Below are 68481 nucleotides of genomic sequence, written 5' to 3' on the forward strand. Positions count from 1 at the left end.
AGTGTGAGAACAAACAGTTGTTTGTACCGTAATATACAACATAAACAAACTCCTAATTTATATCCCATTTGCAATGCAAGAACCAAGTTATTGGAGATTTTACGTACGCTTTCCGTCATTATGCGTATTTCGCACACGGTATTATGCAAAGGGGGCCATTTATAAAAAAAGATATTTTCATTATTCATATCAGTGTATCGTCATCGGAAGAGAGGGAGGATTTATGTCACTGAAAGATTTGACTATCCACTGCCAGTGATTTATTAAATCTAAGTCCTTTATTTGTGACTGAAATGTACGTAAGGAGTAGTAACCGAAGTGTGTGAGAAGTAACACCATCCCTTTATTACCAAATGCATTATATCGCAAGTTTACACCCTGCATCCATTCCCGCCCACAGCTACTTTTCGATTCGATAGTCGGATGCCAAACGCTAAAAATAGGTCGCCAATCAAATTGCATTCATGTGCGAGAATTAATCTGTGGGAAGAAGCTGAGAGACATGGAGATGCGACGTCACTTCTAAAACGCAGATGTGGTAGCAACTGCGTAATAAAGTGGATATAATATACACTTGAAAATCGAGGATGAAATTCCAATAATACTCGATGCCATATGTTATAGATAATTATATCCAATAATTAAGGCGCACTTCTGAATGCTATATCCGTATTATGCATCATGTATAATACACACTGCCCTATTTATATACTCGGGCAATCTATATTCTAAGTCAGGCATGTATATTTTATAACGAGCCCTTATGAATAATACACAATTCTCAATTACAAATATAGGTTATTCACACATTAACCTGGAATACCTACTGAATATAATTCTCTCTTGACCCTTTTCAACGGTTCTATAATGTTATACAATTATATAACAAAACGCGTTTATATTCAGACGACTATGTAAGTTTCACAAGTTATAAATTGTAAAATAAACAATATGCTAGTTATAAACCGAGCAGAGAAACACAAAGGCAGTGACACTTGGCGCCATTAATGCCAGGACTACGGTATCTTGATGCTTATCTCTGTACGAGCAGCTGACTTTGTGTTCTTGTCTCAGATTAGCAGGAACACTTGTCAGAATGGGTCGTCTTGCTGCCTTTCTCTTTGTCTGCGTACTAGCAGGTCAGTTAATTGATTATATTCATGCTTAATGACAACATTGTGGAAGTCGTTATAAATGTAGTCGCTCTTGAAAACATCCTTTCAGAATGGTACATTCGTTTTCAAACAAAAATATACTACTCAAAAGAAGTAGGAGAACACCCGATTTTTTCATATGCCTAGAGTTAATCTGTCATGGTCATGTGATAGTCATACGAAAAAATCAGACATTGACAGATTAACTGTTGTCATATGAAACAATCGGGACATGGCATTATGACTATATTTATATGAAACAATCGGGGCATGGCATTATGACTATAGTTATATGAAACAATCGGGACATGGCATTATGACTATAGTTATATGAAACAATCGGGACATGGCATTATGACTATAGTTATATGAAACAATCGGGACATGACATTATGACTATAGTTATATGAAACAATCGAGTGTAAATTAATTTTTGTTTGAGTCGCACATAATGAACAGCATATCCAGAATATCCATATACCTCGGTTGTGTTAATCTGCACGCCATTTTATCTTAGTTTATCTTTTATTCATTTTCGTGTGAGGGTACATGTGTTCTAGAGAAGCCATCTTAACAATGGCGACGTGTTGGGATATATATACCGTTTGGGACGTAAATGCGCAATTGCCGAAATAATTATGAAAAGACTGACAGGAACTGACTGTCTTTTATTACAGACTGCTTTCATTTCTACGTCACGGAGGAGCATGGCGACTGTCTGGCGTTACACCTGTCTTCGTTACATCTGACTACCTGACGTTAATTCGTTACACATGTCTTCGTTTCATCTGAGTATCTGACGTCGTCACATCCCGGTGTTGTTACATCGGACTATCTGACGTAATTATTTATTTCCAAAAAAAAGAATACATAATATTTTTTTTTATCCCACCTGACATTACATCGTACATTCGACTATCTGACTCCCTACCAACCGTCTTCGTTACACCCAACTTCTTTACAACCGACGTCATTAGAGTGGACTCCTTCAGACTCCATTTCGCTAAACCCGAGTTCTTTACAACCATCCTTGTTGCACTCTATTTAGTTAAACCCGATTTAGTTGCACCCGATTTAGTTGCACCCGATTTCGTTGTACCCGACTTCTTAACATCCGATCTCGTTGTCAAAAACTCGTTATCCGACTCCGTAAAGATCACACGGGAATTTGGCCAAGAAGTGTAACTTAAGGTATATCGATGAGCTGATAAGGGTATCGACGATCAATAATTGTCAGATATCCCCATCCACTGATTTACCCACACGGACTAGAAATAAAAGCCGCCGATCTGTTTCAATTGACTGGCCTATGCATGTGTTTGTGATACGCGCACCTTTTCGCGAACACCTGGTATCACCACTAACTGGAATCAAACAATGGACTCTGCTTTGGCAGATATTTCTTCATGATTATAGAAACAGTTTTGTCGCTTTTGTTTACATTCTATTTCGTCACAACCGAGTCGGTTACACCCGATTTAATGACCGCCAATTTCGTTGATGCCGACTCAGTCGGTTTATTTACACCCGAATAAGACAAGGCGGCATAACGTTATTTGATGGTTCTTTTTATTTGCTTCCCGAAATTAGAATAACTACAACGAATGTATTTCTTATTGATATCATTCATTGCTGTTTAAAGATAAATTTTGGTATTTCCTTATGAATAAAATATTATAAACAATATTTTGAATTTTTACCTTTTACCGAGCTTTGTCAGATCGTACAGCACAGTTTTGCAAGTTATTTTCAGGGAAGAAGGTATCCTAACATCTAAATCTTTATTGAGAAACAAATGTGTTAAACTGAGACGGCGACTATGACGAACATATACTAATCAAAAGAAGATAAGGACCACTTGATTCTTTCATATTACTACAGTTAATCTGGCATGCCATGATGTATTAACTATAGTAATATGAAAGAATCAGGTGGTCCTTAACTTCTTTTGAGTAGTATATATTCAATGTTGCTTTCAACCAGTCTCGTCCTCACAAATTAACAGGCCGGTGAAGTAGCCTCGTGGTTTCGGAAGTCGCTCGACACGTCAGAGGCCTGGGTTTGATTCCCTACATGTACAATGTGTGAAGCCCATTTCTGGATATTTCTGGTGGAATATCTCACAAATAAACTAACTCCCCCCAAAACACTGTCCACAGCTCCTGTTTTGTGCCAGCTGATCACGCCTTTCCAAGCCTGCGAGATGAAATGTTTGGATGACCAAAACGCAACATGGCCGAACCATGCTACGGCGGAGATTAACGAACACTGCCGGACATATTGTCTTGGACACTGGTAAGAGCATGATAGAAAATCAGAGATACACTTAAACCTCGTTAATCCGAACGGTTCCCATTATTTTGTTTGTTTGTTGTTTAACGCCACACTAAGCAGTATCCCAGCTATATGACGGCGGTCTGTTAATAATCGATTCTGGACCAGACAATCCACTGATTGATATCATGAGCATCGATCTACGCAAATGGAATGCGATGACATGCATCATCCACGTCAGCCAGCCTGACCGCCCGATCCCGTTAGGCGCCTCTCATGATAGGCTGGGTCACCGAATAAGGTTCCCATTGAGAGATCGCTCTGATTAAACCCGGATGAATGAATCACTATTGTCATGTGTATATGACAACATTCCCAACTACATGGTTCCAGCCAGTCGTGACCAACTCGTCTTATTCCGGGACAAGCCGATCCATTCGTCACCACTCGCCGCTTTCCGTAACCTGCAAGAAGACTCGTCCCCCATTCGTGACCAACTCGTGTTATTCCGGGACAAGCCGAATAGCGACTCGTGCCCCTCTCATGGCCATTTTTGCGACCGGGTTCCGTCTTGGCGCAAACGGGCATACCTAAAACAATTGTCAACTCGTCGCGTTATGGTTCACGTATATTTCTCCATACATTATATATATTTCAGATGCAATTTAAAGCACATAGGACGTGCAGAATTATACAGTACGATTAAACACATTTAGCTGTGTCTTGGGTATATTTTTAGATGCAAGACATGTGTAAAATCAAAAATTATTTCTGAGGGATTCTTTGACGAAGAACTTGAAATCATACGCGCATTCTGATTGGTTTGTTGTATTTTCGCACATAACATTCATCGATAGGGGGACGAGTCTTCTTGCAGGTTACGGAAAGCGGCGAGTGGTGACGAATGACTCGTCCCCCTATCGATGAATGTTATGTGCGAAAATACAACAAACCAATCAGAATGTGAACCATAACGCGACGAGTTGACAATTGTTTTAGGTATGCCCGTTTGCGCCAAGACGGAACCCGGTCGCAAAAATGGCCATGAGAGGGGCACGAGTCGCTATTCGGCTTGTCCCGGAATAACACGAGTTGGTCACGAATGCTTCGTTATACTCTGAGATCTCGGCGTCATCAGTGTGGGCGCGGCCATAACAAGAATCTTGAAATTTGCCCTCTAACCCAAAATGTAGTAACGTTCATACATTTGTTTATGTCTTTGGAAATGTCATTACAGTTAATTTTGAAAAGGTTTACGACTGACATATTTCACAGATGTAATTACTTTTTTGTGTTTGATCGGATTGGTTCGAGATAGCAGACGAACGAAAAATCGACAAACTTCTCCCTCACATTCTTACTATCTCAATCACATGATAGCTGTAATGAAACAGAAATTCGAATTGACAAAGAGGATGATTTAGTATGGGTAAGAGTATTCGGCGTCACAACAGTCATCACTTGTTTGTAAACATAACAGTCAGTCGGTTGCGAGTTCAACTCCAAGCATGGTTGTGGTCCCCTATCAGAGTAGGGAGCTGTGACTGGTTGCAGCGATAGTATAGAGATTGGTTTGGTTGGTTTGTTGTTTAACGCCGCATTCAGCAATATTCCAGCTATATGACGGCGGTCTGTAAATAATCGAGTCTGGACCAAACAATGCTGTGATTGATATCATGAGCATCGATCCACACAATTGGAATCGATGACATGCATCAACCAAGTCAGCGATCCTGACCACCCGATTCCGTTAGTCGCCTCTTACGACAAGCATACTCGCCTTTTGCGGCAATATCACGGGTCGATAGTACAGAGAGCTCCGCGAACGGGATAATACCGTGAGAAGCCTGCGATATCAGGTCACGGTAGGGTTAGCATGAAGTCCACGCACGGAGCAAGGCTCATTTGACTTTCGTATGTTATACAAGACTTCATTAAATTACCTGACTAAACTTAGACACACGTAACGATTACACCGCAAAGGTGCCGTATGTCGTCACGGATGATGGAGGAATGTAGTGTGCACAAACCTGCATCATTGCAATGAGTTTTAATCCACAGAGCTTCATTGGAACAAAGTGTCTTATAAATTGAATAAAACTTTGTACTCTTTAAGAAATGTCTTTCGCTGTTGCAGGCAAGACCTACTCTTCGGGAACCAAGGTACCGTGGGATAGACGCCCACAATAGAACTTCACAGGCACTGACGGAATATGACAAGATTTTTAAAATACAGTTTTTGAACAAAACGTCAAGTTCGTCGTTCGTTGTTATTTCGAACTCGCTGTGATTATCCAACGCTAAGAATGTGTAGGGTTTCTCTGTACAATATAGCTCAGAACGCTGTATGGCATTTTATAAAATTATTCGTTTTGTTTTTGTGTGTGTTGTGTAAAGCCGTACTCTCAGTATTCCTGCAATATGACAGCTGGTTGTAGACAATGGCGTCAGAAAAATATTCAGAAAAATAGATTTATCTAAAGCTAATGTGTAAAATTACTAACTCTTTAAACAATGTGAGTACCGCAACAACAATAAACACAATGGCCTGTTGAATGAACGAGGAAGTTGACGATATGGCAGTTCAACTCGAACAACGGATTGGTTGAGACACATACGCTATTGATTTGTAAATTGACATTTTGGCGTGTTCATGGTTTTTTTTACGGAATCACGCATTTTCTGAAGTCAGTTTGGCAAGCTAAACCATTTGAACACTTACAGGAGTCTTTTATCTGTTGCAAACCGAAATTGTTTCAGATTTGGTAAAAAACATAACTTTGCATTAAATGTTATTCAATGTCACAGGAACTTTTAAAAAAATGCCATATTTAAGGCCAGTATGTGAACTGAGGAAGAAATCTGCCAAAACCATGCATCGGTACCAACAACTTTTGGCCTGAAGACATGTCCATTCTCCTTTTGTATTGGATTCTGAAGCTCCATAAAAATCCGTACAAAGAGATATGCTGCTGGGTCCAGCAAATGTACCACTTAAAACCTGTCTCAAAGACTGACCATAATTTTAATATAATCAAGGAAGGACTTTAATTTCTTTAGTTCACATAAAGTATTTGAGAGAAGTGGAATTAATACCATGTGGATACTCAAAAACTCAAAGGATTTGTTTGTCTTTTTGCAATTTCAGAAAAGAAACAAGTTCCATTCTGTAAAACATTTGATTTTTCAGCTTACTACACCACTATCCAACATTACAAACCTAAGGAAAAACTTCATTCCTTGATACATGGGGCATTTGTTACAAAATGCTGTGAATACAGATACAGTTACATATCTATATTCAGAGGTTCAGGGCAATTCGTGAAAAATGATAGCAAATGCAATTGAAGTTTACTGAGAAAGCAAAATCTGAAACGCTGGACTTTCTCATTGATAACATCTATGTAACATTTGAGGGTAAGACATTTAGGCAAGGCGGAGGCATCCCCATGGGCACCAACTGTGTTCCCCTTCTTGCGGATCTATTTCTTTATGCACATGAATCGGAATTTCTGTTCGGATTGGCAAAGTCAGAAGAATGTAATTTGGCCAAGAAGCTTAACTTAAGCTTCAGGTATATCGATGGTCTGATATCGTTCAATAACAATGAATTAACCATTTCCCTTCCACTGATTTACCCATCTGAACTAGAAAAACAGGAGTCCAGTGAGACCGTCTCATCTGTTTCATATTTAGATCTATGCATTTGTCACAGTGACAAAACACTCTCCACAAGACTGTGTGGCAAGAGGGATGACTGCAACTTTCAAATAGTCAACTGTCCCTTCATGTCGAGCAATATTCCAGAAGCTCCGACCTTTGGTGTTTACATTTCATAACTTTTGAGATTCAGTCGAGCATGCTCCTTCTGCCGAGATTTCAAAGAGCTTCATGCGACTCTTGCTTAGGGTTGTTTGATCAAGGTGACAACATTCAAGGACCCAGAAAAGCTTTCAATTTTTTTTTTATGGTAGACTGTGGAGGACTTTTCCAAATTTGACGCATCAGTGACAAATACGATGTCCGATGCAATTCCCTGTTTTGACTTGAACCATATGTTCCCGTGTTCTTTTCAGGTGAACAATTGACCGGCCTTTGCATGTGTTTCTGACGGATGTCACCGGTGGGACAGGATACGCTCATCTTTTGGCGAACACCTGGAGTCATCACTATTTGATACTGATTCGTAAACACGTGCTCATGATATAGTTATACAATCGACTCTGCTTTTAGCAGATATTTGCTGTCGAGTTCATTAACTCTAAGCAGTCATTTGTTTAATCACAAATATGCACTTTAGATACATTTTACAGCGAACTAGTTGTGATTTTGTGGATCATAAACACAAACCAAACAATTGAAAGAATGATAGATATTATATGAATAACTAGTGACCGTGTTCTTCCAGAAGAACTAGGCTATAAAATGGAGTTTTGACGTTATTATTTAATTGATTTAATGTCTGAAAAATCAAAGTATGGTAAGTTAACCGATATTAAGAGTTACCAGCCTACTTGTGTGTTTAATATATATTAATAAGTTGTGTGAATTGTTTAAATGCAAAGGTTGTAACAGCAAACAAACTGACATGGCTAAGTCACATGCAAGCCGACCGTCTTGTGAAATCGTGTTATGTCGATTACTGCAACCAGTTTGTGTCTGAATGTCGATTGACCTTTGTCGACATATATCAAAGCCATACTGATAAACCGCACAAACGAAGCAATGCATCCTGGCGTTCTGTCTACTGAAAGATTACACTGTGTATTTTCCTCCGAGAGACGGAAAATTTTGCATCGTTACAGCGCGGGGCTTTATCAGCCATTGCACCCCAGACTGAGCCATGTTTTAGCATGACGTCACGTTAACGGGTCTTTCCTCGACCAATCAGAACGCACTGCTTCTGTTTGCTCCTGGAGTAGAGCTACTTACTACTCATTACTTGCCGACTGTCTTGTGTTTTACTGTAAGCAGCTTGTGTCCTGACATTGGATTGACATTAGTTGACATTCGTCACAGGAAGACTGAGAAGTGTGCAAAGACCCTGCACACACAAGATAAACCTACTAGATTGTTATAACAGAAGTAAAGATTGGTGCAGTTACTCATCCTCCAATGGGTGTATGGAAGCTTGCCTGGAGTATCACCCTGTTAATCATAATTGTACCACAGTGTTGTCATGGAAACTGCATTAACAACTTAAACACCTGTGAGTGGTATCCCTGGGCGAGCTGGTCATCCTGCAGCAGGACCTGTGGAGGTGGAATCCAGACAAGGACACGAAGCTTGTGCTGTAAGGCTGACCTTGACTATGATGCATGTCTACGAGACTGCAGCCTACCAAACACTGGCAGAGAGACACAGTCCTGTAACACGGACTGTCAGCATGGAGGAACATACAGCAATGGCTACTGTCACTGTCCACCCTTACGATACGGCATTTGCTGTGAAAGAGGTAGGGAACAACCCAGCATATATTTAATCTAGCATATTATATATTTACTAATGAGTGAGTTAGTATGGTTTTATACTGCTTTTAGCTATATTCCAGCAATATCACGGCGGGGGACACCAGAAATGGGCTTCACACATTGTACATACAGCAGTGGCTACTGTCACTGTGCACCCTTAGTACATATGGTATCTGTTGTGAACCGAACCCTTGTTCACTATATATGCATGTTCTAGTCTATTAGGTAGCTCACAAAGACGTTGTATCATAACTGCTATTATAGAGATAAGTACATGTGTGCGAGATCCAATGAGACTTGAACGCATCAAACGTTTCTTTTTTATGTGTAAATGTGTAAAATACGGTACATTCTACCATGACATTGATGAATGCTTGATTCTGATTGGTTAAAAAGAGGTTTCCTTTTTGCTACGGAAACCCCTTTCAAATATACTAAGCCTTTTCACAAAAAACGTGCGTATGAATACATAGATAGCCTACATATCGATTCAAAGAAAATGGCTGCCCATCGATCACCCCATATAAACTGTAAAACTTGTTTTTATTTCCTCTAATACACGCTGGGTCTCTAATACCAGCCATGTCTCTAATACACGCCGAGGCAAGGGCTCTTGCGAAATTAACAGACGCTATAGCGTCAAATAGAGGAAATACGGTAGTTTGATATCGGATGTTTTGGGCGTTGGCTAGGCCGCAACCCTGACTGCTTCGATGATGTTATTACAAGATTTAACGAAGGCATATCTTTTGCATACAGATGAAATGTTATGAAACTCTTAAGCCCCCATTACACAGGGCTGCGACCTTTGTGCCACCTTTGAGCAATCAAAAACTGGCCAGGACGTTCAATGATCGCCTAAACCCAGAAAATCATGTTTCTATGTAACTGCTCCAGCAGTTGTTCAGCAGTAACAGCTCGAGTTGTTCAGCGTCTGCAACCACAATGAAAAACTGCAGGTACAAGCCCTCTATTTATAGGCAAGCTGAGGAGGCACTACAGGTCGCCCAAAGTAGGCAGAAAAGAGGCAGAAGCATTGCCATGGTGTCTCAAGGGTTGCTGTGCTCGCCGAATTGAGACACAGCGGACCCCAGAGTCATCGTTCAATGCACGCTGTTGGTCGCCCAAAGGAGACACAAGGGAGGCAGAAGCATCACCCAGATTGACGGGAAAATTACCTGGCGACAATTGGGTGACCACTGTGCCTTCATTCTGCAACAACGGCAATGCTTGTGCCTCCCTTCTGCCACCTTTGAACAACCAATCTCCTCGGCGACCTTTGTGCGACTGTTTTGAACATGTTAAAAAATTTACGGCGACCATGGCGTCCATGGCGATGTCTGAAAATCCCGTGTACCACCTTGGAACGACCTAGGCCTCCTTTGAGCCTCCAACGACGACCTGGCAAATTTTATGCTCGCACGCGGGAGGCACAAAGGTCGCCATCCTGTGTAAAGGCCCAATTAGGGAAATGTTCTATTTTGACCAGAATCGGAACAATTTAAGCTATTTCCACATTGAAACAACTGACAATAAAAGTAATATATAACATTATAAAAAGTGTTTGAAAAAAACTTTATTCATCACAACCTGTTGTTTACAAACCTTTTTGTGATCAAATTCGTCGCTGTCTCCGTCACCATCGTGAGGATTTGGCATAAGAGGATTTTAAATTCCATCACTCAGAAAACACTCGTCCGTTCGAAAATCCACGAAAACAATGTCCCTACATCATTGAGGTTAAACTTGCTGAAATTTATTTCAGAACACGCACAATTAAGAAAATCATACTCGACCCACTATGTCTGGGCCACGAATGTCTCATTCCATTCACACTCTGGCTTGGAATCCATGAAATCTAGAAATTGACAGGTCACAACATGCAGATTCTGAGATAGGCCTAGACTAACATCTAGTCTCTGAAATGAACATATCGTACAGAAAAAAACAGTTGTTCAGTTATCTTAATACAAGTATAATAAAAGGGAGCCCAGTGACTCTCTTCATTTTCAGATACTGATACTGCAGTAATCTAGACTTGCCAAACATTATAGACTTGCATGGGCTGTATTTGATATATATTTGTATCAGGGTCTGTAAGACAGAATAAGATAGGCCCAACCTCGTGCAAAAAATGTCCGGCTCGTCTGCAGGCTAAGAACTGGCTGTTCAGACATACTCAGTTCCATTGGTAATCATATTGTACCAGCAGGCTCGATCCTTCCCAGTAAATCTACAGGTTAATGTTGAACCACATCATAGATCGGGGTTGTCATCTTGCTTACGGAGCAACGGAGAATGTAAACAAGATTTCAGCCATTGACAGCTGCGAGGTATGAGTAACCGTGATTAACCGTGATGTAGTTCAAGTTCTGCCACATCCAAGTTGGGGGTGAGTTAGGTTTTACGCCGCTTTTAACAATATTTCAGTTATATCACGGCGTGTCAGCTTAATGTGGGAGAAATGCCCGAAGTGATGCAGGTCTCAGACGTTTACCACTTCGGTGAAACCCACGAGCACGGGTATGGTGCTGACAAGCCTAGAAACATAATCGGGGTGAACCGGGATTCGAACCCAGGTTTACCCCCTTGTAACAACAGGCGTTAAACCAACAACGATTACACGAGACTTTGTTAAACAACTTTTTCTACACTTCAGGACATTGTCAAAAGTTATGGTGACGAGTTGCTATGGACAAATAAATAACTTTCATGCCATTTAAGATGATTTGCTGCTTTCGAAAACATATGTATGAACTTGTTGGAGTCTCAGTAAAATATCTGTATTCTGCCTGCAAGAAGCATATTTAAAGCAAATGGTTAGAATTAACTTACGTCAGTACAGCTCTTACCAGTGTTTGCTCCCCAGATGCTATGGCAACTGGAGGCTCTTCTATCTTGGTGAAGCAATTATCCACAGTCCTGTCTCACTATATGTCAACCTGTTGCTGCACACCTTACATTACACGTGGCTTTTACAGTGTGCTCTTTGTATGTTCCACCTACTTTAAATCTGCAACAGTCAGATCTACAGGCATTGTAGGATCAATTGCCTAAGCCATATATCACCATGGGTGGTATAAATGGTCCCAACCCGCTCTGGGTTGGTAGACACACAAATGCTAAGGGGCAAATCCTAGATATCTCAAATAATGATGTATGCATTTCTAGCAATGATAAACAATGATTATAATAATGATCATTTTCGAAATCTATTTTACCAGTTTATCAAGCTGATATTCCGCCTTCATCACAAGTTATTCTTACGAAGGCCAACAGGTCTTTGTTTGAAACGTTATGCTAAAGTACATAAAACAACTGAAATAATTGTCAATTCTACTGAGCCTACTAATTCTTATTCTGATGAATTAAGTACAATTGCTGATGTATAAATATGTATTCCTTAATCCTCTACAAATCCACATATACGGAAACCATGGTACACTGATGATTGTAAACAAGCTAGAAAGGCAAGGAAGAAGGCCAAACAATATTTCCGCAAACGCCCCACAGTCCATAATTTAAGTGAGTGAGTGAGTGGTGAGTATTTATAGTCACATCGGCAATATTTCAGCCATATCGTGACTAAAGCAATTTATACGTTAAGAAAACATCAGTTTAGACTATATTAAAACCTGTCATCAAAGGACAGTATAATTACTAGACTTATCACAGATATCAATTTCTAACAATAGTACATGATCATAAAAAGTTATTATGAAACAGAACAATGCATTGTAAAAATGGGCTATAGATAACCAGCAAGTGAAGGTAGATCACCATACTAGGGACCAAGAGGATCTACAGTACCTTTGCCACCTGCATGGACCCCAGCAGGATCTACATCATACCTTCAGCCACTGGCGATTATATGCAAGTTTAGCCGTCAATTAAAACTAACGAATATACTACGACCATAATTTAAACAAATTTAAGATATCAAATGCTAAACCCATCGTATCTTCAAGCAAACTAAACGCCAATCTTGGCAAACCTACACATTATCAATTAATTCAAGAATCCTATGTCCAATGTTTGAATTAAGTTACAAAATATTATAGGAAAAGGTGCAAGATCTAGTGTACACTATCTTCAGAAAGGTGAGGGGGCACGGGTGGCCCAGTCATCTAAGGCGCCGCGATTCGCTGTGCCCAGTTGCGTCTCTTGGGCACGCCAGAAACCTATGATTGTGGGTTCGAATCCCGGTATGCCCCGATTATGTTTCTAGGTTTGTCATCACCACGCCCGTGCTCGTGGGTTTCAACAAAGTGGTAAACGTCTGAGACCTGCATCATTTCGGGCTTTTCTCCCACATTAAGCTGACAAGCCGTAATGTAACTGGAATACTGTTAAAAGCGGCGTTAAACCCAACTCACTCACTCACTCATGAATATTTTTTGAAAAGTGAGGATCCTCCATTTTGTATCCCTTGTGATGAAAGAATCACGGTCAAGCATACCCTGCTTGACTGTGTCGATTTTTCCATCATAAGGAATAACTAAACTGACGTCCAAAAGAAACTTGGCAACTTGAAAAATGAAATTATTGAAACACAGATACTTTCACCCAAATGCAACCAAGCCAAAACCAGTCGCCTAAACCCATCGAATAAAAACTCGTGCAATTACTGAAGTGTAGTGCACGTGTTGTTGTGGGAAAGTGATTTTGGAAGTAAAATCATTATTCGCGTTTTTTTTAAAAATTGCACGTGAACAATCGCTTGAAAAACTGCGAAGTTTATCTCTTAGAGATGCAGTATGAAGAAAAAACACCAAATGAATGACCAGGATAACACAAGAACAGCGCGAGAGGGCTATAGGAATGCTGCAAATGGGGGCAACACAGTCGCATGTTGCAGGAACATTCAACTGCTCCCGTAATACCGTTGTCAACTTGGTCCAGCGATTGAGAGTAACAGGTCGCATATCAGACAGGCCAAGAACAGGCAGACCAAGGGTGACCACGACCCATGAAGATCTCTACCTGCACAAATTGCACCTGCGTAATCGATTCCTACCTGTGACGTCATCGGCAGCGAATGCGTTGGGTCGTGTGGTCAGCAGGCAGACAATAGCCAGAAGACTAAGGGCAGCAGGGATCAGAACCTATAGACCTTACAGAGGGCAACTGTTGACGAATGAACATCGTCGTCGAAGACTGAGATTGGCGCGAACAGTTAGGCGTTGGCAACGACGTGATTGGCAACGTGTCCTCTTCACTGACGAGAGTAGGTTCTGTATGTTCTATTCTGATGGCAGACACCGTGTGTATCGTCGAAGAGGCGAACGTACTGCTCGTTGTTGTGTCGAAGAGGTCGTACCCTTCGGTGGTATGAGTGGCATGGTGTGGGGTGGCATTTGTGCTGATGAGAGGACGCCATTGGTCATCATTAACGGTAACTTGAATGCCGTACGCTACAGGGATGAGATTTTACGCGTTGTTGTGCTTCCATTTCTTCGTCAACAACTACAGGGTATTGTGTTCCAGCATGACAATGCTAGGCCACATACTGCTAACATTGTGCAAAATTTTCTTAATGTCAACAATTTCCATGTGTTGCCCTGGCCAGCTCGTTCACCAGACCTTAATCCCATAGAGCACCTTTGGGATTTCATGGACAGGCAAATTCGACGACGACAACAACCTCCAACCACACGGAATGAACTCATCCAGGCCCTCCACGAAGAATGGCGACGCATCCCACGTGACGTCATCAGGCGACTGACAAATTCAGTTCGTAGGAGAGTGTTTGCCTGCATTCAAGACACTGAAGGTCACACACGCTACTAGGGTGACACAAACACCATCTATAGTCATTTTGTGCCGAGCTAGTCATTTGCACGTGTAATGAAAAAACTGTTTTGCATACCCCACCTGAACATTACCAGCCATATTTAATTCGCTTGTCATGTTATTGTTATGACTTTCTGCCTAAGGTTGTGGTAAATATTCATGTTTACAATACAGTTTATTCTGTTCGTTTATGTTTTGGTGTTGTTTGCTATCGAACTTCAAATAGGCTGCCGAGTTTCTTTTGGACGGTAGTTTATTTCAGGATTTCAACCATAAAAAATCGTCTTAATAATATTAGTTCTCATTCAACTACTGTTTCATAAATAGAATTGTATAATAAATTTTGTTGATGTCTTGTATGAAATACATGATCTTTTAGATTTAGTGGAATACATTTGTATATGACATAGTTAGTAGGTGTATCCTCGAATGGGGCTAAAGTAGTGTATAAAGATGGTTCCCCTGAGAGGAAATTGTAAGTGCCATTTCATTCAATAAATATTTATATCCTTACTCTTTTAAACGTAGAATATTTGTCGATCTAATATTGACTCAAAATGCCTACTGAGGGGATGATATAAATCCTGCTGTGGTCCATGCAAGAAGCATAGGCCCTGTTAGTCTCCATGGTTCCGAGTATGGTGACTTTCAGTGGTTAGTGACCAATATAGCCTCTTTTTTATCATGTATGGTGTATGTTTACATCTTTTTATAGATTTATACTAGTTTTATATCTATATCTGTGATAACCTAGTTCATTGTACTGTGTGACTTTAAAGTTGAACTCATTCACTCACTCTTATGCACTTGTCGGTATTTTTTGGTAATTATACTAATGCCTGTTTAGTGCCAATATAAAGCAAGACCTGGTTCATTTTGCCTGGAATGTGAATTTATTAGGCAAAGTGAGATCAACCTGAGCGGAATGAGAGCAAATATATGATCAAACCTGTGATACTTTGACATACTTGTGGTTATGCATTTGTGTAGACGAAACTGACCCATGGTGCTGTGCATTTACTTAGATGAGGCCCACGCGGATGGTGACTGTGCCAAGAGGTGCACGTGGACCAACTGGCGTTCCTGGAGTAGCTGCAGCACCACCTGTGGAGGAGGCACCAGAACACGAACACGCGATCCATGTTGTCTCAAGGGTTTGACGTCTGACCAGTGTATATCAAACTGCACCTTTTCGTCATCTGACCAGAGAGAGACATCAGCCTGCAGTGGTTATTGCTCTAATGGAGGGACCGTTTCTATAACATATTGCGGCTGTCCCCCGGGTTATGGTGGTGCATGCTGTGAAATAGGTAACTACTGAATCATTTACTCGACTCAAGCCACATTCCGTGTGCAATGAACAATTAGAACTGAGTGGAGAGAACAGTTGATTATGATGATGTACAAATGATACCTTGCGACTCAAACATATTTTTATGCAAACTGTGTAAGTGGCAGTTGCTACTGATAGGACAGGACAGGCTTACTCTTTTCGCAAACACCTAGTTTCATCACCAATTTTCTGTAATCCATTAATTTAATAATTATCACTGCTATTTTGCCTTTTACACCAAATTGATCCTGTTTCGTTGGATAATCGAGACTGGTTATTGTTTGGCATTAACGATTTACATAAACCTACCCTGTCCATCCTATATATTTGTACTATTTATCACGGTCACACAGAGAGGACACCCGGCGACTGCAGCAAGTGTTCCCTCCTGGCTTGGTCAAACTGGGGCTCATGCTCAGGGACCTGTGGTGGCGGCGAGCAGTCCAGAACGAGAAAGCCATGCTGCAGACTCCAACAGTCCCAGCAGGAATGTATGGTAGAGTGCGGGTTAAGTGGGGAGGACTTGCAAATGACGCACAACTGCAGTCAAACATGTGACCACGGAGTCTTTAACATCAGCCAGTGTCACTGCTATTATGGTTATAGAGGATGGTGTTGTAACATTGGTAAGAACTTAAAACAGCTCTGACTTTTGCGATGTTAGTTCTCTCTTCATCTTTGAGATTATTCGAATTCTGAAGAAAATCAAATATTCCATTTATAGGTCAACTTGATGGTATTATTTACACACTTTTCGAAACATATCAAATTAAAGTCATCCATAGTTAACATTTTTATAGGTATGTTTTTTCCCATTGCAATATACATTGCCGATTCTAATAAAAATATGTATGTTGATGCTGAGTCATTGTGAGAGTGTTGGAGAATGACAATGTTTGTGTCTTTGTGAGAGTGAGTGTTGATGGTGTGTTTGAGACTGGTTTAGAATGGCAACGTTAGTCTCAATTTGAGAGTGAGTGTTGATGGTGTGTTTGAGAGTGGTTTAGAATGACAACGTTTGTCTTACTTTGAGAGTGAGTGTTGATGGTGTGTTTGAGAGAGGTTTAGAATGGCAAAGTTTGTCTCACTTTGAGAGTGAGTGTTGATGGTGTGTTTGAGAGAGGTTTAGAATGGCAACGTTAGTCTCAATTTGAGAGTGAGTGTTGATGGTGTGTTTGAGAGTGGTTTAGAATGACAACGTTTGTCTTACTTTGAGAGTGAGTGTTTGTGGTGTGTTTGAGACTGGTTTAGAATGGCAACGTTTGTCTCACTTTGAGAGTGAGTGTTGATGGTGTGTTTGAGACTGGTTTAGAATGGCAACGTTTGTCTTACTTTGAGAGTGAGTGTTGGTGGTGTGAAATTAAATGTTCAAAGAATGACTGAAAGTGTTGATCCGACCTTGTGTACTGATAAGAAGACCAAATAGGTTTTGTAAGTATAACAGGAAGAGACACAGCAATGTGTCTACAGTGGGCTACGAAACATCCATCTGTAAGTACGTCACTTCACTGAGCAGTTATAGCAAAGATATGCATCAGAGCTTGGGCACCACAGAGGAACGAAAAGGTATGTGAGTCACTTGTTGATTTAAGTGATTACCACTATTTTCATGTTATAATGCTTTTTATCATACTTTTGTAAGTACGTGCTGATGTTTCCAAGCAAAGTTAAGTGTGAATTCTGTTTCCGTTCAATATATGTTCTTCATGAGACAGAAATAGGTTGAAGAACATACCCTTGGAGATTTGACCCATTAAGGTCGAGCTGATGTTTCACGTGTACCTTATATTGGCGTTTCTGTACTCCAAAAACACCCGACCGCTTGGTCGCGATTCTTCATATCTCTGTCTCGTGCATCTCTTAACATTAAACTTTACCACTTAGTCTGACATATTTTTGGTGTCAATATAACTATTTATTGGTTACTCGTGTAAAGAGTTACTACCCCCGTTGAAGTACATTAATCACCCAATTACCTTTTTTCGGCGCTGCAGTTTGTTCTAATAGATTGTGTTCTCACTGAGGACTTTGTGTTTTCTGGCAGTGTAGTGCACGGTACAAGGATAGGCATTTTCAACAATAAACGTTTTCTCTCAGCTTGAAGTACATTTGATGATAAACTGATGATACACCAGTAAACCTGAAGTTTAGAACACCCATTTTAGTACTAGCATTGTCATGGTGTATTTCAATGTATGTAGATTTTTTTATGTGTATCAATGCCTTGAACGAAACATTCGATGTTTATAATCATCCTCATGATATATTTATAATTCTGGTTAATCACAAATCATGAAAAGTATTGGAATGTTGATGTAGGATATAAAAAAATCTGACGGATCCCATTTGATGCCAAATCCTGACTTCTGTCCTTATATTTCTTCAGATGATAGTTCATTGAATCATGTCACATCTATGTATGCTGATCATACTTCTACCCATTGTCGTACAGGACCTGTGGAGGAGGGCAACGGCTCCGGATAAAGACTCACTGCCGTGTTCTGTGGTCAACAGCTGCTGACGTACTACTACCAAAAAGTGCAAGGAATGTTTCAACATAGCCTCTTTGTTATAAGACATGTAATCATACACTATCACGATCCGATAGATGCAAAGTAGGTCACTACACAGGAAATACTTAGTAAGCTTAAGACAACATTGCTTAACGTTCACAAAACGTTCAGACAAAGGTTTTCCATCAGAGCGAACACGTTGTTTCATCACTACGTGAAAGTGATTCCTAAACACATGAGCTCATGACATAGTCGGAATCGTACAATCGACCCTGCTTTTGTCAGAGGCTTCTTATGAATATGGAAAGGGTCTTGTTGCTTTTATTTAGTAGTATTATGAACACAACCATAGGTACAGATTGGGCGCTATGTTATATTCTTATGCGTATCTCTTTTGTACATGATTATGTGTAATTGCAACACCTACGTGCTTGAGAAGCTATTGCTTGGAGTTCACAAAACGTTAAGACAGAGGTTTCCCGTTAGAATGCTTATGTACAAACGAGGCTAAAACTGAAGGCGGATAACGTTGTATTCCTATTCCGTCAAGAAATAAAAATATGTCTGAAACTGTGATTAGTTTAAGAAGGACATCGCACAATAGTTTTACCCTTGTTTGTTTTGCATCAGGTTCACATCATGGATAACAGTAAATATTTCAGTGAGTGTGTTGGGTTTTCCGCCGCTTTGAACAGTATGCCAGTTATATCACGGTGTGTCAGTTTAATGTGGGAGGAAAGCCCGAAGTGATGCAGGCCTGAGACGTTTACCACTTCGGTGAAACCCACGAGCATGGGTATGGTGCTGACAAACCTAGAAACATAATCGGGGCGAACAGGGATTCGAACCCACAATCATAGGTTTCTGGTAGGTACCAAGTGTTCCCTCCTGGCTTGGTCAAACTTGGGCTCATGTTCAGAGACCTGTGGTGGCGGCGAGCAGTCCAGAACGAGGAAGCCATGCTGCAGACTCCAAAAGCCCCAGCCGGAATGTATGGAAGAGTGCGGGTTAACTAGGGAGGACTTAGAAACATAATCGGGGTGAACCGGGATTCGAACCCTCAATCATAGGTCTCTGGGGTGCCCAAGGGACGCAACTCTGCACAGCGAATCGCGGCGCCTTAGACGACAGTGCCACCCGTGCCCCGTAAATATTTCAACAAAGTATTGGTATCAATTGTGTCTATTTCGACATTGCTACCAGACATCTATTAATATGTTCAATACACCCCTGTCTCTCTTATTCGTGTAGTCATGGTGTATCTTTGGATGTGACACTACCAGAGACACAGTTCAACCATCGCCTTTAGTGTCTCTAAATGACGAGTGTTGAATATAATCGCCAGCTGTCATTTACAATTCATTGTAGAGGTTTGGCACTCTGGCAACTGCAAGAAGAGCATCATTCTCAAGTGGTCGACCAGGGGATCTGCTGTCCAACCTGTGGCGAGGGAACAATGCAGAATAGCAACTGTATCCACTGTATTGGGTAGACGTGTATCCACGGGTGGTACTCGACCAACACGAAGATATCAGTGTGACAGAGGACGGCGTTGTGATGAAGGTAAAACAAATTTCTCCCATGAAAAAAAATAATTTTCAAGATATTGTGAACTGCTTTTGTAGTTATTCATCGAAATTCGGCATTGCCTAAAAGTCGGGCCGGGCCAAGACGGGCCAAAGTGTTACTGGCTAATTACTTCATTATCGGCGATCATACCTACATTGATGACATGACATTAATGAAGAATCACCAAACAAAAAAGTGCACCATAAATAAGTAATTCGGAGAAAATCGCTTGAAAACCAGAAAGTGGAGCAGTGTGTAAGCGTCGCTGAACTTGGTAACATGTAAAAGAGCAATCGTTAAACGAAGTAAGATTTCAAAAGTATCAAATACTTCTAGCTATCGTGATACAAATTTCCATCTGTGAGCATAGTTTTTATATTTATAGGAACGTTTTATATATAAGTAAATACCACTTTATAATGTCACTGATCGTCGTATTTGAAGCAGACACGTTGGTTAAAGTAGACCTCTTCTCCCTATACTCTCAACAGTCACACAAGCGTTCGGTCCGACTTGGCCCGGGCTGTCAAAATCAACTTTAAACTCACATATGTATCATCAAATGGATTCACATCTATAAACTAGTATAATATCTACCTAAATACCACTTTATAGTGTCTCATATCACTGTACTTAAAGAAAACAAGGTGCTCAAAGTGAAGCATTTCTACTGTATTTTCTAAAGAAAATCTCTGTCAGAAGTGTTTGGCTTGTGTTGGGTCCGACTTGGCCCGGGCGATCAAATCAACTTTAAACACACAGACGTATGTTCAAATGTGTTTAGTGAGTGAGTGAGTTAAGATTTATAGTCACATCGGCAATATTTCAGCCATATCATGACTAAATCAAGTTGGACATAATCATACATAAATATAGACATTAAAATCTGTCGACAAAGGACAGTAAAAACACTAGACCATCACAGATGAAGATTGTAAAACTAGCATATCATAATAAAATTTGTAACCATTCATAACAATACACAATAAAAATGGCCTATAGATCACCAATAGCCAAAGGTAGGTCACCATACTAGGTACCATGGGGACTTACGATACTTCTGCTACCTACATGGTACTCCAGCAGGATTTACACCATCGCTCCGGCTACTGGTGATTGTCAGCAAGTTTAAGCCAAATCAGTTAAAAACAACAAGAATTCTACGATTAAAAACATGGAAAATGAAAAATACTTTGAATGAAATAGGACTTATGTACCCTCTCAGGGGGACAATTATTTCAAATGTGTTTACATCTATAGATTAGTGTTATATGTACCTATATACCACTTTATAATGTCACGGTACATCGTATTTAAAGAAAACAAGGGGCTCAAAGTGAAGCATTTTTACTGTATTTTCTAAAGAAAATCTCTGTCAGAAGTGTTCGGTCCAACTTGGCCTGGGCTGTCAAAATCAACTTAAACCTCACAGATGTATCATCAAATGAATTCACATCTATAGATTAGTATTATATCCACCTAAATATCACTTTATAGTGTCTCTGATGGCTGTAATTAAAGAAAACAAGGTGCTCAAAGTGAAGCCCTTTTCCCTCTACATTCTCAACATAGTCTCTATCAGAAGTGTTTGACTTGTGTTGGGTCCGACTTGGCCCCAGCTGTCAAAATCAACTTAAACCTAACAAATGTATCATCAAATGGATTCACATCTTTAGATTAGTATTATATGTACCTAAATACAACTATTATTATGTCACGGTACATCGTATTTAAAGAAAACAAGGGGCTCAAAGTGAAGCATTTTCACTGTATTTTCTTAAGAAATTCTATGTCAGAAGTGTTCGCGTATTTTTGTGCTTAAGTCTCTTGGACATTGTTTAGCTTCATAAACTGTTCATAAGAAACATGTCAGACAGCTTTGACATCACTGATGACTTAGTCTTATGAGATGTGTAAACCTTAGGGGAAATGAGCTCAAGTAAATACAGAAGCAGAGGGTCTAAAATTGCCACAGTGTTAGGCCCGAAAGTCTATTTAGGATTTAAATTGTGATTAAGGAAGTAGAGGGTAGAGAGAGAACAAGATAACAAATCTTAACAAAACCTACCTGCCAAACAAGTGCTAGTTCGTTCGTATACGTAATCCGTCACAAACTGTGATGAACGCATAGTGTGTTCGATGACGGAAATACAGCCCTTCAGATCTTTGTTTACTGAATACACCTATGACCTATATATGTTCAGTCATATAATTTATAAGATATTGAAGCTACATGGCCGCCCATAGTTTCTTGGAAATGTCCTGGCTACACTTCAAGGTTTCGTGCTAAACAAATGTATATGAATGTATATGATGTCTCATCTTGATGTACTTTAATAATGCAATTCGACAAAGAAGATGTACAGATGCCTCGACATCATTTTTGGCAGTCAACTACAAGTACAGGTAAACATGTCTTTTAATGCTCATGTGTGTCAGGTTGCCCTTACCTCGCCGTCACATCTGTACACAAAGCAAGTGTATAGTCTAAACTAGGCTACATTTGCATTTCTTTAGCCGTTTACAGATGCCTCGACAACATTTTTCACACATGAATGACTTATGTGTGTCAGGTTGCCCCAACCTCGCCGTCGTATCTGTACACAAAACAAGTGCATAGTCTAAACTGGGCTACATATGCATTTCTTCAGCCGTTTCAATAATGCGGTGCGCTGTCACAGCATGCTGCGTAGGTCTGTACAGCACAATGTATTTTATTAGTAATTGGTCGATCCTTCATAAATCATATTTTTGCCATTCATTTCACATATGCCTCGGTAGAATTGAGGTAGGGGAAGGACTTCTGGTCAGATAACAAGGTATTCAGATATCCAGAAACTCGTTTATCCGGACAACATTTTAGAAAAAGCAATTGTCCGGATAAGCGAGGTTCGACTGTATAGCGCGTGATACATGACAAAACAGATGTGTTAGGACCTGATTCGCACTTGCTGAAGGGATACCGATGGACCCTGATCATAATACATTGGTTGCTTATTATTATTAGGGCTCCAAGCCGAAAGGCTGTAGAGCCCTATTGAAATCGTTCGATTTATTATTATTATTATTATTATTATTATTTATTATTTATTATTCCGCCGATTTTTGTACCAGACCTAGCAAAATAACCACTTGCTCGATTCTGTTCAAATTTTGTGTGTGTATGTAGACCGTTGGGTACTAGTGCCCGCCAAAAACCCAAGGCCGTAGGCCCAAAGGCCAAGGGCAGATAACCAAAAAACCAGATTTTTTTTAAAGATGTATTTCGACCTATTGCTCGGCAACCGCTTATCCGATTACTTTGAAACCTTGCATGTATCTGCTGCTTGAGCTGCTTGACATTTTTTGTTCTTTGGCTTTTGTCATTGGTCACGTGGTTTGGCAGCCATATTGGATTCAAGGTTTTTACAGTGTCTTTTGGGTACCTGTCTTCAAATGCAAACAACTTTGAGTCCACTGCATGAAATGCTTTCAAACTTTCTGATAATTGTCTCCATACATAACACATCAAAAGTTAATAGCCGATTTTGGATATCTTTTTTAGTTGCGGACATATTGGTTTTTGATTTTGATCATTTTTTTCACCGAAATGTTACTTTTAAGATCATAGCTTCTAAGGTTCTTAACAGAAACTATTGAACGTTTGCATAAAGTTTTAATACTATATGTACCTAATTTTATTTCTGGGTTGCATACTGAAAGCTCCACCGTTTGGTGGTAGTATTTGATTTTAGTAAAAAATTAGACTTGAGTACAAATACTGAAGGAAGCGCCTCATAAATCTACCATAAACCCCCATTCACTGGCTTTGCAGATACCCAAGCGTTCTCCACAGTCTTTTCAGTATTATGTGTACTACCCTTGATGATCAGGGTTAGAATTGGCCTTTTTCAACCGATGCTTGCCTCAAGAGGCAACTACAGTAAGCTTGTCACATGAGGCGACTGATCGGATCGGGTGGTCAGACTCGCTGACTTGGTTCTTCATTTCTCAATTGCCAATTGCTACGGTACCTTACTTTTGACGGCGTTATTAAAAGCAAACCATTTGTGGATTAGAATATGGTCGAGGTCGGAAATGGGTTAAGTACAATCTGGGAAACTGTGGCACACGCCAATTTGGTAGCGGCAGTGTCCTGAAAACGGTGACAATCTTTTGACGGGAGTTGGTACAAGCAAACCATATGCAGAATCGAACATGGTCGAAGTAAAACATGGGTTAAGAACACACTGGGACACATGTGGTGATGTCTCACAAGCGGTTTATTACATTTGACGGCGTTGGTGCAACCAAACCATATGCGGATTCGAACATGGTCGAAGTCAAACATGGGTCAAGAACACACTGGGACACATGTGGTGATGTCTCACAAGCGGTTCCTTACATTTGATGGCGTTGGTACAAACAAACCATATGCGGATTCGAACATGGTCTAGTCAAACTTGGGTTAAGAACACACTGGGACAAATGTGGTGATGTCTCGCAAGCGGTTCCTTACATTTGACGGCGTTGGTACAAATAAACCATTTGAGGATTCGAACATGGTCGAAGTTGGAAATTGGTAAAATCATCCTGGGACACCCAGGCACATGTCAATTTAGTAGTGGTGATGTCTCACCAGAGGTTCTTTACATTTGACGGCGTTGGTACAGGTAAACCCTTTGAGGATTCGAATATATGAAAGAGGTGGGAAACAGGTTTAGCACTTTATCTCAGCAATGCGACAGGAACCCAGGACCCGGACGAACGCAGAACGCTAATCCGTTTGACTGGAGCCCAACTGACAAAGAAGTTACAGCCTGTTAAAGAGTCACCAAGCCGAAAGGCTGAAGAGTCCCAGTGTTAGCGTTTGATTTAATATTATTATTATTCCGCTGATTTTTGTACCAGAGCTAGAAAAATAACCACTGACTCGATTTTGTTCAAATTTTGTGTGTGTATGAGGACCGATGGGTACTAGTGCCCGCCAAAAACCGAAGGCCGTAGGCGGAAAGGCCAAGGGCAGATAACTAAAAGAACAGAATATTTTGAAGATGTATTTCGCCCTATTGCTCCACAACCGCTTATCTTATTACTTTGAAGCCTAGCATGTATCTGCTGCTTGAGCTGCTTGACATTTTATGTTCTTTGACTTTGGTCATTGGTCACGTGGTTTGGCAGCCATATTGGATTCAAGGTTTTCATAGTGTTTTGGGGTACCTGTCTTCAAATGCAAACAACTTTGAATGCACTGAATGAAATGCTTTCAAACTTTCTGATAATTGTCTCCATACACAACACATCAAACGTTAATAGCCGATTTTGGATATCTTTTTTAGTTGCGGCCATATTGAATTTTGATTTTGGTCATTTTTTTCAACGAAATTTTGCTTTAAAGATCATATCTTGTAAGGTTCTCCACAGAAACTATTGCAAGTTTACATGAAGTTAGTGTGCAATATGCATCTCATTTATTGTTATTGGTTGTATGCTAAAAGTAACACCGCTTGGTGGTAATATTTGATTTATATTTGGGACACCCCTGGAACACGCCAATTTCGTAGCGGCGATTTCCGGTGACTATCTTTTGACAGAGTTGGCACAAACCAACCTTTTATGGATTCGAACATGTTCAAGGTCGGAAGTGGTTTTAGAACAGACCTGGACACCCTGGCACACGCCATTTTCCTTGCGACGATACCCTGCAAGTGGTGCCTACATTTGACGGATTTGGTTCAAGGAAACCCTTTGAGGATTCGAACATGGACGTTTGGGCACAGTGTTTCTTGGAGCCCGCCATTGCTGCTTGCAGCTTTAATTAATATTATTATTATTAATATTATTATTATTATTATTATTATTATTAGGGCTCCAAGCCGAAAGGCTGTAGAGCCCTATTGAAATCGTTCGATTTATTATTATTATTATTATTATTATTTATTATTTATTATTCCGCCGATTTTTGTACCAGACCTAGCAAAATAACCACTTGCTCGATTCTGTTCAAATTTTGTGTGTGTATGTAGACCGTTGGGTACTAGTGCCCGCCAAAAACCCAAGGCCGTAGGCCCAAAGGCCAAGGGCAGATAACCAAAAAACCAGATTTTTTTAAAGATGTATTTCGACCTATTGCTCGGCAACCGCTTATCCGATTACTTTGAAACCTTGCATGTATCTGCTGCTTGAGCTGCTTGACATTTTTTGTTCTTTGGCTTTTGTCATTGGTCACGTGGTTTGGCAGCCATATTGGATTCAAGGTTTTTACAGTGTCTTTTGGGTACCTGTCTTCAAATGCAAACAACTTTGAGTCCACTGCATGAAATGCTTTCAAACTTTCTGATAATTGTCTCCATACATAACACATCAAACGTTAATAGCCGATTTTGGATATCTTTTTTAGTTGCGGACATATTGGATTTTGATTTTGATCATTTTTTTCACCGAAATGTTACTTTTAAGATCATAGCTTATAAGGTTCTTAACAGAAACTATTGAACGTTTGCATAAAGTTTTAATACTATATGTACCTAATTTTATTTCTGGGTTGCATACTGAAAGCTCCACCGCTTGGTGGTAGTATTTGATTTTAGTAAAATGTGAGACTTGAGTACAAATACTGAAGGAAGCGCCTCATAAATCTACCATAAACCTCCATTCACTGGCTTTGCAGATACCCAAGCGTTCTCCACAGTCTTTTCAGTATTATGTGTACTACCCTTGATGATCAGGGTTACAATTGGCCTTTTTCAACCGATGCTTGTCTCAAGAGGCAACTACAGTAAGCTTGTCACATGAGGCGACTGATCGGATCGGGTGGTCAGACTCGCTGACTTGGTTCTTCATTTCTCAATTGCCAATTGCTATGGTACCTTACTTTTGACGGCGTTATTAAAAGCAAACCATTTGTGGATTAGAATATGGTCGAGGTCGGAAATGGGTTAAGTACAATCTGGGAAACTGTGGCACACGCCAATTTGGTAGCGGCAGTGTCCTGAAAACGGTGACAATCTTTTGACGGGAGTTGGTACAAGCAAACCATATGCAGAATCGAACATGGTCGAAGTAAAACATGGGTTAAGAACACACTGGGACACATGTGGTGATGTCTCACAAGCGGTTTATTACATTTGACGGCGTTAGTGCAACCAAACCATATGCGGATTCGAACATGGTCGAAGTCAAACATGGGTCAAGAACACACTGGAACACATGTGGTGATGTCTCACAAGCGGTTCCTTACATTTGATGGCGTTGGTACAAACAAACCATATGCGGATTCGAACATGGTCTAGTCAAACTTGGGTTAAGAACACACTGGGACAAATGTGGTGATGTCTCGCAAGCGGTTCCTTACATTTGATGACGTTGGTACAAATAAACCATTTGAGGATTCGAACATGGTCGAAGTTGGAAATTGGTAAAATCATCCTGGGACACCCAGGCACATGTCAATTTAGTAGTGGTGATGTCTCACCAGAGGTTCTTTACATTTGACGGCGTTGGTACAGGTAAACCCTTTGAGGATTCGAATATATGAAAGAGGTGGGAAACAGGTTTAGCACTTTATCTCAGCAATGCGACAGGAACCCAGGACCCGGACGAACGCAGAACGCTAATCCGTTTGACTGGAGCCCAACTGACAAAGAAGTTACAGCCTGTTAAAGAGTCACCAAGCTGAAAGGCTGAAGAGTCCCAGTGTTAGCGTTTGATTTAATATTATTATTATTCCGCTGATTTTTGTACCAGAGCTAGAACAATAACCACTGGCTCGATTTTGTTCACATTTTGTGTGTGTATGAGGACCGATGGGTACTAGTGCCCGCCAAAAACCGAAGGCCGTAGGCGGAAAGGCCAAGGGCAGATAACTATAAGAACAGAATATTTTGAAGATGTATTTCGCCCTATTGCTCCACAACCGCTTATCTTATTACTTTGAAGCCTAGCATGTATCTGCTGCTTGAGCTGCTTGACATTTTATGTTCTTTGACTTTGGTCATTGGTCACGTGGTTTGGCAGCCATATTGGATTCAAGGTTTTCATAGTGTTTTGGGGTACCTGTCTTCAAATGCAAACAACTTTGAATCCACTGAATGAAATGCTTTCAAACTTTCTGATAATTGTCTCCATACACAACACATCAAACATTAATAGCCGATTTTGGATATCTTTTTTAGTTGCGGACATATTGAATTTTGATTTTGGTCATTTTTTTCAACGAAATTTTGCTTTAAAGATCATATCTTGTAAGGTTCTCCACAGAAACTATTGCAAGTTTACATGAAGTTAGTGTGCCATATGCATCTCATTTATTGTTATTGGTTGTATGCTAAAAGTAACACCGCTTGGTGGTAATATTTGATTTATATTTGGGACACCCCTGGAACACGCCAATTTCGTAGCGGCGATTTCCGGTGACTATCTTTTGACAGAGTTGGCACAAGCCAACCTTTTATGGATTCGAACATGTTTGAGGTCGGAAATGGTTTTAGAACAGACCTGGACACCCTGGCACACGCCATTTTCCTTGCGACGATACCCTGCAAGTGGTGCCTACATTTGAGGGATTTGGTTCAAGGAAACCCTTTGAGGATTCGAACATGGACGTTTGGGCACAGTGTTTCTTGGAGCCCGCCATTGCTGCTTGCAGCTTTAATTATTATTATTATTATTAAACATATTGTATTGTCCAAAAAGACAAAGGGATTGGGCACAAGTGCAGCACTTGTTACCACCTTCTCCCTATATACAGTTACACATAATATTGCATAATGAAAATTAACAATTTACAGTTGAAGCATCACATTGTGGAAACATAGTGCGCAATATAAATTTATATACAGTGCTCATATGAAGGATATGTACAATGTGCTGGAAAGTGAAGACAGTGTGCATCTCATACATATGCTAATATTATACATGTTAGTGTTGTATATAGATTTAACAATATCAATGATTAACAGTTTGGAAACAATAATATGATAGCCACTGAATCTGTTAGTCGTTTCTATAAATTTGTGTACAGACAAGAATATTTTTGTATTCAGGAAAACATCTAAGTTTGGATCACAAAAAAGAAAACTATTTAGAGTTTTTCGTCCTCCAAGATTATTGATAGCTGTCAGTAATGTCTCCCTAATATCATCATATAAGGTACATTGGAAGAAGAAATGGACTGAATTTGCACAAGGAGCTCCGCATTTACAGGATAGTATTAATAGTATCAGATAATTAACACGAAACAGGTTGGAACTTAGTGTGCTACAAGTGTGTCTCAATCTAGTGTGCAATATGTTTGTAGATCTCTCACCGCAATTATAGTGCATCGGTGGTGATGTAGGCTGCTCAGATGCGACAGCTTTAAAATAAGATATTGACGGACTATCCCTGATTCCTGATGATAGATTATTCCATTGGCCTAATGTATCTATAATATAAGACCTTTTAAACGTAGATGTCCGTGCAAATGGAACTACAAAATCATGGCGGTTTCTGAGATTATAACTGACCTGCTGTGACACAGCTGGTGGTATAAGATCAGTTATATATGAAGGACATTGCTTATTTATTATTGTATACATAGTTACAAGTTTGTTGACGTTTCTTCTCTACGCTTGTATATATGTATCCACGTCACACACACACCTAGAACAAGTACACTTATTTGAATATACTAATATTACATGAATGTTACTGAGCAGTCAGTTAGAGTTTATAACTTTGTGCTTAATCAGCAACATTAAGCCTTTCACGTATATTACAACTTTGAGAGTTAACTTTCCTTTCCAGAAATACCATAGCATGGTGACAGAGATGAACTTCTACCCCAAGAGATGTGTCATTGACTAAAATCTGCTTTGTTAATTTGATTTCAAGTGATAGACTTCACCTGGAAGGAAATTAAATTTGTATTATTTCAATTTCTTTACATATATATCCTCTGAATTTTGGGGTTTTGAAATAGCATGTCGCAGAAATAACTCCTGTTGGACCCTTAGACTTGCAAGAATACTCTAATCATTGGCCGAGACATGCCCCATTTGTGCTTCTTGCTTTGTCAGACCAAACCCATACTGTTGAAATTCTCAAAAGCTTTAAAAGGGTTAAAGCTATTTTTGGAAGTATAAATGGGTTCATTGGTGACTACCACAGAAGTAGCAAATGGAGTTATGTCCGATGAAATTCTCTGTTTTGACTTGTGCTAATCGTTTCCGTGTTTTTCGGGTTTAACAACTAACTTGCCTTTGCGTGTGTTTGTTCCACCGGCGGTGCAGGATATGCTCACCTTTATGCAAACACCTGTTATCCTCACTGTTTGATAGTAGTTTATACACGTAAGTATGTATAAGTTGTATGTCATCTTAATATATCACTTGTGTTATCCGTCTTTTTGGGGTGTACTACAAACATAAATCAAAGTTTCTTTTGAGCTATCATGAATATCATAAAATACTTAGCAAGTCTATGCTTATCATTCCCTCTACTCCTACCAAAGGCTCTAATTGTGGCTAATTGTTACATATTCTTCACGAATACTGTAAATCATGAAACGTGTAACCAAATTAATGCGAGTTTAGACCGCTGGCTAGACTAACATCTAGTTTCTGGAGTGAACATATTTTACAAAAATTGTTTGATTATATTGATAAAATATATGACTGCAGTAATCTAGTCTTGCCAAATATGATTGACTTGCATCGGCTGTATTGGATATATTTGTTTCAGGAACTGTATGACAGGCCTAAAATGCGTCACGAAAGTAATGCGATTAACTTTGCTTTTGACCTGTAAAAGCTAACCAGCAAACGAAAACACGGCGTTGTTTACAATGAACGCATGTCTAAACAAACATCCTTTTTTATATACTTAAGTAGAAGTATCACGATGGACAGTGCATACAACTGTTTGACAAACAATATCAAGCAATATTTTAGATTCAGAATCAACATACCATGACATAACAGAAACATATATATTAAATTGGATATATTCATATTTGCCTCTATTCACGATAAATTTATTTTACCGTCACTGTTTGAAACTACTCTGAACTACTTGTATGTATAGATCATCTTATTTGTAAACAGTAGGCAGACGTATTATAGATCTAACAGTTACAAAAGTCTGCTGAAATCTTCTATTTCTTTATTATGTAAAATGCTGTCAACATGAATAAATGCCAATTATTTCATAACACTCCAAATATAGTTGTCATAATGAACATAGTTTTAAAGTATATTTGTCACATGCAATAATACTGTCCGGTATTATTAGTAATATTTTCAATATCAACCACATATTGTGAGAATCCAGTAAAAAGGAACTGAGCAAAGCAGTGGTAAAACTATCCATATATACAAAATTATATATTTTTGGATATACCATATATACAAATTGTATATTTTGTATATATTGGAATTTTCCCTTGTGATATTTTCACTGGCCACTGACAAAGATTAGCAGTATTAGAATAAGAAACTAAATTAAATCCAGTATGATGTGATGATGTGTAAGCATACAGAAAACTAAGAGAGCCCAACTTACTTCAGTTTCTGTACCGTACTTGCGCTTACCTCCTTTTGCATCCTGCGTATCATTCAACCTGTCGGATCGACTTGTCCCGGCTGGTTAATTATATTAAACATCACGACTGTAAAACAAAGTTGCTTACATACTTACTTACTTACTTACTTACTTACTTACTTTGGAGATTTAACGTGCGCTTTCCGACTGATGCGTATTTCGCACACGGGCCCGGCCAGGCCATTTAATGTGTTTCCGAAAGGTGCGAAAGTGGTGTGTGCAACCCAAGAGGGGGCTTTAGGGGCTGCTTATATAAAAAAAGTTGCTAGATATATAGAGAACATTAATTTATGACGTCTTTTAACCATCACGACATTAATACTGAGTGGTCCAAGTCAGGTTCAGGAGAAGTGTGTTTTCAAAGAACGAGCTGCTGGGAGATGAAGCACGTATTCTCGCGGTATGGCAGATTACAACTGTCTCAGATAATCCTGTTTTCCTAAACACACTCATAGATAATAGAAGCATTAAGCAGGGTTGAGGGAGAGGTTTATCCTGAAATGCAAAGTGTCTCAGCTTACCTTTGCAAGTGTTACCCTGTGAGTATGATCCTTGAAAAAACCCACGACGGATTAGGTAAAAGCAAGGGATTTTCCGACCAGACACATACCATGAAAAAAGGGCTTCACTTTAAAGAGTATACTTCACTCCAACACGTTTGGTGAAATTTTCTTGAGAAGATACAGTGAAAGTGCTCGACTTTAACAGACCAGTTTTCTTTGAGTTATCGTGCGACATTATTAAGTGTTATATAGGTAGATATAATACTAGTCATGTTGAGAATGTAGAGGAAAAAGGGCTTCACTTTGAACTCATGGTTTTCTTTAAATGCGATAAACTGTGACATTATAAAGTGGTACATAGGTAGATATAACACTAATCTATAGATGTAAACACATTTGAAGATAGATCTGTGTGTTTAAAGTTGATTTTGACAGCCCAGGCCAAGTCAGACCGAACACTTCTGACAGAGATTTTCTTTAGAAAATACAGTAAAAATGCTTCACTTTGAGCCCCTTGTTTTCTTTAAATACGATTTACCGTGACATTATAAAGTGGTATATAGGTAGATATAACACTAATCCAAAGATGTAAACACATTTGAAGATACATCTGGTGTGTTTAAAGTTGATTTTGATCGCCCGGGCCAAGTCGGACCCAACACAAGCCAAACACTTCTGATAGAGACTATGTTGAGAATGTAGAGGAAAAGGGCTTCACTTTGAGCACCTTGTTTTCTTTAATTACAGCGATCTGAGACACTATAAAGTGGTATTTAGGTGGATATAATACTAATCTATAGATGTTAATCCATTTGATGATACATCTGTGAGGTTTAAGTTGATTTTGACAGCCCGGGCCAAGTCAGACCGAACACTTCTGACAGAGATTTTCTTAAGAAAATACAGTAGAAATGCTTCACTTTGAGCCCCTTATTTTCTTTAAATACGATGTACCGTGACATTATAAAGTGGTACGTCTGTGTGTTTAAAGTTGATTTTGACCGCCCGGGCCAAGTCGGACCCAACACAAGCCAAACACTTCTGATAAAGAGAATGTAGAGGGAAAAGGGCTTCACTTTTGAGCACCGTGTTTGCTACTGCAATATGAGACACTAAAGTGTTATATAGGTAGATATGATATTATAATTAGTCTATAGATGTAAAGTATGTGTTGTAATTTTAGAAGCGCTCTGACAGTTATTAACACGTCTCGTGTCAGTCCTATGACATTCGCGAATATCCACTTGCAGAAAACACCCTGTGTTGGTTTAACATGAATTAGTAAAGTTTAATTAGGTATGCCAAACACGTTAATTAATGAAAGAAGAGTAGTCAAAACACTGTCATTTCGAATTCCTGCCCAGGACATCACACCCCTGCACGCTAAGGTCGGTGAGAAACCTTCTCATCAAAGTAAAGACACTGACTTTTCGGTATGAACTCTCGGTATGTAGCTATAACTATCAGTTTATTACATTGCTGAAGATACATTTTGATTCAAACTCAATTAAATGAGCAAAACTATCCGTTTCTGGATATTTGAGATCTGCCTAGATATGCACGTTTCGTTTTATTATTCTGCAATCCGTTTTTAGTATTACCCGCTGGCCCGGCCCGGCCCGACTTTTCTTGGCCCGACTTTTAGGCAATCCCTCGAAATTCCGGTGCTTTGCAATACATGTCTAATGTATTGCATCGTGAGGTTCTTGATTCATAGACAGTTATACATATCCATGTTTTATGTTTTTATCATATTCATATCAAGATAATAAATACCCTTTGTTTTACTTTTTGTACATTTTTGTGTTTGTACATCACAGAGATCATGATCTACCTGGGATATTGTTTTAATCAGTATAACACTGATGTCACTTTTTCATAATAGCGCGTTTTACTTGGTTTGAGTAATCGATCGGGTTTCACATTGCAGTAATTTATGAGAGTGTATATAATGTCGCAACACAACTAACCTTCAATGATAATGAAGAACATGACTCTTCCCAGTAAATTAACTAAGACCAACCCTTAAAAACAACTGCCAATCCGACATTTGTAAACTAATCACCCTTCATATCGTTCATCCTCATTTTTTTTCCACCAAAATGTGACTATTATATAAATATAGAATGTCAACTCCACAGAATAACCAGCCTCGATTATCCAGCTCAAAGGCGAAATAGCGGTGGATCTTATATGAATGGATTTCTGAAAATCAGTGATGACAGCAGGTGATCGCGAATAGGGTAAGCATGTCCTGCCCTACCCGCAGCAGATGCCACTCGCACAGTTTGCATCAAAGAATGAGTGTTTATTGCCTGACGCCGCACAGTTGCAACCCTGCTATGCCACTGCAGCCTGTAAACAAACTGACCCGTGACGATCCGGAGAAGAATAGGTCTTCAGCAACCCATGCTTGTCGTAAGAGGAGACTAACGGGATCAGGTGGTTAGCCTTGGTTGATACATCTCAACGTATCCCAATTGCGTGGATCGATGCTCATTATGTCAATCACTGGATTGACTGGTCCATCCTTGATTATTTACAGACCGCCGTCCTACAGCTGGAATATTGCTGACTGTGGCGTTAAACAACAAACAAACAAACAAACGTAAACAAACCAGACAATCAAGTGATAGATGGACCAGAAACAACAGTGCATTTACATATTTTGCTGAAACTAAAAATATCAACTTTGTATTACGTCTGCTGTGTACAAGTGTAGACATTCTGCTGTTTCTAATTAAAGAAAAACTTTAAGAATATGCTCTTTTTGCAAAAAAACCTGGAACGCTCATCTCAAACTTTTCTTTTGTAGATGTAAAAGATGTCTTAAATCAATGACATTTAGAATAAATATAGTCGTTAAATATGTGTGAGGGTGAGGTACTCCTTAGTACTCTCATCGTTGAAATGGGTAGTGGTCTAACTGACCATTTCCATGATTAGACACCATATCCCCTATCACCAAGCATACACCCGGGAGTCATGCACTAAAAGTTAGGGGCGGTCGGGTAGCCTTGTGGTTAAAGCGTTCACTCGTCACGCCGAAGACCCGGGTTCGATTCCCGACATGGGTACAATGTGTGAAGCCCATTTCTGGTGTCCCCCGCCGTGATATTGCTGGAATATTGCTAAAAGCGGCGTAAAACCATACTCACTCACCCACTAAAAGTTTAATCAATCATACAATGTTGTATGTCGAACAAAGAAAGAAAACAAATTTCCATTGTGCGAAAGAGCACGTTTTGCTTTACGAAAACCGTGACTTGGGGTAGCGCTGCCACATGTATTAAACAAAATATGTCTTCAAAACATCCACTTTTAATCGAAATTCTCGAATTATTTAATGATCTTGCTACTGGCCAATATGACATCGTCTTTTGTTGGTTACCAAGCCATGTTGGTATCATTGGTAACACAATGGCCGATGCTGCTGCAAAAGCAGCCCTCAACAAATCTGTGACACCACTTCTGATCCCATACACTGATTTTAAACCCATGATTCGATCTTACATCCGAGATCTTATGCAACAGAAGTGGGACGCCCAGGTAGGTATCAATAAATTACATGAAATTAAACCAAATATCGGTTACACCTACTTGGGCTGTCAGTCCAGATTTGAAGAGGTCATTATGCGACGATGTCGTATTGGCCATTCAAGATATACACATGAGTATCTTTTAAATGGTGAGGATCCTCCGTTTTGCATCCCTTGTGATGAAAGAATCACGGTCAAGCATGTCCTGCTTGATTGTATTGATTTTTCCATCACAAGGGATAAATATTTCAATGTTAAAACAATTAAGGACCTTTTTAATGATGTTAATTCTCGTTTACTGTTATGTTTTTTAAAAGAAATAGAGCTTTTTCATAAATTTTGATGTGCTAACTGTATTGTTTTAAAAATTGGTAGTGCAATTTAATAACTTAGATTGTTAGTGGCTATACCCTCGAGGGGGGTTGAAGTAGCGTAAAATTATTGTCCCCCTAAGAGGGTATGTAAGTCCCATTTCATTCCATATATTTTTCTGCATACCAGGCTTTTAAACGTAGTATATTCGTTATTTTAATCTAAGGCTTAACTGATACACTGTCGTCAGTGACTGAAGGGATGATATAAATCCTGCCGGGGTCCGTGCAGGAAGCTAAGGTACTGTAAGTCCCCATGGTCCCCAGTATGGTGATCTCCTTTCAGTGGCTGACGATTTCTAGCCCATTTTTATATTGTGATGTTCATTAATGCTTACTGTTTTTATTATTCACAACTAGTTTTAAATCAAGTCTGTGATATTCTAGTTATTCTACTGTCCTTCGTCGACAGGTTTTTATTTTGTATAATTATGTGTATTATTAATGTACTTCTCGTCACGATATGGCTGAAATACTGCCGATGTGACGTTAAATCTTAACTCACTCACTCACATGTATTAAACTGTGATATATCTGCATAGGAAACTCATTTTGTGACGTCAGAACATTGTGTGTTATCAAGCGAACATTACTTCTCGATCGAAATTGGGAGAAATACGTAAATGTGCTCAATTTTAGCCATGTATGGTTCAGTGAGTGAGTGAGTTAAGATTTATAGTCACATCGGCAATATTTCAGCCATATCTGACTAAATCAAGTTGTACATTAATAATACGTAAATATAGACATTAAAATCTGTCGACAAAGGACAGTAAAAACACAAGACTATCACAGATGTAGATTTAAAACTAGCATATCATAATACATTTCATTACAATTCATAACAATACACAATAAAAATGGGCTATAGATCACCAATAACCAAAGGTAGGTCACCATACTAGGTACCATGGGGACTTACGATACTTCTGCTACCTACATGTTAACCCTGCAGGATTTACACCATCACTCTGGCATGTATGGTTCAGATAGTATAAGAATTGAAATAGTTGTAATCACACTCATACGCTAAACTGTTGCTTGGTCCAGTGAATTCCCCGAATGGCTCGTTTCATAGTACTCATGTATTGATGTTATTGATAAGTAGTCTTGAAAGGTGTTCCTAAGTTTCCAAACCTTTGAGAAAGATAGATGTTCACAAAAATATGAAAAAACAGTCAACAACATTAGTGGCTTGGCATTACCTACGTTCTGAGACAGTGGCCGTAATTACTGTAGCAATTGTATTATTAGGAGACGAACACACTGTGTTAAATGTAGAGCTAGGTTGAAACGCAAAAAAGCAAACGAACGCCTAACAACGCACAGGAGGAAGGACGATAGTTGTTTACAAGCACAGATATGGTTTCAAAGCCAGTTCATTTTACTTGGTAGTTATTTCAAGCTCTGTGTTGGAACAAAAGGCTACTCCCATATCTCACCACACATCCAAGGAAACAGACAACATGACCAGTCAAACATTGAAACCCAAGATAATACAAGTATGTGAAGCAAAGTGCGTGCATTGTATAACGACAACCGTTCACACTGTATTGTAAGCAGCTTGTGTATTGACATTGGATTGGCCTTAGTTGACAATCTATCTATGCGACCTGGTTTCACATTCTGTTTACTACAATTATTCATTGTGTTCACTCCTCTGACAGATCAAGGGCTTTGTGGTGGTTACAGCGAGGGACTTTGCCAGCAAATCAGAACGCGCGGCCCCTGTGTAGGCTTACTTACCACTCATCACATGCCCACTGTCCTATATTTTACTGTAAGCATCTTGTGTCCTGATATTGGACTGACATTAGTTGACGTACATCACAGGAACACCGAGAAGTGTACAAAGAACCTGCACAAACAAGATAAACCTACTGGATTGTTATAATGGAAGTAAAGCTTTCTGATCCTCCAATGGGTGTATGGAAGCTTGCCTGGAGTATCACCCTGTTAATCATAATTTTACCACAGCATTGTCATGGAGACTGCATTAACAACTTAAACACCTGTGAGTGGTATCCCTGGGCGAGCTGGTCATCCTGCAGCAGGACCTGTGGAGGTGGAATCCAGACAAGGACACGAAGCTTGTGCTGTAAGGCCGACCTTGACTATGATGCATGTCTACGAGACTGCAGCCTACCAAACACTGGCAGAGAGACACAGTCCTGTAACACGGACTGTCAACATGGAGGAACATACAGCAATGGCTACTGTCACTGTCCACCCTTACGATACGGCATTTGCTGTGAAAGAGGTAGGGAACAATCTAACTGACGAAGTAGATATTATTCATGGATAAAAATAATACACAATTTTTAATACACAATAGTTGGCGTTTCTTTAGATCAATGTTTTCCATAAAAAGTGTCTACTTTGTGATCCATCAAATTCAAAGTAATGCCTTTCAAACAATTCACTATTTAATGTGTGAGATATATATGAGATCAAACGTTTGATGTGTGAATGTGCAGCATTCCTTACAATCACACCTTTTATCAACAATCCTTATTGTGAGCCATGGATGGCACGATCGTCTCTGTTTATAACTGGAAGCCTATAACAGCCGCTATGTCAGGATCTAGTCCTGCACCATGACTGTGAAATTTATAATTTTTAGGTATGTGTTTTAATTAAAGCTTTGGCAAGTCTAGATTAAAGTAACTGAGTCTAATTTGCTTAGGTTCTTTTGAAGAAAATGTATATAAATTTTTTTTCAATGTTTTCATTGACTCAGTGTTAGTCTAGTCAGGATCCTAAGTGTGTTAGTTCACTCCCCAAGCTGTCAGACACAGTAGTCACAGAATGGTGGTCGAAGTTCATCATTTTTTGTGAACACAAGTGACAAAACCTATTCCATAATCATAAGAAATCTATATCCCTAACAGATATTTGCAATACCAAACATATGCGACAAATGACCATTGTACGTTTCCGTCTATAGTCTGGAAGGTAATTCAAGGTACCGACGTTTACTACAATATCAGAAAAACTAACGGATCTACTCCAGTCAAAGTTGGTATGAGATTATTAAACAGTCATACATAACTGGATATTATATTTAAAGACAATCGGTGCATGAATAAAAAATATGTCTATTTAGCTATCACTATATTTCATCAACAACCAGACCTGTTTCGTCACGGGTGGAACGAGCATTCATTGAAACAGCCATCTGCATAATGCTACCCCTGCGTAACAGGGCCATATGATACAGTTGAACCAATCAACTCAACTCGAAAGGGTGCACGGTAATCACGCACGCACGAATACGGTGTTAGCGTTGGGCGTCTCAACTATTTGATCAAACTTGTGATACTTGTGGCATGCTTGAGGTTATTCATTTGTAAAGACAAAACTGACCCATGACGTAGATGTGCTGTGCATTTACTTAGATGAGGCCCAAGCGGAAGGTGACTGTGCCAAGAGGTGCACGTGGACCAACTGGCGTTCCTGGAGTAGCTGCAGCACCGCCTGTGGAGGAGGCACTAGGACACGAACACGCAATCCATGTTGTCTCAAGGGTTTGACGTTTGACCAGTGTATATCGAACTGCACGTTTTCGTCAACTGACCAGAGAGAGACATCAGCATGCAGTGGTTATTGTTCCAATGGAGGGACAGTTTCTACATCTTTTTGCAGCTGTCCCCCAGGTTATGGCGGTGCTTGCTGTGACATAGGTAACTACTGAATTATTTACTCTCATAAACAATATATAGCTCGACGCAAGTCACATCTCTAATGCAATGAGCAATCAGAATGGCCCTGAGTCGAGAGAACAGTTGATGATGACAATGTGCAAGTGTTAGAGTCATATGTTCTGCTTCGTCCTCTGTTAGTCCCTGATAAAATGTGACCTGCTACCTTGTGTTATCCCACATGACAAACTTAAGGAAAAAATGCATTCCTTGATCCATGGGGCTTTTGTTACAAAACGTGGTGTGCAGAGATACATATACGTATCTATGTCCTGAGGTTGAGAACAATTTGAGCAAAATGAAAGTAAATGCCATTTGAGGTTTACTGAGAAAACACTGTGTGAAATGCTGGACTTCCTTATTGATAACATCTACGTAAAATTTGGGGGTAACACATTTTGGCAAGAAGGAGGCATCACCATTGGCACCAACTGTGTTCCCCTTCTTGCGGATCTGTTTCTTTATCCATATGAATCGGAATTTCCGTTCGGATTGGCAAAGTCAAAACAAGGTAACTTGGCCAAAAAGTTTAACTTAAGCTTCAGGTATATCGATGGTCTGATACAGTTCAATAACAATGAATTAATCAATTCCCTTCCACTGATTTACCCACCTAAACTAGAAATAAAGGAGACCAGTGAGACCGCCTCATCAGTGACAAAACACTCTCCACAAGACTGTATGACAAGAGGGATTTCAATTTTTTTCAATAGTCATCCATCCCTTCATTCCAGCAGCTTCAGCCTCTGGTGTTTACATTTCGCAACTTTTGAAATAGAATCGAGCATGCTCTTTCTACCACGATTTGAAAGAATGCCATATGACTCTTACTCAGAAGTTGTTTGATCAAGGTTACAATATTCAATGCCTCAGTAAAGCTTTCCCAAAGTTTTATGGTAGACATGTAAAAATCATTTCCTAATTTGGCGCATCAGTGGAAAAAAGGATGTCCGATGCAGTTCCCTCTTTTGACTTGCACCATATGTTCCCATGTTTTGTCACTTGAACAATTGACTTGCCTTTGCATGTGTTTGTGACGTATGCCACCGGTGAGGCAGGATATGCTCACCTTTTCGTGAACACCTGGTATCAACACTATTTCATAGTGATTCATAAACACATGCTCATGCAGAGATTTCTATTTGATATGGAAAGGGTTTTATCGATTTATAATTATTATTATTATTATCATTCTTATTATTATTAATTATTATTATTATTATTATTATTTAAGCCATTGCTTACCTGTCCTGTTCATCCAATTTATATGTATTATTAATCACAGTCACACAGAGAGGACACCTTACGACTCAGGCAACAAACATATTTTTTATGCAAAGTGTGTGAGAGGCAATTACTACCGATAGGGCAGGGCAGGATTACTCTTTTCGTGAACACCTAGTTTCATCACCGATTTTCTGTAATCCATTAATTTAATAATTATCACTGCTATTTTGCCTTTTACGCCAAATGAATTCTGTTTCGTCGGATAATCGAGACTGGTTATTGTTTGTCCATCCTTCATATTTGTACCATTTATCATGGTCACACAGAGAACACACCCGGCGACTGCACCAAGTGTTCCCTCCTGGCTTGGTCAAACTGGGGCTCATGCTCAGAGACCTGTGGTGGCGGCGAGCAGTCCAGAACGAGGAAGCCATGCTGCAGACTCCAACAGTCCCAGCAGGAATGTATGGCAGAGTGCGGGTTAACTGGGGAGGACTTGCAAATGACGCACAACTGCAGTCAAACGTGTGACCACGGAGTCTTTACCAACAGCCAGTGTCACTGCTACGATGGTTATAGAGGACGGTGTTGTAACCTTGGTAAGAACTTAAAACAGCTCTGGCTGTCGTCATCTTTGACATCATCTTTGACATTATTCGAATTCTCAAATATAATCAAATATTTCATCTAAAGGTCAATTTGATGGTGTTATTTGCACACATTTCGAAAAATATCAAATACATAATTTTTATAGGTATTTCTTTTCTTTTGCGATATACATTACAGATTTTAATTATAATATGCATGTTGGTGGTGAGTCGTTGGAGAATAACAATGTTATTGTCTTTGTGAGAGTGAATGCTGGTGGTGTGGTTGAGACTGAGTGTTGATGGTGTGGTTGAGACTGAGTGTTGATGGTGTGGTTGAGAGTGAGTGTCGGTGGTGGGGTTGAGAGTGAGTGTTGATGGTGTGGTTGAGAGTGAGTGTCGGTGGTGGGGTTGAGAGTGAGTGTTGATGGTGTGGTTGAGAGTGAGTGTTGGTGGTATGGTTGAGAGTGAGTGATTTATGCGCTAAATACTATTTTCATGTTATAATTCCTTTGTCAAGTTCCTTTTGCAAAACAGTTCAGGCTACTTTGTGGTAAATATGTGCTGTGGTTAGAGGCTTCCATGTATCCCTGAGCAATGTAAGCGTGACTTTTGTAATGTAAGCGTTTCTTTTGACTATTTGTTCCCTTGGAGATTTGATTCATTAGCTCCAGCTGATGTTTCATGTGTACCTCATATTTGTATTATCATCCAAAACGGGCCCCAATTGATATATCGCTTGGATGAGATCAAGCGATATCTACATTGTAGATATCGCTGCAATGATATCGCTGCAATTTCAAAATACTTTGCAGACCATTGTGACGTCATTTGTTACCATGACGACACAATCAAATGACATCACTAATGGCTCTGCTACTGAAGCTGTTAGCAGTCCCTTTTACATAAAACACTGCTTATTACTGTCTACAAACTGAAAAACTTGGAAGAATGATGTTTGATGATAAATAAAGGTTTCTTTTGATATCAAATATATCAACACTCTTTGCCTCGGAGTTGTTACGCTTTTTTCCATATTTTATATCAAAAGACACGATGGTCAGATTCTCTATTTCCTTCACTCCAAACACACCTGACCGCTTGGTGGCGATTCTTCATCGCTGAATAAACCTTGTTTCCTGCTTCTCTTAACCTTTAACCTTTTCCACTTTGTCTGACATCGTTTCAATTTAAATATTTGATGGTTAATGGTGTCAGGAGTTACCCCCCTTGAACGATTCTTCAGCGTATTCATAGATTATGTTCTCACTGAGTATTTGGTATTTTCTGGCAGTGTAGTGCACTGTACAAGGATAGGCATTGTAAACAATAAACGTTTCCACTATGCTTGAAGTACATTTGATGATAAACTGATGATACACTTGTAAACCTTAGGTTTAGAACACCCAATTTTAGTGATGAAGAAATAGATGTAACTTTCTGTTCTGTGTGATAAAATGTGATAGCAATATTTATCCTCATACATTTAGAATTCTCGTAACTTAACAAATCATGAAACTTTTAATGTGTGTAGGATATAAAGTGAATTTGTGACAGATCCAATTTATGCCAAATAGTCTGACCATTGTCCTTGCATCTCTTCAGATTTTAGTTCATTGAATCATGTCACGTGTCACATGCATGTCTGCTGTTCACTTCTATCCATTGTTGTACGTGCTGAGTGTAATTGGGCCCCTTGGAATAACTGGAGAAGGTGCACCAGGACTTGTGGAGGGGGCACCTGCTTTGGATAAACGCTTGCTGCTGCGTTCTGTGTTCAAAGGTACTGCTACCGAAAAGAGTAAGGCATCTTCGAATATAGCCTCTTTGTTGATAAGACATGTTATCGCACAATATCACGATCCGATAGAGGCATATAAGGTCACTTGACAGGAAGTATTTTAGTAAGCTTTAATTGCAGCACCTACGTGCTTGAGAATATATTGCCTAACGTTCGCAAAGAGTTTAGACAGAGGTTTCCCGTCACAGTGCATATGTGTACAAACACAAGGGCGGTTCACTGAGACGTTGCAATCCTATGTGGTATTTCTTTAGTAAATGAAAATATGTCTTACATGGTGACCATTTGACAAAGACGTATATATGATAAAGCGATTTTTACCATCGTTTTATAAGTATCATGTAAATAGCATTTATGATGCAACTTTGTTCATTTGAGCATCCCCATCTCTAAGTCTATAGATTCAATTTACATCAGGTGTGATGTATTGATAATATTTAATAGTTCCACATAGTACTGGTATCAATTATGCCTATTGACATCTGATATCTATTGATAAGTTCATTACGCCCCTGTCTCGTATATATATATGCCCAGTGATAGTATGTCATGCACTTGTTTTTTTATATTTATCAGTAGCATACAACATCCTATGTCTGATCTATTGTGTTTGGGGTGACTCGTTCATGTGATGACACCTTCCCCTTAAAATCGTTATGTCATGTTTACAGAGGCCACGCCCAAAAACTGCTCCAAGTGAGGGACATGTACAGACTACGAGTCGCCAACCTTGCTGCAGGCTTCATCAGACGCCGCATGGCTGCATGGCAGGTTGGAGCTATGATCATGGATGGCTGTTTGAAGTGGGATGGGAAGAGCGTAAGTACAGAGAGAGTCTTCCCAACGACGCAAGTAAAGACAGATATTGCAATGTCACACAAAGTCATGTTTTAACAATAGCTGTAGTTTTCAATTCCCCAAAACCTGACAAAACGAAGTTTCTGTGCGCAATGCTTTAGTAATTAACGTGCATGTATCAATGGCATTCTACAAATTAAAACATCAGTACAAAGCAAGCTATCTCCGACGCCTATTTTTGTTAAACCTATATGTAGTCAAACGTTTATGGGAGATTTACTCGGGAGGCAAATGTTTACGGGAGACTTACTTGGAAGCCAAACGTTTACGCGAGATTTACAGGGGATTCAAACGTTTACGGAAGACTTGATGGGGAGTCAAACGTTTTCGGGAGACATACTGGGAAATCAAATGTTTACGGGAGACTTACTGGGGATTCAAACGTTTACTGGAGACTTGCTTGGGAGTCAAACGTTTACGGGAGACTTACAGTGGATTCAAGCGTTAACGGAAGACTTACTGGGGATTCAAACGTTTATGGGTAACTTACTGGGGCTCCAAACGTTTACGGGAGACTTACTGGGGATTCAAACGTTTACGGGAGACTGACTGTGTAGCCAAACGTTTACGGGAGACTTACTGTGGAGTCAAATGTTTACGGGAGACTTACTGGGAAGCCAAACGTTTACGGGAGATTTACTGGGAAGCCAAACGTTTACGGGAGATTTACTGGGGAGTCAAACGTTTACGGGAGACTTACTGTGGAGTCAAATGTTTACGGGAGACTTGCTCTGGAGTCAAACGTTTACGAGAGACTTACTGTGGAGTCAAATGTTTACGGGAGACTTACTGGGAAGCCAAACGTTTACGGGAGATTTACTGGGAAGCCAAACGTTTACGGGAGATTTACTGGGGAGTCAAACGTTTACGGGAGACTTACTGTGGGGTCAAATGTTTACGGGAGACTTACTGGGAAGCCAAACGTTTACGGGAGATTTACTGGGAAGCCAAACGTTTACGGGAGATTTACTGGGGAGTCAAACGTTTACGGGAGACTTACTGTGTAGCCAAACGTGTACAGGAGACTTACTGTGTAGCCAAACGTTTACGGGAGAGTTACTCGGGAGGCAAATGTTTACGGGAGACTTACTTGGAAGCCAAACGTTTACGGGAGATTTACTGGGGATTCAAACGTTTACGGAAGACTTGATGGGGAGTCAAACGTTTTCGGGAGACATACTGGGAAATCAAATGTTTACGGGAGACTTACTGGGGATTCAAACGTTTACTGGAGACTTGCTCGGGAGTCAAACGTTTACGGTAGACTTACTGGGGAGTCAAACGTTTACGGGAGACTTATTGGGGAATCAAACGTTTACGGGAGACTTACTGGGGATTCAAACGTTTACGGGAGACATACTGGGTATACGGCGCGGACTGGCGATCGGAACTGTTCACAATAAATAGTACTAACAAGCGTTTAGTCGACAAAGTCATCTATATCCCCCGCCCATTTTAATACGTTATGGTCCCAAACCAGGTAACTGACCCAACATTTCTCTTAGCCCATGTCAAAAAAGCTGCAATGGAAATTCTAAAATAAAAATTTCTAAAACTCCTTAATATCAAATGGCACCAGTTCAGTATGTGCTTTATATGTAGACATGCAATGTTTGGCAAGGAAATATTTAACAGTTTATTTGTTATACTCCATTAGTGAACCCACCCTATATAAAAACTTAAATCATGGAAACATGAACAATAAAAAATTCTAAAAGTGCTTAACATAAAAAGGCACCAGTTCAGTATGTGCCTGGTAGACATGCAAAGTTTTGTAAGAAAGTATTTAACAGTTTTTTAGTTACGCTCCGGAAACGAACACCACCCTTATAGAACCTAAGTCCAACTTGTTGCCATGGTAACGTAAAAAATAAAAAAATAAAAATAAAATTCCTAAATAGCAAAAGGTCCCAGTTCAGTATGTGTCTGGTAAACATGCAAAGTTTTGTCAGAAAGTATTGAATGGGTTTTGAGTTATGCTCCGGAAACGAACTGTACCCTATAGAACCTTAGTCCAACCTGTTGCCATGGAAACGTAAAAAACAAAAATTAAAATATTCCTAAGTAGCAAAAGGCACCAGTTCAGCATGAGTCTGATAGACATGCAAAGTTTCGTATCGAAATATTTCACGGTTTCTGAGTTATGCTCCGGAAACGATTTCGGGACGCGAGCACACACGGACGCACGGATGGACAGAACCAATTTCAATATCCCCCGCCAACTTCGTATTCAAGGTATTCACTCTGGAATATTACTCAACGTAAAGGTAAAGTTGACAAATGGAAAAGTTGAACATTGATCATGTCATACAGTTTTGTGGATTAGTTGTTTGTAACGCGCGCGCACATCTGGATGCCATTGACAGCGATCTCTAAATCTCACATTTTATTAATACCAAACCTTGCGGACATGTTCGTCTGTCCTAATAAACTTTACAGAGAGCAATGTCGAAACAAGGGTTAAACACTTTAGTGACTTGCATGCCGGTCACATCCTGGTGATCCACGGCACGCGAGTAAAAACAAGAGATGTGAAGGCATATATGACATTCATATGGAGATGTATGTAGTCCTCAAGTACAACCGATACATCATTTGTTTTCACTGCATCTTTACAGCTGACTGGAGTATTTTAATACACTTCCATATTTTATCATTTCAATAAGTTTTCGTAGCTATATGTATAATTTTTGTTTATTTGTTGCTTAACGCCGCTCTCAGCAATATTCCAGCTATATGACGGCGGTCTGTAAATAATCGAGTATGGACCAGACAATCCAGTGATTGACATCATGAGCATCGATTTACGCATTTGAGATACGATGACATGCAAACAAGTCATCGCGTCTGACCGGTATAGAGGGTATACCGATCAGAAGGTCTGTGTCTCCAGCTCCGGCCGCGTCATACCATTAGACGTTAAAAGATGGCACTTGTTGTTTCCTTGCCTGACGCTCGGCAAAAACAAGGACCGGTCGGTTGGGAGTTGTTTTGTTTGTTGGTTGTTTAACGTCGCACTCAGCAATATTCCAGCTATATGACGGCGGTCTGTAAATAATCGAGTCTGGACCAGACAATCCAGTGATTGACATCATGAGCGACATCATAAGCATCGATACACGCAATTGGGATACGATGACATGCATCAACCACGTCAGCGAACCTCGCCATCCGATCCCGTTAGTCGCCTCTTTCGACAAGCACAGTCGCCCTTTACGGCAAGCTTTGGGTTGCTGAAGACCTATTCTACCCCGGATCTTCACGGGTCGATAGTGATTAATAAATACATGCTTATAATATAGTTAGAAACGTACAATCGACTCCGCTTTTAGCAGGGTTTTCTTGTGATTATGGGAATTGTTTTGCCGCTCTGAATTCTAGTGTATATCTTACAAGGCACTAAACGTGCTTCTATACATGCATGTTAAATGTCTGCACAGGTTACTCTTGTTACAGCAACATCCCTTGCTCCATATAATATACATCATCACAGCGTATTTAAAACAAATATATATTTAGAAGTGTGCTCTTATGCTTATTTACTGTTATTACCGTAAATAATCCAAGGAATTTCCAAAACCCAGAAACACGTAACCGATCCAATTAATCATCCTGGTTTTAATAGTTATTGTGTTTTTCATCATTCAGTAGACCGCCTCCGTGGTCTAGTGGTAGAGCGTCCGCCCGGAGAGCGGAAGGTCCGGGGTTCGATCCCCGGCCGCGTCTTCCCAAAAGACGTTAAAAGATGGTACTTGTTGTTACCCTGTCTGTCGATCGGCATTCAGGGACTAAAAACAATGACTGGTCCGCTCGGAGTCAGTATACTGTGTCTGAGTGGAGTATTCATGTTAAACTGCGGCATGATATCTCAGTGTACTATAAATCGGCATCAGTCCGGACTAGTACAAGCAGCCACACACACGTGCATGCACGTCGCTATATAAGTGCAAAAATTTTGGACGCGACGTTAATTTCACCTCACCAACTCATCATTCAGTAATATGTAGGGATTGAATTGTCTTATATGAGAAGTAATCTTCGTTAGTGGAGTAGAGGGGGCGGTCAGGTAGCCTAGTGGTTTAAGCGTTTGCTCGTCACGCCGGGTTCGATTCCCGACATGGGTAAAATGTGTGAAGCCCATTTCTGGTGTCCCCCCGCCGTGATATTGCTGGAATATTGCTAAACACGGCGTAAAACCGTAATCACTCACTAGTGGAGTAGATTGCAGATAATTTTTCCAAGTCACTTCATAAACTTTTCATCAACCACAATGTTTTGTAGTTTCATCATGGGAATGTACGGCTAACGCTGCCACGGAAGCCCAACATAAATCGACTTTCTTGTAAGTATTCTGTTTGAATGAACACATGATAGATAACATACCACAACATCAATAACAGGACAGTAATTGAACGAAAATTGAAAGATATCCTTCTCCAATCGAAGTCAATTAAGGGTTCCAATCAATTTTCTGTGTACTCATTAAATTTGGCTCTACATCGTTCGCAAAGGGATAAACAGGACATGAGTGCGAGGTTGTTCGTGCATCAATACACCAGTGTCATCCCATTCAGATCTTCACAGCTGCTGCCAATAACGTTTGTAGGTGTTAGTGAGTGAGTGAGTGAGTTGGGTTTAATGCCGATTTTAACAGAATTTCAGTTATATCACGGCGTGTCAGCTTAATGTGGGAAGAAAGCCCGAAGTGATGCAGATCTCAGACGTTTACCATTTCGGTGAAACCCACGAGCACGGGTATGGTCCTGACAAACCTGGAAACATAATTGGGGCGAACCGGGATTCGAACCCACAATCATAGGTTTCTGGCGTGCCCAAGGGACGCAACTCTGCACAGCGAATCGCGGCGCCTAAGACGACTTGGCCACCCGTGCCCCCCTTGTTGGTGTTAACTTACATACACATGTATATGCTACAACAAGACGAGCCATATTAAATCAAGGTAGATAAATCAAGGATCATAAATTCAGGGGTATTTAACTAAACAAAATATTGGAAAATAGTCATTACGTATCAGGTTAGCGAAGACATTTTAAACAACTGTTCCCTGGACGTGTTCTTAAAAGAAAATATTGTTAAAATATACTGATCAACAAAAGTTCCTGTGACATTGAATAAGATTTAATGCAAAGTTATTTTTTTTACAAAATCTGAAACAATTTCGGTTTGCATCAGATAAAAGACTCATGTAAGTGTTCAAATGGTTTAATTTGCCATACTGACTTCAGAAAATGCGTGATTTCATAAAAAATAAATGAACATGCCAAATTGTCAATCTGCAAATCAAAAGCGTGTGTATCCACCTCTGGTTGCGATGCAAGCAACACATCTTCGTCACATGGAATGGACGTGGCATCGCACGAAGTCCTGTGGGATATCTGTCCATTTCTGCTGGAGCAAGTTTCGAAGTTCCTGGAGTGTCTGTGGAACACGTGGTTGACATCGAAGGCGCCGATCCATCTCATCCCACATGTGCTCGATTGGTGAGAGATTAGGGGAGCGAGCCGGCCAGGGGATGACATTCACGTTGTTTTGTTGAAGAGAATCCTGAACAAGTCGAGCAATATGAAGCCGGGCGTTGTCATGTTGAAAGGTAATGCCTGGGTCATGACGACGCAAAAACGGTAGAACAACAGGGCCGATGATCTCGTCGCGGTAGCGCTGTCGGGTCCTCTGTCTTGCTGTAATCCCACCCCATACCATAACGTTAACGCTGCCGCCCCCGAACCGATCTTCTTCCATGACACAATAATTGACGTAACGTTCACCTCGACGTCGGTACACACGAATCCGTCCATCACTGTGGCTGAGGTGAAAACGAGACTCGTCGGTGAATAGAACTTGTCCCCATTGCATGGCCGTCTAGCGTAGACGCTGTCTGCACCACTGTAGACGTGCTTGACGGTGGTTTCCTGTCAAAATGGGACGTCTGGCGGATCTTCTGGCGACAATCCCTGCACATCTGAGGCGGCGACGTACGGTTTGTGAAGATATTCGTCGAAGGCCAGGGATGCTTCTTCACTGTTGCTGGCTGGAATCGATTTCGTAGGTGTGTTGTTCGAATCCAGTTGTCTTGTCGATTATTGGTTACGCGTGGCCTGCCACTCCGAGGATGGTCTCTGACTGCATTCGTCTGTTGCCAACGTTGCTATAAACACCAAATGGTGTTTCTGTTTCTTGCAACATCACGTTGACTGGATCCTGCTTCAGGCATAACAATGGCTCGCAGACGCTCATTTTCGGACAGACGTGGCATTTCGTAATGTTGAATAATTACGTAATTTTATTGTTTTTCTGAGTGGTTGTTGTCAGCACGATGCTAAACAATGCATATGGAATCCCGTTACGGCACATGTTTTTATACCCATTCTCGGGTAGTGAAATGCATGGGTCTTGCATAAAAATAAACTTTTGCATGGAATGCATGCTTTTCTGTAGCAGTTGCGTTTTTTTACTTGATTCCATACATGTACTACAATATTGAAAACCAAACCATTGGTGTCACAGGAACTTTTGTTGTTGAGTATATATGTGTGGGGGTGGGCTGGGGGCTCCTCCTTCCAGAGATAAAACGAGTGTGTTATTGAGCACTGATAATATGAAATAGTTCGTCGCGAAGGTGTTGTAGAGCTTCCGGTCTAGACAGTTTATCTGTTCCTCGTACCATTCTCCCCCTGGCCGATTTTAACGATGTATCACTTCAGAAAGTAGGCTGGCTTAAAACGAAAGAATATGCACACGTGTCGCGTTAGCAACAGTCGAGGACATACTAGTTACGTACCAAAATCTATACTTTCTGTATCCAAAAACACAGTTCGTGAGACAAATCAACAAATAAGTGTTGCATCAGTAGATCTGCCTAATTGACACGTGAACTGCGAACTGTGACATGTTTGTTGTTAGCGTGTAGCTGGTTGTTCAATGATTCATTGACTGGTCTCGCCAATTATCAAAGCTACAAGAACAGATATAACTTTCTGCGCACTTTATCTGTCTTGATGCAGGCTGTATGGAAAGGGGAAAGACGAACAATACCTCTCAACTGGCTGCAGCAATGTCGGCATACGAAGTCTCTCTAATGGCCACTGTCATGTTGGCCGGAGCTGTTCTGACCGAAGGGGCTAGGAGTGTCCCTGGCCTGGCTGTTGCTCCTGCCCATGTGGTCAGTAGCTGGACGGTGGCTGCCCGGGACCGGTGTTACAAGTTGTGTCTGTACATACCCAACTGTGTCTCTGTGAACTGGCGCTGGAAGACAACTCCTGCGGTGTGTGACCTCAACAAGGTGACTGAGACAGACTCCCCTGACGCCGTGACATCTGATGACGAGGCCGTCTACATTGAACTGTCGGCAGAGGAAGTAAGTACATGTATGCAAGGAGGGTAATGAAAAGTGTTCTGTGAACATATTTCTTTTTTCTTCATAAAGTAGAGGGGCAGCTTTAGTTGATACAGTATGAAAACCAATCCCAACATCGCTGAAGCAACCTTTACCTGTCGTAAGAGCCGAATAACGGTGCATGTAATCATAAAACGATTGCATAGATCAATGCCCATGATGTCAACCCCTGGATTTTTTCGCCCAGATTCAATTATTCCGAGACGAACGTCATATTGTTGATTGCGGGTCAAACAAAACAAAAATCAAAACCTATTAATTTGCGAATGGTGTTTAAGACTCAAAGGTACCTGGAGCAACCAGCAATATTGATACTCTAAATTTTCACATTTATATAATATACTGAGTCAAATTAAAAACTTCACATTTTTAAAAGTAATCCCATATATGATATACAACGGACAAATGTATCAGAGAAGGTAATTTTTAATCATTAATGTCCAAAGAAGGATTTTAATTAACGGCGGTAACCATAATTTGTTCCAAGTACCTACGGTATTCGGTAATAACATCAACAGTTTAAATCATAAGTCCCAAGCACGAGAATCTGATGGCACACAAGTTCAGTAGCGTGTATGGACACCATGTGCGTTGACAACTGCCACACAACGCCTCCGCATGGACCTTGTGATGCTTGTGAACACATGATTGGGAAGACGACGCCATTGTTGCTGCAAAATGGTGCCAAGATCTTGCAAATTCTGTGGTTGGTTTTGGAGAGTGCGCAGACTTCTGCATAGAGCATCCCAGACGTGTTCGATGGGATTGAGGTCGGGAGACCTTGAGGGCCAGTCCATGACGTTGACTCCCGCATTCTGAAGGAAATACCTTGTCAAAATTGCTGTGTGGGGTCTGGCATTGTCGTGTTGGAAGATTAAACCGGATCCATGTGCTGCCATAAAAGGCAGAAGTTCTGGTGCCAGTACCTGGCCGCGGTAAGCAGCAGCGTTGAGGTTGCCACGGATGACAAGAAGCCTGGAACGTGCATTGCCACAGAAAGCACTCCCGCCATGACACTTCCGCCTCGAAATCTGTCAACTTCCTGTACACAACACAGGGCGTAACGTTCATGACGGCGCCTCCACACCCTCGCCCTACCATCAGCAAATGGAAGATTAAATCGGGATTCATCACTGAAGACGACTTGATTCCAATTCCATCGATGAGTCCATCGTAAGTGTCAGTGTGCCCACAATTGACGTTGACGTCTGTGTAATTGAGTCAGAATCGGCCCGCAGTATGGCCGTCGTGCTTGAAGGTGAGCAGTTCTCAGACGATTTCGAACAGTTTGCGCACTCAGTCTACCCCTAAACAGTTCATTTCTGGTTGATGTAGCCGTCAAAAATCGGTTACGGAGGTGACGGAAGACAATCTGACGATCCTCTGCATGTGACGTCACACGAGGTCGACCTGGCCTAGGGCGATCGACGGTGGTACCCGTCTGCTGTAGACGCGTCTGTAAATCATAAACAGTCCGTCGACTACAACCCATCGTCCTTGCGACTTCAGCTATGGACGTTCCCGTCTGCAACATGACAATGGCATGTTCACGTTGCACATTTGAAAGGCGTGGCATGACAAATGGCCGTAAAGACTTTTGTTTTCTTGTGTTTTTCTTTTTTTGTTAAGGACTGCTAACAAGTATGGCTGAAAACACGTGCGGTATATACCCATATTCCAAGATCCTTCCAGACAAAATTGAAAAACCCTACTTGGAATCCATCAATACCTGGGCTTTTCCTATTTTTCATAGATTTTACTGACCTTATTATGTCAGTTAATCATGTCTTCTAAATTATCAAACTGTGATTTACTAAGTTTTGGTGTGTAAAGTTTGTGTAATGAAATTTTGCTTTTATTAGTTATTTCTCCACATAAAGAGTATAGTTTCTCCTAAAAATGTCTTTTTTAGTTAAAATGGATTGTCCATCGGTTATTAACTCCCCCTTTTCAGTTATAATACTGTTAATTAGTTTACTGATATAGTTCCTGTTTTCAAGATGACAAAAATAATTTGATGGTTTTTCTCCTTCCTCGTACCTATGGATTCTGTTTCTCATTTGTATTCCCCTTGATTCTTCTTCTTTCAGTTTTGTGCTTTGTATTTAGACAAGTCTGACAGCTTGGATTCACTTATCTGAAAAAAACTCCCTAATTTCCTCTTCGATTTCCTTTATTTTTCCTCTAAGTTTATATTTTCTTCATGTTTGGTTTTCATTTTTTTCGCCTCTCAATTTCATCAAATATGTTCCTGAAAAAAGCGTATCACACTGATTTATAATTCTACATTTAGGTCTTCAGTTTTTCTGGCTTCATCTTTGGAATATTTACCATTTGAATATTCTAGTTTTTGTTTTTCTTTCACTATTTGGATATCGTCATTGTTAAACAGTAAAGATGTATTCAACTTCCAGTAGTCCCTACCTCTTTCTTTGCTAAGTGTATTTGAAAAAGTCAAAGTTATTGCAGAGTGATCAGATTTGTATCCTGGTATAATTGTAGAATATTTATATTGAAACCAAGAAGAAGTCAAGTCTAGCATGTTGTTTTGGCTTTTTCTTCCACCAAATGTATTTCTTTGCATCTTGATTTTTTCTCTCTCCAAATATCAATTAGATCAAAGCTTTCTGTTTTTTCAAGTACTAACTTTATTGCTTTGGGATAATTGATATGCTTATAATTTTCCAAATCGACAGCTGGATTGCGTACCAAGTTCCAATCTCCGTATATGAGCACCGATTCGTCAATATTATTGAATAAAGCATTGTAAAATGGAGGTTCATTTTGATTTGGCGCATAAATATTAGTCAGAGTTATCATTATGCCCTCTATTGTGATATCTCCTATGATATAGATTCCATTAATATCTTGTTTAAATCTATGGATTTTTTTTCTAAAGTATAACAAAAAGAAGGTGTCAACTCCTCTTGCATTTGACTTGTAAGGCGCTATTACATTTTGAATTCCCCATTCATTTCTCATTCATGTGTCGTCTTCTGAATGTCTTGTAGACATATTATATTATATAGACATATATGACTATTCCATGGAGTAGTCCTTGTGCCAAGTAGGCATGCTGGTCGGTCTTGTGGATCGGTGTAAATACGGTGCTGGTGCTGGCGGTATCACATCGGGCTCCGGTGGGGGTGGGGCTCTCAGGGTCTCAGGGGCCGGTGGTGGCGACTGAAGGATCTTGCGCCTCGGTGTGCCTCGCCTTGGTGCTGCTGGCGTGACTGAATAGGGTGGTGTCTGGCGCCGGAGTGTGCTTACTGACGTCAGTACCAGCGGACGTGTGGTTCCTGTCTGCGTCGTGGGCTTGCTGTCGAAGGCAGGTAGCTGCGATGTCATGACGGGTGCTGGTTACGTGATGTGGGTTGCTATGTCGTTCGGGCGGCCGAAGACACACATTGCCGGGGAGATCTTCGTATCAGGGTCAGGTGTGTTACGATATTGTAGCAACGCTCTCTGCACAACGTCAGTGTCAAGTTCTCCCTGCGGGCCTGTGTTGTCAGTGATAAGTCGTTCCATCGTCTTCACACCAATCTCCGCACGACAGTTGCTGTAGGGGAAGGCCACCGATGATAGGCGGTGGTGTACACCCCACCAGGAAGGGCCTGGTCTCGGTCGAGGTGAACTCCATCCCCCCGTCCGATGCGAGCTCTTCTGGCGTCCTGTATGTCACGAAGGCGCGACGTAAGTGGTTTATGAGGCCGGTGGCACCACCTGTCGATACCGAGATGATTGGCCAGTTCGAATATTGGTCCACCGTCACGAGGTAGTGTACACCCCTGTGTACGAAGACGTCCGAGCACACTGCCTGAAAGGAGTAAACAGCCGGGACAGGTGGGGATGGCGGCGCTCCAGGCTGTGATGGTGCCATCCGGTGGCAGTGTTCGCAGTTGTTCCGAGTGGCAGTGATATCGGCCGACATGCCTGGCCAGAACACTGAGGATTCTGCACGGGTGGTCATCATCGATATGTCCTGGTGGGCAGTGTGTAGGGCGCTCAGCACCTCGCCGCGGAGTGAGGGTGGTATGACTACTCTGTCCTTGTATAGGATCACTCCGTCTGTCGATGTAATGTTCTCGCGGTACTGGTGAAAGTCTGGAATTGTCTTCGGAATCGCGATCTTCGAGTCGGGAATGCCATCGACTGCAATTTCCTCCAACATGTGCATATGCTGCCGCTACTGGTGGCCTCCCTGACGCGGCCCCATGTCACTGCCTGCGGTCCCATGTCACTGCCCGCGGTCCCATGTCACTGCCCGCGGCGCACCATGCCAGGTTGTCCTTCTCTACATCGTCGTCGTCTTCCAGCTCGGTTAGGCGAGTGAGTGAGTTAAAATTTATAGTCACATCGGCAGTATTTCAGCCATATCGTGACTACCAAAAGTTATACATAATATATACATTTAAACAATAACGGCCTGTCAACAAAGGACAGTAAAATACCTAGATGATCACAGGATATTATTTAAAACTAGTATACAACCATAAAAAGATGTCACTATACCTAACGGTACAATATAAAAAAGGCTATAGATCGCCCAAGCAGGATTTACTCCATCACTTCAGGTAGGGGGGGGTGGGGGGGAGGCTTCGGGGGGCTTCGGTACGGTACGGTACCTGTCAACGTTCTTGTGGTCCGTTTGCACCAAGTCGTGTCTTCCTCAGCACTGACGATCTCCGCTTGACAGCCTCAACTTGTTTAGTTATAAATAAGAACAGAGTTCCACATGTTCGATCACTTTACTTGAGAAAATCAGCGTGAAATGACAATAACTAAACAAGTATCGAACACGGACTTGCTTATAATTATATCTGGTTCCGGTTCCGATTGCGCATGTGCACTGTTACAAGGGACCGTCTATTACACAGGGGCGCCGTATAGTACAGTGTTCTCTACATAGATACCAGACACCTGGTCTTTGCAATGAATTATTGAGCTTCTTATTGTGTGTAATCAAATGCAGGGTTAATGCAATATTAAATCCCTCACGTACTACCTCAACAATCGTTTAAAGAAAGGTTTCTCTTCAGCAGTCTGGCCGGGTGCGCATGTGTCAGCCACCAGAGATGCATGTACCTGTTCGTGGTCATCAAGGATATCTGTGCCTAAGGCTGGGTAAGTCGTTCACATTTACAAAGCACTAAACAAGAGGCTATTCCAGCTTCGTCATTTGCTGAGAATATACTAGCTGAAATCCATCTCAAGAACCCAATATGTCATAACGTTGTTGTTGTTGCTGTGTCAAATTGTTTACACGAACGGAAGAGGAGATATTCTGAACAGCAAAAAGAGGTACGAGGGATTTTGTTTAAATCTCTGAAGTTTAAAACTTGATACAGGTGACATTGACTATAACCAACAATGGACTGACTTTTGGACAACTTCAAATAGTATGGACCGATTTTAATTAAAGTTTCGTGAAATAACCAGAATGTACATTTTTAATTTCGTTCTTGGCGTTTAGGGTTGAAAACTGACGACACGACGACAGAGGGAGGGACACTCCCTCCCCCTGTATCGACCACTACCAGAGGAGAAGGGGCAGTTCCTCCCCCTGTACCGACCACTACCAGAGGAGAAGGGACAGTTCCTCCTTCTGTACCGACCACTACCAGAGGAGAACGGACAGTTCCTCCTTCTGTACCGACCACTACCAGAGGAGAACGGACAGTTGCTCCTTCTGTACCGACCACTACCAGAGGAGAACGGACAGTTCCTCCTTCTGTACCGACCACTACCAGAGGAGAACGGACAGTTGCTCCTTCTGTACCGACCACTACCAGAGGAGAACGGACAGTTCCTCCTTCTGTACCGACCACTACCAGAGGAGAACGGACAGTTGCTCCTTCTGTACCGACCACTACCAGAGGAAAACGGACAGTTCCTCCTTCTGTACCGACCACTACCAGAGGAGAAGAACGGACAACAGGTAATATGAGAAACATCCTAATAAGGCTTTGTGAAACCAATGAGTTGCTCTGCATCTCCGAAATATTGATAACATTGTAACTGATAATTCTTTATGCAGAGCATCTTTGTAACATTCGATATTCAGCAACTTATCTAAAATATGGATACAGTTACTGAAATCTGTCAATGGTATTATTATGTTCACAGGACATTGCATCAACTTAAACTAAGACTTCAGCGTTTTCTTTTAGGTTAATACCAGTATAACTAAACCCCGGTGAGCGATACCCCCCTTTTAAAGCTCACCTAGACCAAATGACCAAATGTGCGTTATCGCTGTTCCGGATTAACACTGGTTTACGCTGCTTTTGGCATCATTCCAGCAACATTACGTCCATTTGTCCGCCCGTCCGCCCGTCCTTTAGTTTTGTACTTTCGCTGTGTATTCCGGTGGTTTTTATAAACGGTTGACTTGTCTTTGCATGTGTTTATGATGGGTGCCGGTGCTGGGAAGGGGTGTGCTCATCTTTTCGCAAGCACCAGGTGCGTCACAGTTAGATGGTGATTAGTGGTCACATGTCCATCATTTACCTGGAATTGTACAGTCGACTTCACTTTGGGCAGATGTTTCTTTAGAACATAGAAATGGTTTTGACTTTTATTTGTTCTTGGTATGTATATCAAACAGGCTAATAGGTATCATTGCTTTATTACAGGGCAGCCTTGTTCTCCCGACTTCAAGCCTTATGACAAGACTATCTTACGTCGTAACAGACGATCCATATACTCTTCGACGGTTAAAGGATGTTTTACGGCATGCCTCAATGAAACGGAATTTGTTTGTCGTTCTTTTGACCTCAGGCCAATTGCCAGAGTTTTGCTCTGCAAATTTTCTGATGTCACCAACGATTGGCAGAGGACTATCGAAAATGTAACATACTATGAGCGAGTATGTCCTCTGTGAGACACTTGCTTAATAAGTCACATATACTGAACCGCAAAAGAAACGTCACCCCAAGTAACACTGCATGGAAAATTTGTCATTTATATATCTGGTTAGTGTTTGGAAGACCAAGGGCCACCACCCGACGTCAGGATCGTCAGATTGTGCGACAGCATCTTCAAGATCTCTTTGTTACTGCTGCAGAAACTGCTCGACAGACCATGGGGCACACCAGCGACACATTAGTGCGGAAACCGTGCGTCGACGATTAACAAGCAGACACCTCCACTGTCACAGGCCACACCACGTCATCGCCGGAACCGAGAGAGAGAGAGAGAGAGAGAGAGAGAGAGAGAGAGTCCGGTGACACTGTGGGGAACGTTATTCGGATGCTTGTGTTGTACAGAGAGACTCGTGGTCCGAGCATCATGGTATAGGGTGGAATTGGTCTTGCACAGAAGATCGGCCCTGATGTCTTCCAGATCATTGGTCCAGGGAGAGGCAATGGTGTCACAACAGCTGGATACATTGATCAAGCCTTGAGACAACACGCCATACCTCATTAGGCACATCGCCGAAACCACGAGTTTCAGCATGATGACGCCCGTGCCCACACTGAGAGACTAGTGTTGTGTTTCACTTTAAGATCATTTGACACTTTAATGTCAACCTAGATGATCAGTTTTACCAAGTTTCATCAATTAATATGTCTCAAAGTATGTTTACAGTGTTTGGACATATAAGGTTTATCATATATCTATTCATGGTGACGTTTCTTATGCGGTTCAGTATATATCAAATTATTAAATAATATTCAAAATTTATAAAATACAGAAATGTATTTTTGCAGTCAATCCTCGGACATCTGACATAAATGGAGTAACTCACCTTGGTTGTACAAACATGACGCCAGAGTGAGTGAGTGAGTTAAGATTTAACGTCACATCGGCAGTATTTCAGCCATATCGTGATGAGAAGTACATTAATAATATCAGCTGTCAACGATGGACAGTACAATAACTAGAATATCACAGAGTCTATTTAAAACTAGTCATAAGTATTGTTGGACAACACAATATAAAAATGGGCTAGAGATCGTCAGTAACTAAAGAGAGATCACCGTACTAGGGACGATGGGGACTTACAGCGCCACATACCGCCAGATATAATTTAGACAACAGATGTCTGTTCGCATTACAGTCACCGACTGGACTTCGTGTCAGTTCCAGATTGACAAGCTGACCAATAACGATAACAAGTTAGGTAACCTATGAGAATATTGTACCAAACAGGAACAACACATGAAATAACAAAGGGACTTATGGTGACAATCAATTCAAATAATGTCTTCAAAACTTAACCAATCAGAGATTGCTATGCGCCCTACGGGGGCACGGGTGGCCCAGTCGTCTAAGGCGCCGCGATTCGCTGTGCAGAGTTGCGTCCCTTGGGCATGACAGAAACCTATGATTGTGGGTTCGAATCCCGATTCGCCCCGATTATGTTTCTAGGTTTGTCAGCACCATACCCGTGCGCGTGTGTTTCACCGGAGTGGTAAACGTCTGAGACCTGCATCACTTCGGGCTTTCCTCTCACATTAAGCTGACACGCCGCGATATAACTGGAATACTGTTAAAAGCGGCGTTAAACCCAACTCACTAACTCACTATGCGCCCTCCACTATACAAGTAGGTACAGTTTGACTGCCAAGTCACCCTGCATCTGAATAAATCTTGGAACGCTAACAACTCTTATGTCATCATTCATCCGCAATTCATCTATTCTATTTTGTGGCGAAACATTTTCATGCGTTGTTTCAATAGTCGTTTTCAAATATGTTGAATGTGTTTTATGATTATTCCGTAAGATTTCGGGGATTTGCAATTATGTTATCATTGTATATTTTTAATTACATGCATAGGTTCATTGTCAAGTTTTTGTTCAAAATGTAGTTTTTACACTGCTGTGACGTTGTAGGAATGTTTTGAACACCAAAGTAATGTGCACTCTTCAAACTATATGTGTCATCTAAGTAGGTTGTAGAGTAAATTAATTTCGATCACCAAAATATGAACATAATTATTCCTGATCAACATCTTGATAACCGTTTGATAAATGAAAAATCTAGTACAAGTATCAACAACATCGTCAAAATATGTCATGTCGTGAATATGTATAGATTCATTGCTGGCAGAAATGCTGGACGCTCATATGCGAGCTCTGCATAAAATAACCTATGACACTTGTATTGGAAGAAATAAGATAATGCGCGAAACTACAAATATTTCCATCATTAATGTTGCATCATTTCAAGCTGACATTGGCATGGTGAACCTTATATGTTGTTTTGGTTATTGTAACGTTTTAAAAAAGATAAGAACAAGTTCCAGTCTAATACTACTTATGTATAAATATATAATGTACTGTATGATTATTTGAGTCATGCTGATCATGAATAGTTGTAATATGAAACCAAGACAGTCATCTGTAATAATATAATTTATGATTATTAGAAATGTTTATATGATTAATTCAATCGAAATGTTTATTGATTGTTACACACTGCATCTGAATAAATCTTGAAATGCAAGCAACCCTGATGTCATCATTTATCCTCAATTCATCTATTCAGTTTTAAGGAACAACTTCCCTGAGACAACACGTTCTAAGATCCATCCACTTCTTTTAACGATGAGCAACTCTCCAGCAGGTCCAGCCTTTGGTGTCTAAGTTTCACAACTTCCCTATAAAAGACTCTTGATTGATAGTTGTTTGATCAGGGTTACAGCAAAACCTTTATGGTAGAAATGTGGAGGACAAGTTTGACTCATCAGTGATAGAAATGATATCCAGTACCATTCTATTTTGCCTTGTACCATATGTTACCGTAAATGTTCAGGTGAACACTACGGGACAACAGGTTTTCCACATCAAAATAGTTTGACACTTCTGCTCTTGATGTGCACCAGGGAAAGACAGAGGCAGTGTTAAGTACCTCATGATGGTCAAACGGCGCAATCTAGACGTCCACATCCAAAAGGACATTCTTGTGTCATAAGGCCAGAATCCATCATACCATCTGTGGGTGAGAGGTAAGGATCCCGAATTTCTGGATGAGACACGACAACATGCCAAGTTTGTCGAACAACACCACACCCTAACCCCAATGGGAGCCTCCAAAGAAGTTAATAAAATAGTTGTTTCGGCACTGGCAGCCCATACGTATCAACAGACACACACACAAACGAACAACAACAACAGACGAAACTGTGACACTGAGTGAGTGAGTTGAATGTTGCTGGTGATTGTATGTAAGATTATCCACAATTAAAATGACAAAAATTCTACGTTTAAAATCGTAGTAAATGTAAATATTCTTTGAATGACAGGGACTTGCGATACCCTCTCAGGGGGACAATAATTTTAGAGTACTTTAACTTTCTGACACTGAAAAACTAGAATTGCATCAGTTCCTGCAAACCCAAAGAGATGTCTTTGCCACAGAAGCAGGTAAGACCAATCTTCAGTATAATACAATAGACACTGGTAGTGCTGATCTCGTCAGGATGTCCTTCTACAGACAGTCTGTTCAGGTAAGACAAGAATGTGCTAAGCAGGTATAGGAAATGAAATGGACACTTCCTCCCTCTGTGCCAACCACGACAAGAGGAGAAGAAGGGACACTTTCGCCTTCTGTACCTACCATTACCAGAGGAGAAGAAGGGACACTTCCGCCTTCTGTACCTACCATTACCAGAAGAAGGAGCCCTTCTTCCCCCTGTACCGACCGCTACCAAAGGAATAAAAGGGACACTTCCTCCCTCTGTACAGACCACTACAAGAGGAGAAGAAAGGAAAGTTCCCCCCCTCTGACACCAGAAAATATGATGAGTGAGTGAGTGAGTGCGTTGGGCTAAACGCCGCTTTTATTCCAGTTTTATCAGGGCGTGTCAGCTTAATGTGGGAGGTAAGCCCGAAGTGATGCAGGTCTCAGACGTTTACCGCTCCGGTGAAACCCACGAGCACGGGTATGTGCTGACAAACCTAGAAACATAATCGGGGCGAACCGGGATTCGAACCCACAATCATAGATTTCTGGCGTGTCCAAGGGACGCAACTCTGCACAGCGAATCGCGTCGCCTTAGACGACTGGGCCACCCATGCCCCCGGAAATATGATGAACATGCTAATAAGATTGCAATGCATCTCCGAAATGTTGATACATTGTAATTGATAATTCGTAAGATGTACGCCTTCTTTATGCAGTTCATCTTTGTATCATTCGATATTTAGCACCTTGTCTTGATCTAAAGTTACTCAAATCTGTCAATGGTATTATTATGTTCACAGGATATTGCATCAACTTAAACTAAGTTTGACAGATTTCAAGAGTTTCATTTAGATTAATATAACTAGCACCCCTCTGAGTGATACCTCCCTTTTAAAGCTCACCTCGACCAAATGTCCATTTGGGCTTAATTGTGCGTTATCGGTACTCCAAGACACTGGGTTCTGCATCACTTTTAGCACTATTCCAGCAACATAACGTCCATCTTTCCGCCCGCCCGTCATTTTCTTTTGACTTGTGTCGTGTGTTGGAGAAGAGTTATCTATGGTGCAACACTGGGATCAAGTAGAGCAGGAAGTTTAAGACGATATGTCTCTGCTTGAACATTTGGAAGAAATCAAGAAGGACCTTGCATTAAACAACCATATGGATGACGTAGAATGACGTAGAACGACATGCCGAACAGCAAGGAGGGGGAGCTCTTCCACCCTATGTCTTAAAGCTTGTGACCAGGCAAAGGTCTCGACGATTCAGAACCAATGCCGTAAATGTGCAACTTAACCAACAACAGATACTCGAGGATTTACCGCAAGCACTTCCGGAGGAGTTTGACAATATCATTCAAGAACTAAGACTCGATGTCAATAGGCCGATAGGTCTTGCCTTACACCATCCAGGATTAAATGTGCCCATTCGTATACCATTTCGTCGTTTGGGCGTTGAGAAAATATTATGGCTATGGTAGAAAGAGTACATCAAAGCAATGACATGGCCATTGACTTTCTCCATATAGAAGACACGGATCGCCTTGATGAAGGACGACAGCATTGTTCAAAGCACAGTCCCCCAAATCTGGATACTTTCTTGAAACAGAAAAAGTAGTAAGAATAAAGAACCAGGACGATTTATGCGTTGCGAGAGCAATAGCTGTTGCTCTCCATTAGGCCAAAAGACCTGCGCCATTTCAACGACTGGATCCCATTAAAGCGTGGCATACAAGAAGAACTGCCTTGACAAGACCAAACAGGACTGATGTTCAAAAACAGGAGGCAGTGATGCAGTTTAGGGAAATTGGTACTGAGCCTGGGCCATGCACCGGTAGGGATACTTGGACTGTTTTCAGCAATTACCTGGCACCAGAATACCAGCTGAAAGTATATTCTCAAGAAGTCTACAATAAGCTTTTGTACAAGAGTGAAGTGGAAAACCCCTCTAGGGTGAATATTGCGACGTTGGCTTCAATAACAACAAAGACCATCGCTTTACCAGAGCATTTAGATGTCATCAATGTAGACGTCCTTGCTATTGTGGTAAAGGTGAAAAGGAAGGTTTTCAATGCCTCGATTGCAAGAGGTGGTTTCCAACTACTTATTGTTACCAACGACATTAAGAGATGTATACCAGCAAAGCTGGTATTCCAACCAGTACTTGTAAATACCTACACTGGTGTACCAACTGCAATCAAGAGGATAATGACTACCCATATACCTGTTCGTAACCCCTTACCCAAAACACTTGTGCTACATTACGCCCATAGAGGAAGACCATGCAACTACATCAAACACTTCAGATCCTGTCTATGAAAAACAAAAGTTTATATTTTATGACTTTGAATGTCAACAGGAGACGGGAGTGCATGTACCTAACTTATCGGTAGTACAGCTTGGATGTGGAAGGTGTATCAGGGACAAATCTACCAATCTGTGTGAGGGGTGTCCTTGAAGAATGAAAGATGAAGGGCCTTCAAGAACAAAAGTATTTCGAGGAGACAACACTTTTGGGGGAAATGGGAGGATGGCTTCTAATCGAACCCGACGACATGTCCTCAGGCGAAGGGAAGCTTTCATCAAATATTACGAAGAGAAAGTTTCCTCCAATGCCATATTCAGCATGTCTTAGGGCATACTGTCCTCCAGCAAAGTCAATATTCTTAGAAGAGGATCTGCTGCTTTCCGTGACGTATTCATCACGCCAAACAACGTGGATCCTTTCCTAGAGGCAGCAATACTTCCTGTGGCGTGTATGCTCATATTCAGAAAAAAAACTATCTGGATCCTCAAACCATTGCCATCATACCGCCTCATGGATACAGACCGGAGAGGTTCCCGTTACAGCATTGATGGCTTTGACAGGGAAAGCAGGGCTGTTTTTAGAATGGCTGCACAAAGTGCTACAAGGGTGTACAGTGTGAACAATATCCCACCCTGGAAACAACCATGAGAAAGATTTATCAAAAAACACTGAATCTCCTTGCTTTGCTCAGCAAGCACAAAGACGTGGAGAAAATTGTCCAGATATGGGAATGTGAATTCAAAGACAGTCAGAAAACAAACCCAGAGTTGAAAGGATTCCTATCCACCTTTGAATACCTGACAGATCCTTAGGATCCTCGCGATGCATTCTTTGGAGGAAGAACCAATGCCACCAGATAGCATTATGCCACCCAAGAAGAAAATATGTATATGTGTGTTCCTTGTACACATTTGCAAGTATGGAAATTCCCCCAGGCCACCCAAGGAAGTGGATCATCCCCCAGTGTCACAATTGAAATCATCTAGAAGGACTTATCCGGTATCACATTCTTCCACCATCACAACTGTACCATCCCTTATTACCCTACAGAGCTGGTGGGAAACTAATGTTCCCTCTGTGCAGAACATGTACAGATTGGCAGATGGATGATGATTGTCGTCAATCGGATGAGGAACGATCATGGGTGGGAACCTACACAACAATTGAGGTGCAAACAGCCATACGTGATTCATGGTTCTACACTTATTCGAGGCCTGGCATTTTGATAAACTTTCCCAAATACAGTAGAAGTATCTGTTAAGGAAGATTATTTGCCAAATATGTAGACACCTTTTTAAAAATAAGACGCCAATGGCCTCTCTGAAGGATGTATTGACCCCCAAAATTACATTCAGCAGATATGTCAGAAAAAGTGGGTCACACTCGATGTTAACCAGATCATGAAGAAAATTGTGCTGCATACATTGGCATCAGTTTGTTTGAATAACCATTGGGGCAAGTTTGCGCCAAGGCTAGGTTTTGGAAAAGCTCGTCTCCACTTTGTAGCACAAGCTTACCTCAAATTATACAGGTAAGCTATTGCATTAAAACAAGTAAAAAAAAATACTATTTAGATTTTGATTTTGTAATGATAATTTGGTTTCAACATGAATAAATCATCGGGTATTAACATGCTATCTTTCTAATTTTTTCACAGCTACTTGATGCCACTTCAGCAGATTGTGCTGTACTTTGACACGGATAGCATCATTTACGTCCACAAGGCCGATGTCTGAAATATGCCTTTAGGTGATACTTTGGGCGACTTGGCCAATGAGTTTGATGACAACAGTATATCAGCGTTCATGTCAGGTGTCTCAAAGAACTATGCCTACGAATTGGTCCGACCTACGAAAGACGGGACAAGGACAGTATGTAAGGTGCAAGTCAACTTTGACAGAGTGATAGAACTAATATGTGGCAGACAGGAGGAGTCATTAAGTGTGGATTACCCTAACAGGATTCCATCACGGCTACCATTTGTTGTCTGTCAGCACAGCCAAGAAATACAGGATGGTGTACACAAAGAGACGTGTGCTGTACGATGACGATGGGTCGCCCCGTGAAACCCTACCATATGGATGGAAAACTTAGACTAGACATTGCTGTGATAGATTCAGACAGGCTGTGTCAAAGACAAAACAATCGCTTTCCCACACTGAAATTGGCCGTGCAACACCTCAACATTGGTGTGTGGGTGACAACATGTTTCATTTCTTGAGCAAGGCTGAGATGGCATGACGTACTACAATTTAAAAAGGAAATAAAATGAATTAACAGAACACATATTTTATGTTTTCATTTATTTGCTTCGTCATTCGTTTACACATGGAGTATGTACTTACTGACTTCTTCAAAGTCCCCATAAAGTGTTGATAAGAATTCGCCACTGCACAGCGTATTGTATATTATCGTGGTTGTTGATTAGCAGAACACCAATTTCTATGCAGGTTAATTTTATAATCTTTTGCGCCTGTCCGTGTACGTTGATATTAATGCCTTCTATGGTCACTATACTATGAGTGCTCCTCGCCTTAAGATTACTGGACATTTGTTTGTGCCCGCATGTGATAGCAACCTCCCCGTGGTGAGTGCTGGGTAACGCTAATCGCTCTTCCATTGTGTGGACCTGGGGTAGAATGTGTCCACAGCACCCCATTGCTGGTCGTAAAAGGTGACCAAATTGGGCAGCCCGTTTGCCGTGGGTTGTACCCTGTGTCGGCGGAGGACGGGAGTCTGGGTGTTGAGGACACTGGTTCCTGGAACTGTGTTCCTTTGCCCAATACACCACTTCGACCCTTACTTCGCCTAGTCTTATCAATCGGCTGGTCATGTCGAGCCCTGTGCATTATTTTATTTGCACAAAATTTGAATTCCAATTTGACTTATACTTTAGGACTTGACCAAATTATTTATCTATTAAAGCTTGATTTTTTTATTGTGAAATCTTTCAGATGCCTAGAGTCGTATGCCCAGAAAGCAGTGGCTCATGGGCCAATCTGGTGGATTAATTAATGTTCAATTAATTCTTCTGCTTGAGTATACCATCTGTATCCTTGGTGCTGCTAGTTGGAGATCCACTGGTGTTAAGCATCGTCTTTATGACACTCCATGGTGGGGTGATGACAAAACAAAACCGTTCACTCAATGATTCCTCAGATGAGGAAAATATTCTGAAGAATTCATCGAACAACAGTTGGTCTCGATTTTTAGTGGTTACTGCTTCTGATGGTACCCCCTTGAAGCTCAACCAAATTGCCATTTCTAAGGCACTTTATGGCATTGCTTTTTATGTACAGGATGTCACGAAAATTGTATCTGGATTTCTGCTGGTGGAATGTAAAACCTCAAAACAATTTTCAATATTGCAAGCTCCCAAACAGTTGGTTTTCTCCTCACTAAAGTCTAAATTCGAGCAAAGGCATTGTCAGAGACAGGGATCATTGTCTCTGTGATATGACAGAAAATGAAATAGCCGTTGAATTACATGGTCAGGGAGTCACAAACATCAAACGTTTCACTTGCAAAAGAGTTGACACAAATGTATAATTCAAATCCGTATCACGTGACCTTTTCAAAACCAATTCCTAGAAACATTAAAGCATGATATTTCAAAATTGAAGTGGGCAAGTATATTCCAAACCCACTTCGATGTTACAAGTGCCAGCAGTTTGGGCATGATGCCCAATCATGCAAAATCATGCAAAAATCAATGTGGAGAACATGACCCCGGAACTGATGATAAATGTAAAAAAACACCTTACTGTGCGAATTGTTCTGGAAATCTTCCTCTGGCTTCCTCAAAGACCTGCCCACAGTTCAAACTTCAACTCTAGATTGTACAATTAAAACATGAAAAAAATGACGAATATACTACGTTTAAAAATTTGGCATGCATAAACATACTTCGAATGATATGGGACTTACATACCCTCTTAGGGGGACAATAATTTTTATGCTACTTCAACCCCCCTCTAGGGTACAGCCACAAACAATCTCAGTTATAAATTAGCACTACCAAATTTTTTAAATAATTCACTAAATACATCAGAATTTATTAACAAGTTCAATTTCTTTTAAAAAGCATCATAT

The 68481-nt window shown here is 40.7% G+C and overlaps 1 protein-coding gene and 1 long non-coding RNA gene across 5 annotated transcripts; both read left to right on the plus strand.

The window, feature by feature from the left end:
• Positions 1-1064: 1064 nt before the first annotated feature.
• Positions 1065-5642, plus strand: LOC139472514 (uncharacterized). Its single transcript, XR_011653892.1, has 3 exons — positions 1065-1139; positions 3314-3449; positions 5566-5642. It is a non-coding gene; the product is annotated as an uncharacterized lncRNA (long non-coding RNA).
• A 32208-nt stretch (positions 5643-37850) lies between these two features.
• LOC139472325 (A disintegrin and metalloproteinase with thrombospondin motifs adt-1-like) lies at positions 37851-58846 on the plus strand. 4 transcript variants are annotated; one of them, XM_071254772.1, is made up of 6 exons: positions 44104-44247; positions 48535-48595; positions 51276-51628; positions 56707-56791; positions 57141-57605; positions 58303-58846. In XM_071254772.1, exons 1-6 carry the CDS (start codon positions 44152-44154, stop codon positions 58548-58550), a joined length of 1308 nt encoding a protein of 435 aa, XP_071110873.1. In that variant the 5' UTR covers positions 44104-44151; the 3' UTR covers positions 58551-58846. The 4 variants fall into 4 exon arrangements, with proteins under 4 accessions (XP_071110876.1, XP_071110873.1, XP_071110874.1 ...); XM_071254773.1 differs by having other exon boundaries at positions 56710-56791; XM_071254774.1 differs by having other exon boundaries at positions 44104-44214.
• Positions 58847-68481: the final 9635 nt, after the last annotated feature.

Source organism: Haliotis cracherodii, unplaced genomic scaffold (assembly GCF_022045235.1).
Source record: "Haliotis cracherodii isolate W230 unplaced genomic scaffold, xgHalCrac1.p SCAF_24, whole genome shotgun sequence".
NCBI classification, from domain to species: Eukaryota; Metazoa; Mollusca; class Gastropoda; order Lepetellida; family Haliotidae; genus Haliotis; species Haliotis cracherodii.

What these genes read in the sequence shown, in the direction of transcription:
- LOC139472325 (XM_071254772.1), top strand. Translation starts at nt 44,152, where the DNA reads ATGGCTGCATGGCAGGTTGGAGCTATGATCATGGATGGCTGTTTGAAG. An exon ending in CAACATAAATCGACTTTCTT is followed by an intron (nt 48,596 to 51,275) that starts GTAAGTATTCTG and finishes GTCTTGATGCAG; the next exon opens with GCTGTATGGAAAGGGGAAAG. An exon ending in TTGAACTGTCGGCAGAGGAA is followed by an intron (nt 51,629 to 56,706) that starts GTAAGTACATGT and finishes GTTTCTCTTCAG; the next exon opens with CAGTCTGGCCGGGTGCGCAT.